This window comes from Pipistrellus kuhlii, unplaced genomic scaffold (genome assembly GCF_014108245.1).
Source record: "Pipistrellus kuhlii isolate mPipKuh1 unplaced genomic scaffold, mPipKuh1.p scaffold_m20_p_77, whole genome shotgun sequence".
Classification (NCBI taxonomy): domain Eukaryota; kingdom Metazoa; phylum Chordata; class Mammalia; order Chiroptera; family Vespertilionidae; genus Pipistrellus; species Pipistrellus kuhlii.
This window is the reverse complement of record NW_023425581.1, coordinates 650,885-711,832: the sequence shown is the minus strand read 5'-3', so window position 1 is coordinate 711,832 and position 60,948 is coordinate 650,885. Positions and strand designations below refer to the sequence as shown.

Here is a 60,948-nt window from a genome sequence, read left to right as displayed (position 1 = left end):
TTTCACTTCCACAAACATTTTCTCAGCACCCACTTCGTGCGAGGATTGAGAAGAAGACACAGTCCATGTCCTCCGGAAGGTCCTGGTCTCCAGGCGAGGACAGGAGATGCCAGTGCGGTGTGGAGGTGGGTGCTGCGAGCAGGAGGGGCCGGCATGTGGGGGTGAGAGTCCAGGCACCCTGTGCCTCCCATCGCGCGGATGGGGCGGGTTCGTCCCCTCTCCCCAGCGGGGAGGCTGTGGGCAGGGGGAGAGGGCGGCAGCCCCTCCCGCCCCCGGCCTCCCGCCAGCCGGCGCGGCGCCGTACCGAGGCAGGCCGCTGGGAGGCCGGCGCGGCGGGCGGACGGGGAGCTCTTATTTTGACAGGGGCCGCGGCTCTGGAATGAAGGCAGGAGCCGCCGGCGCGCCCGGCGCGGAGCGCATTGGGGCCGGAGCGGAGCCAGCGCGGCGGGCCAGGCCCCGGCAGCGCAGCGGAGCCCGGGCAGGCGGCGCGCGCGGAGCCAGAGGCCGGACATGCCCCGGGCGCGGGGCCGCTGCACCCCCGCCGCCGCCCGCCGCCCGCCGGCCCGCCGCCCGCGCGCCCGGGGGCCCCCGCGCCGCGCCGCCCGGGGGCTGCGCCCCGGACCCTCGGCGCGCGGCCAACAATAAGCGCCCAGACAGCTCCCCGCCCGCGCCGCCCCGCCGCCGCGGGGAAAGCGAAAGGAGGAAGCGAAGCGAGGAAGGAAGGAAGGAAGGACGGAAAGAAGGAAGGAGGAAGAAAGGAAGGAAGGAAGGAAGGAAAAAAGGAGGGGAGGAAGGAAGGAGGAGGAAGAGGAGGAGAAGCAGGAGCCGGAGCTGAGCCCTGAGCTTCGGGCAGAGACCCCAGCCCCGGGACCGGGACCGGGACTGAGGGCACGCTCCCCGCCGCCCACGACCATGCCCCGCGCCCGGGAGGCTGGGACCTAGGCGCCCGGCGGCCCGGACACGCTGGCCCCGGCCGGGCCGGTGTGGAGACCCAGGTGCCCGGGATCAAAGGACCGCCTCCTGCGCCCCCCGCGCCTCCGCCTGGCGAGCAGGACCCCGACCCACCCCCCGACCCGGACCTGGTCATGGCGTCCAGCTCCGGCCTGGCGTGAGGATCCCGACCGAGAGGTGAGGGGCGGGCAGGGCCGAGGGCGAAGGTCCTGCCCGGGTCGAGCCGGGGAGGGGGCACATTCGGAGTCTCCTTGCCCTCGGGAACGCACCCCGGGCTGTGTAACGGGCGGGGCGCCCCGGGTCCGTGGCGGTTTCGCTCGGGCCCCCGTCTAGGGGGCAGCCCCGGGCACAGCGGGGAGGGCTCGGGGCAGCGGGGACCCCGCCGCCGGAGCGGAGAACAAGGCCGGCCTGGGGCCAGCTGGAGCGGCCGCCCGCCCGGGGGCTTCTGGGAGTTGTAGTCCCCTCCTCGGCCTCCCCACCCCGTGGGTTCCAGCCTCCCCCCCGTGCCTTAGGGGAGCCTCCCGAAGGAGGTGCATTGGGTTTGGGGATCGCTGGGGTCACCCTCTGCCCCCAAGCACGGCCGGGGGCAGCAGGGCTGTGCCCGGGGTCTCCCAGCCGGGGGTTCTTGGCGGAGAGGGTGGGCGAGCAGAGCTCCTGGAGGTGTCCCCGCCGCTGGGGGAAGCGGCCCGCCGTGGCCGCGGGCATGTGGGGAAGAGGAGGGAGCTCAGGCTGCTCGGGGCGGACTGCGGTCTGCCTGCCCGGGGCTTGCTGAGAGCGTCTGTCCGGGCCGCTGGGATTTGGTCTCCTCTCCCTTCTCCCCTGGGAGCCAGGGGAGCTGCTCCTCGGGGGCTGGGAGGCTGAGGCTGCCTCTCTGGAACAGTGAAGCCAGGATCAGCTTCTGTCTGTCTGTCCAGCTCCCTCCCTCCCTCCCTCCCTCCCTCCCTCCCTTCCTTCCTTCCTCCCTCTGCCCCCCCCCCCCTCCCGCCTGTCGCTGGGGTAGATGTCTGTGTCCTGGCTGGGGGAGCCGCTCGGAGGGGAAGAGTTGCTGTGGGGGAGGGGGCTGCGCCGCTGATCGCCCTGGGAAGGGGCCCACCCGGGAGGCTGCTCCCCTGCGCTGCAGCCCCGGGGCCCAGGCCGCTGCCGGCGGCGTCCGAGTTGGGTGGGCTTCCCCGGCCTCTGCCAGCTCAGCCTTCCCCGGAGCAGCCGCTCCTGGGCTGGGGCAGGAGGCGATTCCATGGCCCCGGGCGAAGGAGGAGTGCTCAGGCCCTGTCTGGTGTCGGCGCTGAGAGAAGCCTGGGGCCGGGGCGGATGGCCGGGGAGGCGGGGGTGAAGGGTCTGGAGTCTGGTGCCAGGGAGGAAGATGCTGCCGCCCAGGGGTGGGGCCTGAAGGCCAGCCTCCTGACCAGCCCTCCAGAGGCTCTGCTCACCTGTGTTGCTCCGGCTGTGGGTGGGGTGGGGCTAATGTTGGGAGGGTTGTGAGGGCCAGGCCGCCTGCACTCTGGGCCCAGAGTCGCTGTGCTCGGGCCGCAGGAGGTGGGCCCTGGAGTCCATACGGAGACTCCGAGTGAGGCCGAGTGCCTGGGGTGGAGAGTCAGTGGCGAGAAACTGCAGAGGCCGGGGAAGGATCGCTGGTCCTCAGAACTGGGCCGGCTCAGCACTGGGGATGTGGGACCTGGTGAACTTGTGCTTGATCTGTGTTGGGCACCCTTGACGTTGGGTAGTTCCTGCCTCGCAGCTTCCGGGTCCCTGGGTGCAGCAGGAGCTCTGGGCCATGAACAGGCAGGGGTAGCATTCTGGGCAGGGGTGGGGGGAGGGAGGGTGGCGGCGGTGTCCACTCAGCAGAGGGTGTAATGCCTGGCACCTGCTTTAGATTAAAGGGGATGCCTGCAAAGAGGGGCTGCCCACCTGGGGGAGGGTCGGGAGGGAGTTCCCTGGAGCCCAGGAGTGGGGGGCAAGGAAAGGACCGGGTTTGCAGGCAATGTCAGCTCTATCAGGAGCCCAAGACGCGGGCTGGGGGCACCCCACACTGCCTTTGGTGCCAAATGCCATCCTAGTGCCAGGGACCGGGGGGGGGAGGCAGCTGTGGGGGCCAGGATGTCTGAGTGAGGGCCTGAGAGGAGGTGGGGCGCTGTGGGGTTCTCACTGCTCTGACACCACGTTTGCTCTTCCTGGGGCGCTCATAGTGAGGTGCTCCGGGGCTGGGCACCCAAGGGAGATGGGGAAAGAGCTTCCCTTCCTTTGGGAGCTGCCTGGGTGCTGGCCCAGAGGGAGCAGGAAGAGGGGATGGCAGCGTGGGAAAGTGGCGGCCAAGCGGGGACAGGCTGGGTGCCTTGGGCACTGAGCCTGTGCCAGGCCTGCTCTCCCTGGGGTGGGGCCGTTCCCGGGACTGGCTCAACCTGTTGAGTGCGCCTGGCTGCGCAAGTTTGGCATCTGCGCCTCTGCCTGCCGCCCTGCCGGCTGCCCGCCCAGGCCACACCGTGGCTGCCGGGGCCTGGGGCGGCGGCCTGGCTGAGGGGCCGCTCGGGCCAGGGCCTGCCCTGGGGCTCGGGGCGGAAGGCCAGTGGCTGAGGAGCTGCTCCCCGCCCGGCAGTGCCCGCTCCCCAGGAGGCGGGAGGGTGGCTTCCTGCCCATCTTCCTCCCCCTCCCCCCGAGGAAGGTCCCAGGGTTCTCCGGGAGCCCACCCACCCTGCCCAGGGTGGGAATTCCCTGACAACCCCCCCCTCTCTGCGCAGGGTGGGCGGTGGGGGTGGAAGCGGTGCCAGGTGCCAGCCTGTGAGTGGGGCAGGGCACAGGAGTTTCTCTGCCCCCATCCCCAGGGGAAGGAAGCCTGCCCGCCTTCCCTGTCCCGCGGGGCCGGCAGAGGCTCCACGGTCCCTTCCCCCTGGCCCTTCCCTCCCTCCCTGCTGGCGGGCACCTGCCTGTGCCCAGCCTGGGCTGTGGCCGGTGGCCGTCTGCACTGGCCCGGCCGCCTCCCGCTTTCCACCCGGCGGGATGGCCCTGGGTCCAGCGTTGTGAAACCAGAACGTTTTGACATCTCTGAGGGCTCTCCACCCCCTCCTCTCTCCCCGCAGCCAGAGCCCGTCCCCGGCCTGGCTCCACGCTGTGCATCGCCAGGGTGCCGTCTGTGTACTCCTCTGTGCATGCACGGGCATGCATGTGAGTGTGTGCCAGCACATGGCCACGTGTGTACTCCTCTGTGCTTGTATGTGAGTGTGCCAGCACATGGCCACGTGTGTACTCCTCTGTGCTTGTATGTGAGTGTGCCAGCACATGGCCACGTGTGTACTCCTCTGTGCTTGTATGTGAGTGCATGTGAGTGTGTGCCAGCACATGGCCACGTGTGTACTCCTGTGTGTGTGTGCTAGCACATGTGTACTCCTCTGTGCATGTGTGTGAGAGTGTGTGCTATCACATGGCCACATGCATACTCGTGTGTGTGTGTGTGTGTGTCTCAGTGTGGGTGTGTTTTGTCAGCCGGCAGCTCTGTGCATAGCCCCCTCTCGTCCCCGAGCCCTCCTGGGCCTTCTCTCTGGGTGCGGAGGCCTCGGTCTGCAGGCGCCATTCCTGGGCGTGGGCGTGGGGTCAGAGGCGCCAGGTGGTGTGGGGGCCGCAGGGTCGGGTGCTCCGAGGAGTGAGCCAGCTGTCTCTGAGGGGCGCGTCGCCGCGCGCACATGGCTGCTCCGCGCCTGCTTCCGCCTTCCCCCGTTCGTGCTGGTGCAGCCACAGGGCCCAGGAAGACGGGCAGCGGGAGGCTCTGGGATGATGGTCCCCGAGCCGGCCTCCCCTCCCTCATGGCACCTAGTGCCCGAGGAGCTGGCGCGACCTCCTCCCCTCTTCCTGTCCGGGCTGCATGGGCCCGGAGGCCGGTGGAGAGGGAGGGCGCCCCCGGCCACTCGCTCTTTGAGGACAAGCAGCAGCTGGACGGCGGGGAGCTTGTGGCTAATGGAAGGCCTGGAGCTGACTTCTCATCCAGCGGCCAAGAGCAGAACAAGACCAGACCTCGTATCCCCAGCCTCACCGAGGACAGAGGGCCTGGATCCTAAGGGGGTGCGGGCCACCCCAGAAATGTGCCGTGTTTGGGGGGGCAGCGGCCATTGCAGTAGATCCTGGGAAATCCGCTTTAAAAAAAATACACGAAACATTTATTGATGTCAGAGATGAAGAGGGAGATAGAAACATCAATGATTAGAATCATTGATCAGTTGCCTCCTGCACGCCCCCCACTGGGGATCAAGCCCACAACCTGGGCGTGTGCCCTTGGCCGGGAGTGAACCCAGAACCCTTTAGTCCACAGGCCGACGCTCTATCTACTGAGCCAAATCGGCCAGGGTGGGAAGTCCTTTGGTTGGAGAGAGAGAGAGAGAGAGAGAGAGAGAGAGAGAGAGAGGAAGAGAGAGAGAGATGATTCTCACAGGTACCCTGATCGGGGATCAAACCTGAAGCCTTGGCACCTCGGGACGATGCCCTGGACAACCGAGCTACGGGCCAGGCCTGGGCAGTCCGCGGAGTGCGGCCTCAGCCTCCCTCCCCCGCTGCAGAGCGCTCCGCGGAGGGCGGTGCCGGGAGTGAGGACGGCAGTGTCCTGGGCATGGGCCGTGGGCAGGGAACGCCCGCACCCCCTGTGCCATCCTGGGGTCTCAGGCCCTGGCATCTCCCCTGGCCAATCAGTGAGGAAGAAGAGGCCTGGGCAGGGGCCGTGGGGGGGCGGGGGCCGTGGGGGGGCAGCAGGGGGGCAGGGGCCGTGAGGGGGGCGGGGGCAGTGGGGGGGCGGGGGCAGTGGGGGGGCAGGGGCCGTGGGGGGGCAGTGGGAGGAGCAGGGGCAGTGGGGGGGCGGGGGCAGTGGGGGGGCGGGGGCAGTGGGGGGGCAGGGGCCGTGGGGGGGGCAGGGGCCGTGGGGGGGGCAGGGGCCGTGGGGGGGCAGTGGGAGGAGCAGGGGCAGTGAGGTGGGCAGAGGCAGTGGGGGGGCAGTGGGAGGAGCAGGGGCAGTGGGGGGCGGGGGCAGTGGGGGGGCAGTGGGAGGAGCAGGGGCAGTGGGGGGCGGGGGCCGTGGGGGGGCAGTGGGAGGAGCAGGGGCAGTGGGGGGGCGGGGGCCTCTGGTCCCAGGGGTACGGCCTGGCAGAGCGCAGGCTCAGGGACCCAGCATGGGGAGGGCTTGGCAAGGCATTTGGGTTTCTTTCTCAACCTCTGTCTCTGAGACACGCACACACACGTCACACAGACACCTTCAGGGACCAGCCAGCACGCCTGGGGCGGCGGGCGGGCGGGCCGGGCACCAGGCTGTGGCAGAGGCCGGCCGGTGCCCCTGCCCAGCAGCGGAGCCAGCCAGGCCTCTCCTCCCCGCCGCCGTCCTGTGTGGGAGCAGCACAGGCTGGAGAGGGTTAAGTCTGGTTGGCAGGGACACCCCTCCCTCCTGCCAGAGAGGGAGGGAGGGAGGGAGGGAGGGAGGTGGTTAGCAGCTTGCTCTAGTTGGCCTCTCTCCCAGAATTCTTTGGAAAAGAACTCCCCTTTGACCCCCAGTACAAACCGAGCCCAGCCACCGCCCTCCGCTGCCCATGGGCTGCACGGCCCGGCCCCCGGCCCCCGGCCCCCGGCCCCCGGCCTCCGGCCCGGCCTCTGCAGCTTCAGGGAGAAGGGGTGTCACCAAGGAGACCACAGGAGGCTGGGACCCAGGATCTCCTGGGGTGCTTGGAGCTGGACCCTGGCCCTCGGCCTCCCCGTCCGTCCTCCCTCCTTCCTTCCTCAGGCCATGGGGGCGTCTGCCTGCCCCTCACTGGCAGAACTCCGAGGCAGGGATCCCAGGCATCTTCCGAGCTTCTTCCTCCCCTGGGAGGAGGGCAGTGTGTGGGGAGCGGGCGCCCTGGCTCCCAGCCAGTTCACAGCCGGGAGGGGCTGTCCCAGAGCTGCGGGCACGTGTGTGCTGTGTGTGTGCTGTGTGTGCGCATGTTTCTGTGGAGTGTGCGGATGGGACGCTGCGGGAGGGGGAGGGGCAGAGGTCCTGGCCTGAGAGATGGCAGGCCTGGAGCTGCCCTGAGGGGAGGTCCCTGCTGGGGGCGCCCCTCACCCGCTTCCCACAGCCTTTGGTGGGGGCCAGGGCCTCCTGCCCCCTCCTTCACTCTCCTGCCCCAGAGGCCATGCGGGACCCAGCCTCAGGGTAGCTAGCTGGATCCTTCCCCGGGCGGGGTGGGGGGTGTGAGATCAGCCCAACCGTCCTGGAGGGCAGGTACCACTTCCTGGTCACCCCAGCTCTTCTCTTTGTTCCCGCCTTGGCCTCAGCTGGCAGAGCCAGGGCGCCACCAGCCACATAGAGTGGTTTCTGCCTCGGCCCCTAGAGACACACTCTCTTCTGCTGCCACCCCTCCCCCTCCCTTTCCCTCCCCCTTCCTCCTTCCCTCCCCCCTCCCTCCTTCCCTCCCTGAGACCCTCCTCCCCTCCACTCCCCTCTCCCTCCCTCCCCCCTCCCTTCCTCCCCCCTCTTTCCCTCCTTCCCTGGAACCCCCCTCCCCCCCTCCCTCCTTAGCAACAACTCCCTGCACTCCCGCCGCTGCCTCTGGGCTGCAGGCGCAGGCCGGACGGGAGGGGGCTCTGGGAGGCGGTCCCTGGAGGGAGGCCTCCACCCGCAGGGACCGAGTGGTCCTGTTCGGGAGCAGTGACAGGTTAGGGGTGGGCCTGGGCTCCCTCACCTGCAGAGTGGGAGGGACGGCAGACTCCTTTCTCGCGGAGCCAGGCTCGGCTGCCGAGGGCGGGCGATCGTGAGGACGCGGAGGAAGGGGTGCTGGGCAGCCCCAGGTGGGCCGGGCGCGGTGTGGCCTCCTCCCGGCAGCACCGTGGCCTCTCGCTCCAGCCTGGCCCGCCGGGCTCGGGGAGCGGGGCGCAGAGTGCTGCTGCCAGGCGGATGCGGGCTGTGAAATGGTTAAGAACCAATGGCTGGCGGCCGTGCTCGAACCCTAACCTCGCGCGCGGACTGTGTGCCTTGGGCGGCCTCCTCGGTGCCGGGACAGGGCCTGGCAGCCGGCGCCGAGGGGACTGACGCGGCACAGAGCCGCCGGACAGCGGGTGTCTGAGGGAGCCTGTTAGAGACCAGCCGTCCGCCGTCCGCCAGCTCCTCACCGGAGGAGCTCCACCCCAGGGGAGGCAGGGAGGCGTGAGGGGGTCCGGATGAGACCAGCTAGATTCTAATGCCATTCTTTTTCTTTTAAAAAAATACTTTTATTAGGATTCCAGAGAGGAAGGGAGAGAGAGAAACATCAATGATGAGAGAATCGTGGATCAGCTCCCTCTTGCACGCCCCACACTGGGGACCAAGCCTGCAACCCGGGCGGGTGCCCTTGACCGGAATCGAACCTGGGACCCTTCTATCCATTGAGCCAAACCACCTAGGGCCAGACCCGTCTTCTTGCTGCCTCAGTTTCCCCACTGTTGGTGCTGGCTGGCATAGCCAATGGCCTGGAGGGGCCTGGGACCTGCGGCCAGTCTTCTCGTCTCCCGGCCTCAGGCGGAGCCCTCCTGGGCTGAGGGACCCCGGCCGCTGCCCCTTCGTTCCCAGCTGTTCTGACGTCTCAGACCGCTGCTTCCTTTCCTTCTGGCCGAGTCTCAGGGCCTTCCTTGGGGAGGAAACGGCAGCGTGGAGCTCTGCTGTGGTCTCTGCTCCCTGAGCGGACGGGCAGTGCTCACGCCTGGGACACGTGTGGAAGCCCAGCTGGGCACGCGTGCCGCCTGCTGCACACAGTGGCAGGGAGGCGGCGTCCTGAAGGCCCGAGTGGGCGGGCGTCAGCATCTGTGGTGTCCGGGAGCCCCAGACCCGTTCCTGGGCCGGCGGGGAGTGGGGCAGGCAGCTGGGTGCCCGGGGCCGGGGAGACGCTGGGCGGGCAGGGCTCCTAAAGGTGCTGGGATGGGAGGGGTGCAGGGCTGGCTCACAGAGGTGGTTTGGGTCTTCTGGGCAGTCACTGGCCACCGCCCTGGAGACAGTTGATCAGAAGGTGGCCAGAGTGCCTGGGCGTGCGGGCACCCGGGCACAAGGCCTGGCGCGGCCGCAGGCGTGTCTCTGGCCTGGTACCAGGCCGTGGGCCTCCGCTCAGCGGCCGCTCGCCTGCCGGCCCCTCGCTCTGTGCCGCCCGGAGCCGCCCCCGACAGGTTGGGGCTATTTTGGGGATCAGCTGGGGCTCTGGGCTTTCAGATGCTCCAGCGTGAGCAGGAGAGGGTGGGTCCCGCTTGGTGGGTCCGGCTGGGAGCGGGCTATTTTTAGGGTTTGTTAACCCTTCGGGGCGTGTGGGCCACCCTGAGAGGGACAGCTCCCCGGCTGAGAAGAGAGCAGGTCCTGGACCCCTCGTTTCCAGAACTGTGCGCCCCAGCTGCTCCTCGTTCCCCTCAGACCCCCTACGGTTGTGCTGCTGTTGTTAATCCCCACCGGGGACATTTTCCATCGATTGTTAGAGAGAGTGGACGGGAGGGGGAGAGACACAGAGGGAAACGTCGATGTGAGAGACACACTTTGATTGGTTGCTTTCCACACACGCCCCAAACAGGGCCAGGATCCAACCTGCAACGAGGTACTTGCCCTTGACCGCAATTGAACCCTCGACCCTTCGTTCTGAGGGTCAGCGCTCTAACCACTGAGATCACTGGCCAGGGCCGACCTCCCCACTGTTTAAAGAGGTCCATGGCAAGAAAGTAGACCAGCTCCTGCCTAGCCCAAGCAGAGAGACCGCCTCGGGGTCCGGAGGGGCCTGGCAGTGGGGTGCCTGCCTCCAGGGGATCTGAGGCACAGACGGGAGGCTAAGCGAGCGGCCAGCCGCTCTGGGGTCACACTTGGGGGCTGTGTGTTTGTCAGCAAAGCCAGGGGTGCCTGGGAGTGCCGCCTGCCTGGCCGCTGCGAAGGTGCAGAGGGAGGGCCACCCCTGTGTTGGGAGCTCCTGGGTAGGTCAGAGACGAATTCCCGGGCAAGGCCTACCTTCACCGAGTGCCCCTGGATTTGGGTGCCATTCAGGCCAGAGAAAGGGGACGTCATGGGTTTGGTGAGGGCTGAATATGCCATAGGCACTCTTCTGTATCTCTATACCTATAGCTATAACTATATCTATATCTTTATCTATGTCTATATCTATACCTATATCTATACCTATAGCTATAACTATATCTATATCTTTATCTATGTCTATATCTATACCTATACCTATAGCTATAACTATATCTATATCTTTATCTATGTCTATACCTATACCTATACCTATACCTATACCTATAGCTATAGCTGTAACTATATCTATATCTTTATCTATGTCTATACCTATACCTATACCTATAGCTATATCTAGATTTCAGAGAGGAAGGGAGAGGGACAGAGAGAGAGAAACATCAATGATGAGAGAATCATTGACCTGCTGCCTCCTGCACGCCCCACACAAAGGGATCCAGCCCACCACCCAGGCATGTGCCCTGACCGGGAATCGAACCACAACCTCCTGGTTCCTAGGTCAATGTTCAACCACTGAGCAACACTGTCCGGCGCGGTAGGCATTCTGTCAGATAGTTTTACTAACAGGATTTCACTCTGAACTTACCCTCCTTTTGCAGAAGGTGAAACGGGGTGGCTCAGGTCCTGCTGCTCAGAAGGGAAGGGCACGGTCCCCCTGACTGTGCACCCAGCTCTGAGTCCCCGGCACCGTGCCCACTGCCCGCGGGCCTGGGCCTGGCGCTGGACCCTCAGGAACAGGCTCAGCGAAGGCGAGGGGGGCGGGAGGCCCGGGCAGGGACCCTCCTGCTCTGCTAATGCCCTAAGCTCTCCTGCCAGAGGTGCCAGGACTGACAGCCGCCGCCCGGCAGGAGGATCACACATCCTGTCCACGCCCCCCCAGGCCTGCTTCCCGGAGGGTCAGAGTCTGCATGTGGACGTAGGCAGAGCCAGGGCCTCCAGGTGCTGCAGGTGCTGAGTTGGGGCGGGGGTGGGGGGACGGGGCCCTGCCAGGCTGACCTGGGAGAGCAGTGCTGAGCGGCACGGCTGAGCGGCAGGGGCGAGGCTGCCTGTGGTATAGGCGGCTGTGCCAGCACGCTGCCGCCTCTCCGCCCACAATGGCCCCATTGTTCCCCAGCCAGGCGTTCGGAGGAGGCCTAGGCCACCCCTAACCTCCCCGCGAACGGCCAGATTAACTCCTTGGAGGCCAGAGGCTAGGTGAGGCCCGCAGGTCCTCTGTTCTGGGGTTCGGGCCTGGGAAGGCCCTCCCTGCTCCTGCGCCCGCGAGGGCTGCTCTGGAGCCTGGGGCCCTCCCCAGGGTAGGAAGCCGCACCTAGCGCCCCCCTCGGTGCAGGTGCCAGGGCCAGGAAGTGCCGGGCGGCGGCGGGGGCGGCTATATTTGGGCTGGAGGGGCTAATCCCAGCCTCACTGCTGCCGCTCCTGCTCCTTTCCTTCCTGTGAAACCAGAGCCGGGCTGGGCCGTGCTCAGGATTTCGGTGGATTTAAAGAGGCCGCACCATGCCTGCCAGCTTGGCCTCCTCCCCTCCCCAGGCAGGGTCTGGGCAGAGGTCACTGGAGGGCTGCTGGCTCTCTCTGCCCCGGGCTGACCCCTGGCCCTTGCCCGTTCGGGCCCAGACTGGGGCCCTCCTCTCCCAGGCGGGCGGGCGGGGCGGGCGGGCGGGGTGGGCCGCGGTTTCCTGTGCCGGCTGTTTGCCTGGCCCGCAGTGCCCGCTCTGCCTGGGCTTCCTGCCTGTCTGGGTTCACTGTGCCCCCTGCCGCTCCCCGCGGGGGGAGGGGACAGGCGGGGATTGGGCAGCAGGCTTTGGGGGCCCTCACTGCCAGGGCATGACTGGCACTGGCCGAAGGAGCCGCGGGGGTGACCTCAGGCGTGCCAGGCAATGCCATGTCCCTGTGGCCTCCGGAAGGTCCAGAGGGCGCAGGCTGTCCCGTGGAAACACCCCGTGCGGAGCCCCCGCCGCCTCCCCGGCCGGGGCGCCCGTGCTCCATGGGCTGCTGGTGCGCCGGCGCAGGGGCTGGACACGCCCGGCAGAGGTCTGCTTCCCTACTGAGCCTGGACGGGGGAGCCCCTCCCCCAGCTCCTGGCCTGCGAGTTCCGGAGGGTCTCTGGGCCGCACATTGGTCCGTGGGCAGGCTTCCTGCCGGGCTGACCCTCGCCCTGCCAGCCAGGGCCCTCGGAGGAGGCAGTGCGGTGCCAGAGGACAGCTGGGACCAAGGAGGCCTGATGCCGGACAGCGGGCTCAGGGCGTGTGGTCTGCGGGCTGCATGCACCCCTCCAGCCAGAGGCCAAGGGCCCAGCACAGGCTCCAGGCGGTGGGCCCTGCGCTGCGGGTTCTTGGGAGCCAGGAGCTGGGGGCTGGGCACTCCAGGCGTCCCCCTCCAGCCCCGCTTCCTGCCCCCAAGTCACACAGGGATGGCACCACTCGCACTGCCCCAGCCACCTCCCCTGCCTTTCCCCAGGAAGGAGGCGCAGCGCCTGGCGGGCTGGGGAGACCAGTCTGGGGGCTGGTACGTGGTGAAGAAGATGGTTGAGTTTGGGTGGTGGCATGTTCAGATCCTGTCACAGAAACCCACACGTGAAACCTACACGATCCTGCCAACCAGTGTCACCCAATCACTGTCTTAACAAACTGCACCCCGAGGAGGGACGCCTCCTGGGACTGAGTGGGAGGCGGGTCCGGGGTGAAGTGGGGGGTGAGATGGGAAAGCTGTGACTCACCCGCCTGACTCAGACTGCCCTGCGGGTGGGAGAGGGGCTGGGCGAGGAGACACCAGAGCCGGCGGCCTCAGCCTTCCAGCCCAGCCACCCGCCTCAGCCGCACACCCCGGCTCCGGGGCTGGCGTGTGGGGAGCCAGGCCACCCGGCGCAGCTCCACGAGCTGTCCGGACCCAGCAGGGGGCACTGCTGTGCTGGCCACCGCGGGGCGGGCGGTCGGTCCTACCTTTCCCCGTGCCTCAGTGTCCTCCCGGTGAAGTGGATTCTGACCCTGCCCTGCCCTGCCAGCTGGCTCAGCGGCGAGCTCACCATCCCCGAAGGGTCTCGGGTTCGATTCTTGGTCACAGGCAGTACTTCCCCTGCCGCTGTGTCTCACGTTTCCTCTCTCTGCCTTTCCACTCTCCATGGAAAAATGTGAGGATTAAAAACAAAGAAACGACCACCTCCCGGCAGGGGGTGAGTAGCCAGGCTGAGGGAGTGAGAGCCTCCCGCTGCTCCAGCCGCTGGCTGCCCTGCCTCCCCCGCCTCCACCAGCCCTGGGCTGAAACCTCCCCCGAAGCCCCTCCCTCCCTCCAGAGACCGGTCTGAGCCATAGGCCCGTGCGGGGTCAGTTAGGGTTAGGCTCCCCTGGGCCCCAGGGGGGCTGGTCCTGTGCCCCCAGCCTAGCCTCCAGCAGCCGGTGGGGAGCAGTGGGACTGGGCACCAGTACCTGGTGGGCCTGTTACCTGTGCTAGCACCCTCCCCTCCCCTCACATCCCCTCCCCTCTCCATCCCTCCCCATCCCTGCCCTCCCCTCCCCACCCCTCTCCTCACTTCCCCTCCCCTCCCCTCTCCATCCCTCCCCATCCCTGCCCTCCCCTCCCCACCCCTCTCCTCACTTCCCCTCCCCTCCCCTCTCCATCCCTTCCCATCCCTGCCCTCCCCGTCCCCGGCCCTCCCCTCCCCCCTCCCCCTCCCCAGGATCAGCTGGGGGGGGCGGCAGGCTCTGCTGTGTGTTGGGGTGCACCCATGGCCTGTGACTAGGCCCTAGGCCTCCTCCGGGCTGGCCTCAGTCTTCCCGTCTGTGGATGAGCCGGCAGCCCCGGCGAGGGCTGGTGGCTCCTGCCTGTCTCTGTCTCGGGCTGTGGGGGTCAGGCTTGGCCCCCGCCCCCACCGCACAGCCCAGCCAGGCTGCTGTCCCGATGGCCGGCCTCCCCGGCTGAGCCGCCTGGGGGGGGCGGGGGGCGGGGGCCGCATGCCTGCGGTCGGGAGGAATCCGGGAGGAATCCGGCCGAGTCCGTCTCCGCCGCCAGCTGCCGGCCCAGCGCCCGCCCGGGCCCGCCCGCCCATGGGCCCGCCGCCGGGCGCAGCCCAGCCCCGCTGCCTGGGGGGGCACTGCGCTGGGGGGGAGGGGTCTGAGGGGGCTCCCTGTCCAGGGGGGTGGCTCCCTGTCCAGGGGGGGCTCCCTGCCGGGGGGGGGCTCCCTGTCCAGGGGGGGCTCCCTGCCGGGGTGGGGTGCTCCCTGGGGGGGGGCTCCCTGTTCAGGGGGGCTCCCTGCCAGGGTGGGGGGCTCCCTGGGGGGGCTCCCTGCCGGGGGGGCTCCCTGCCGGGGTGGGGGGCTCCCTGCCAGGGTGGGGGGCTCCCTGTCCAGGGGGGCTCCCTGCCGGGGTGGGGTGCTCCCTGGGGGGGGCTCCCTGCCGGGAGGGGGGCTCCCTGCCCCGGGGGGTGTCGGGGGAGAGTGCCTGGGCCAGGGCCGCGCGGCTGCACCCTCTCTCCAGGGCCCTGCCCGCGGTGGCCGAGCCAGAGGGCAGCGCCCCGCGGAGGGAGCGGGCGGGGGCCGGGACTGGCCTCCAGGCAGACCCCACAGCAGCCCCCCTCCACCACCCTGTCCAGGCCCCCGGTGTAGGGCTGCTGGGTCCTCCCCCCTCCCCAAGTCACAAGTTTTCTCTTTGGGGCTTGTTGCTGCAGTCCCTGCTCCAGTACCGAGTGCCAGCTGGGCCCTGGGCACGCAGGGGGCGCAGCCCCACTGTGTGCGGGAGCCATGAGGATCCTGGCTAACAAGACAAGGTGTGTGGGTGTCATGGAGGGTGGGCGTGCGTGGCGTGTGGGGAAGGGCGGGCAGGAGCCGTGCTGCTTGGGGACCCGCCTCGGGCCCCAGCTCCAGGGGCTCGGAGTGGGAAGGCCTGCCCTGAGCCCCGAGCCCAGCCCGCCTGGTGTCTGGCCCCGGGGCCTTGAGACATTGTGAGTGGAACCCCCCCCTCACTGTGGGTCCCCACGGCCTCTGGCCCAGTCCACGGGGGGGGGGGGCGGGGGCCAGCGCCCTCCCCCGAGGGGCCTGCAGACAGGCCAGGCGCTGCAGGCCAGGGAGCCGGAATAAATCTGAGCTGGTGTGGAATGGGGGGATAGATGTCCTCTCCCAGTGATGTGATCTTTCCAGCGGCTATTAATAGGTCTCCGGGGAGGGGGAAGGGGAGGGGGGAGCCCGCTGGATCTTAAAGGGCCCACAGCCTTGGAATCCCTGGCTGTGAGCTGCACGCCAGTCTGCTCCACACACCACCCCTTCCCTTCCCGCTCCGCCTGCCCCGCTCCGCCTGCCCGGCCTCACAGGGCTCCCCGCCTGGGAGCTGTCTGGCCCGTGGTACCAGCCGCTCGGCGGTGCTTTCCCCGCTTCCCAGGACAGCCTGGGCATGGTAGTGACCCCCAGGCCCGGCCCGGCCCTCCTGGTGCGGGGCACGCGGAGGTCAGACGCAGGCCCTGGCGGAGGGGTGCTGAGTGGGCAGGTGCCGGTGTGTGAGGGTGTTGGGTGGGGGTGGGTCTGCCAGGAGAGGCTCTGGTTTTCCTCTGAGCTGTGGGGCCTGAGGGTAAGGTGGCCCCATCGTCACTCTCCAAGGTGAATGGCATTAGCCCTTGTCTGAGGAACAGCGGGAAGAGGAGGGAGAAGCTGGGCACCCTAAGGTGCCACTCACCCTCCCCCCCTCCTGGGGCCGAGGCAGGAGGGGCAGTGGGAGTGCAGGCGTGTGAGCCCGTCACCGTCAACCTTTCCGTCTCTCGCCTTCTCCCAGGTTGCCCCACCCCAGGAGGAGAGAAGCTCCGGGGAGCCCGCCACTGTCGCCCCGCGGCCACTGCCCCCCTGCCCCGTCCAAACCAATGCACCCAGAAAATAAGCTGACCAATCACGGCAAGACAGGGAACGGTGGGGCCCAATCCCAGCACCAGAATGTGAACCAAGGGCCCACCTGCAGCCTGGGCTCCAAGGGCGTGGGGGCGGGGAGCCACGGGGCCAAGGCCAGCCAGATCTCACCCAGCAACTCCAGCCTGAAGAGCGGCCAGGCCGGGGCGCCCCCTTTCAGCTCCCTCAAGGGCAAAGTGAAGCGGGAGCGGAGCGTGTCTGCGGACTCCGGAGAGCAGCGGGAGGCGGGGACGCCCTCTCTGGACCCCGAGGCCAAAGGTACCCGTTTCCTGGTCCCAGGAGTCCAGCATGTTCCACAGCCCAAGGCCCACACCTGCCCAGAGCCCCTCTTTCTGTCCCCTTCCCAGTCCTCACCCCGCTTTTCTCCGGCACCTTCTTCTTACCGCTACCCCCCCCCCCCCCCCGTAGTTTTCCCAGGATTGGGAGTGGCCCGGGGGAGATTTGTCATCCTCAGGTGCCACCATGATGGGGCCACCCAGTGGTGGGGTTCCCAGTCAGCCTCTTCCTCCTGCTGTCCCGCCAGAGCCCCGGGGGAGGAGGAGGTGCTGGGGAGGAGCCTCCTGGTTCTGGGCCGGCGGGAGCTGCTGGGCAGCCACTATCCTGGAAGAGTAGCAGCCCCCCCCCCCCTTAATTAGAACCAGTTGTGCTTGGTGCTGCTGGGGGAGGGGAGGCAGGCCGGCGGCCGCAGAGAGAAATGAGAAACAAATGGTGGTGTGGTGGGGCCAAGGCTGGCGAAGGCCCCCAGCCTGGGCATCGCCTTGGGGCATCGGGGAGAATGGGCCTGGAGGCGGGCGGACGGGCCGGCTCTGACCCCCGCGGCCCGGCCAGCAGAGGCGGCGCCCCGGAGCAAGCGGCGCTGTGTGCTGGAGCGGAAGCAGCCGTACAGCGGAGACGAATGGTGCTCGGGGCCAGACAGCGAGGAGGACGACAAGCCCATCGGGGCCACCCACAGTGAGTGCCCGCGCGCCAGGTGCTGCGCCCACGCTGCCCTCGGGGGACGCGCCTGAGGGAGCTTTCCCTCCTTCGCCCCGGGCGGCAGAGGGCTGAGCCTGCACAGGGGGAGCGCGGGTCAGGAGCCCAGGCCCCTGCCTTCTAGCCACCTCCAGACGGTTGCTGCCCGCACTGGGACGGCGCTGCCGGCCTTCCAGGTGCTCAGGGGCCCCTTTTCCTAAGGACCGAGGCGGGGGTGTGTGTGTGTGTGTGAGAGAGAGAGAGAACCAGGTGGCCCCTCCTGGTTATTCCACTTACCGGTACACCTCCATGAATTGCTGGCCTGTGCTGCCACCTGCTGGTCACTGGAGGGAGGGCAGCAAGAGTCCAGCATCACTTGGAGTGGGACGTTGGCTCTGCGGTCCAGGCCGCCCCAGGCTGTGAGCTAACGCTGCTGTGTCTCTGGCGCACCTCCCTGACCTTTCACTGGCTCCTGGCAAGTGCCCAGAATACATCCCCGGACAAAGTGTGAGTGGCTGCCCACTCCTTATTCTGGGCATGTGATGGGGGACATGCCCTGCCCTTGGGATGCCCGTACACGTTTATTCGGTGCTTTCCCTCAAAGCTGACAGCTGGTTTGTTTTGGGGGCGTGTGGGGGGAGGTGAAATAGCTTAATGCATAAGAAACCAGCCAGAGAAGGTTCAGTCTGAACTTGTTGAAGGCGGGGCTTAGAAGGAAGGAAAAACCAAGCTGCCTAAAGGCCCTGCTGTGTGGCAGTCTGTCCTCACACGTGACTGTGGCCACGGCGCCTGCCCCCGGGGAGGAAGCAGCGCGGCAGGTGGTCGTGGGACGAGGGGCCCGTGGATCGAATACTGAAGGAAGCTCTGCAGCTGCTGGGACTAACGGTCGTTGGCCCAGGTCCCCCCACAGGGAGCCCCGGCTGAGCCTTCCCTGACAGATGGGGTGGTCACTGCCTCTAAGGACAGACGCCCCTCCTCTATCTTTCCTCGCTTTTTAAAAAGTAATTTTTAAAATGGGTTTCAGAGAGGAAGGGAAAGGGAGAGAGAGAGAGAAACATCGATGATAAGAGAGAATCATTGATTGGCTGCTTCTGGCAACCTGGGCGTGTGCCTTGTCTGGTAATCAGACCGTGACCTCCTGGTTCGTAGGTCAGTGCTCAACCACTGAGCCACGCTGGTTGAGTATCACATTTGCTTTCACAATGCTAGCCTGCACCATGGGAAAACGCCGGGAGACACAGGGAAATAGAGAGAAGATGTTAACGCCTCATACTCAGTACCAAGGCAACCATTATTACTATTTTAGTTGTACTGCCTGCCACCAGATTCTCAAAGAGTGCTTTTTATTTTAAATGTTTTTATTGATTTTTTTTTTTTTTTAGTGATAGAGAGAGGAAAGAGGGATAGAGAGATAAAAACATAGATGAGAGACATCTCAATTGGCTGCCTGCTGCACGCCCCCCTCTGGCTTATGCTCTGACTGGGAATCGAACTGTGAATCTCAAAGAGTTCTCAATGGTGGGGCAATATAACACAGAGGGAACAGCACAGACTCTTCAGTCAGACCAGTGGATAGAGCATTGGCCTGTGGACTGAAAAGTCCCAGGTAAGATTCCAGTCAAGGGCATATACATTGGTTGCGGGCACATCCCTTATAGGGGGTGAGCAAGAGGCAGCTGGTCGATGTCTCTCTCTCTTCGATGTTTCTAGCTTTCTATCCCTCTCCATTTCTCTCTGTAAATATCAATAAAATATATTTTAAAAAAAATAAAAAAAAGATTTCTTTGACTACCCCTTATGCAGGACAGGAGAGTTGAGGCTGAGAGGGACTAAGTGTCTTGTTCATAAGGTCACACAGCGAGCTAGTTGGTGAAAAACCACCCATCGTCTGAATCCTCCGTTGGTGCACCCTTTTGCCTTCTCCCCTGGCAGAGACCAGGGCATGAGGACGGAGCAGGGCTGAGGGCAGGTTTTGTAGACGCTCTGCATGTTGCATTCGGGGTCCAAACCTGGTCCTTAGCATGGCTCTCCCCCTTCTCGTTCCACACGGTCCCCGTCCTGCTCACAGACTGGTCTAGGACAAGTGCATGTGGAAAACAGGCAGGGAAAGGCCCATGGTAACACCTTCCACCGTGAACCTCTGTCCCTTGGCACCGCTTGGTGATGGGGTGCCCAGTCGCTCTGCTTTCTACATCTAGACTGCTGACCCTCTTCCCTTCCCTTCCTTGCAGATTGTAATGTAGGAGACCCTGCCATGGCGGCCCCGCAGCTGGGTCCTGGCCAGGCCCCCCAGCTCCCCCTCAGTGAGGGCAGTGCCCCAGGGCCCCCGCATGGGCCCTCTGCAGCCCTGCGGCCAGATGCCCCTGGGGGCGGTGGTGTCCCCGGAAAGCCTCCCTCACAGTTTGTGTATGTCTTCACCACCCACCTGGCCAACACGTAAGTGACTTGTAGACCATGCTGGCTCTCTTTACGCAGCAACCTGGAGCCTGGGGTCCTGCAGGAGTGTCTGTGGGGCCAGGGTTGGGTGGGTTAAGTTGCATTGGGTTTGGTTAGTTGGGTCGAGTTGGTTGGGTTGGGTTAGTTGGGTTGAGTTGATTGGGTTGGCTTGAGTTGGATGGTTAGGTTGGGTTGGGATGGTTGGGTAAGGTTGATTGGGTTGGGTTGGGTTGGTTGGTTTGGATTGGTTAGGTTGTGTTGGGTTGGTTGCTTTGGGTCGGTTAGGTTGTGTTGGGTTGGTTGCTTTGGGTCAGGGTTGCTTGGGGTGGGGTGGGGTGGGGTGGTTGGGGTGGGTTGGTTGGGTTGTGTTGGGTTGGATTGGTTAGGTTGTGTTGGCTTGGTTGGGTTGGATTGGTTAGGTTGTGTTGGGATGGTTGGGTAGGGTTGGTTATGTTGAGTCAGGTCAGGGTAGGTTGAGTCAGGTTGATTGGGTTGGATCGGATTGGTTGGGCTGGATTGGTTAGGTTGTGTTAGGTTGGTTGAGTAGGGTTGGTTAGGTTGTGTTGGGATGGTTGGGTAGGGTTGGTTATGTTGGGTCAAATCGGGTTGGTTGGGTTGGGTCGGGTTGAGTCAGGTTGATTGGGTTGGATCGGGTTGGTTGGGTTGGATTGGTTAGGTTGTGTTGGGTTGGCTGGGTAGGGTTGGTTAGGTTGTGTTGGGTTGGTTGGGTAGGGTTGGTTAGGTTGTGTTGGGTAGGATTGGTTGGGTTGTGTTGGGTTGGTTGGGTAGGGTTCGTTAGGTTGTGTTGGGTTGGTGGGTAGGGTTGGTTGCGTTGGGTCAGATCAGGGTGGGTTGAGTCAGGTTGATTGGGTTGGATTGGGTTGGTTGGGTTGGATTGGTTATATTGTGTTGGGTTGGTTGGGTTGGATGATTAGGTTGTGTTGGGTTGATTGGGTAGGGTTGGTTAGGTTGTATTGGGTTAGTTGAGTAGGATTGGTTGCGTTGGGTCAGGTCGGGCTGGTTGGGTTGGGTTGAGTTAGGTTAGGTAGGGTTAGGGTGGGTTGGGTCAGGTTAGGCGGGATGGGTTGGATTGGGTCAGGTTGGTTGGATGGGTTGGGTCAGGTTAGGTAGGGTTAGGGTGGGTTGGGTCAGGTTGGTTGGGTGGGTTGGGTCAGGTTAGGTGGGGTTAGGGTGGATTGGGTGAGGTTAGGTGGGATGGGTTGGATTGGGTCAGGTTGGTTGGGTGGGCTGGGTGAGGTTAGGTGGGATGGGTTGGATTGGGTCGGGTTGGTTGGGTGGGTTGGGTCAGGTTAGGTAGGGTTAGGGTGGGTCGGGTTGGATTGGGTGAGGTTGGGTGGGTGGGTTGGGTCAGGTTAGGTAGGGTTAGGGTGGGTTGGGTCAGGTTGGGTGGGTGGGTTGGGTCAGGTTGGTTGGGTGGATTGGGTCAGGTTAGGTAGGGTTAGGGTGGGTTGGGTCAGGTTGGTTGGGTGGGTTGGGTTGGGTTAGGGTGGGTTGGGTGGATTGGGTCAGGTTAGGTAGGGTTAGGATGGGTTGGATCAGGTTGGTTGGGTGGGTTGGGTCGGGTTAGGTGGGATGGGTGGGTTGGGTCAGGTTGGTTGGGTGGGTTGGGTCAGGTTGGTTGGGTGGGCTGGGTGAGGTTAGGTGGGATGGGTTGGATTGGGTCAGGTTGGTTGGGTGGGTTGGGTCAGGTTAGGTAGGGTTAGGGTGGGTTGGGTCAGGTGGGTTGGGTCAGGTTGGGTGGGTGGGTTGGGTCAGGTTAGGTAGGGTTAGGGTGGGTTGGGTCAGGTTGGTTGGGTGGGTTGGGTCGGGTTAGGGTGGGTTGGGTCAGGTTGGGTGGGCGGGTTGGGTCGGGTTGGGTGGGATGGGTGGGTTGGGTCAGGTTGGGTGGGTGGGTTGGGTCAGGTTGGGTGGGATGGGTGGGTTGGGTCGGGTTAGGGTGGGTTGGGTTGGATTGGGTCAGGTTGGTTGGGTGGGTGGGTTGGGTCGGGTTAGGGTGGGTCGGGTTGGATTGGGTCAGGTTGGTTGGGTGGGTTGGGTCGGGTTAGGGTGGGTTGGGTCAGGTTGGGTGGGCGGGTTGGGTCGGGTTGGGTGGGATGGGTGGGTTGGGTCAGGTTGGTTGGGTCGGTTGGGTCAGGTTGGGTGGGATGGGTGGGTTGGGTCGGGTTAGGGTGGGTTGGGTTGGATTGGGTCAGGTTGGTTGGGTGGGTTGGGTCGGGTTAGGTAGGGTTAGGGTGGGTTGGGTCAGGTTGGGTGGGCGGGTTGGGTCGGGTTGGGTGGGATGGGTGGGTTGGGTCAGGTTGGGTGGGTGGTTTGGGTCAGGTTGGGTGGGATGGGTGGGTTGGGTCGGGTTAGGTGGGATGGGTGGGTTGGGTCAGGTTGGTTGGGTGGGTTGGGTCGGGTTAGGTGGGATGGGTGGGTTGGGTCAGGTTGGGTGGGTGGGTTGGGTCAGGTTGGGTGGGTGGGTTGGGTCAGGTTGGGTGGGCGGGTTGGGTCGGGTTGGGTGGGATGGGTGGGTTGGGTCGGGTTAGGGTGGGTTGGGTTGGATTGGGTCAGGTTGGTTGGGTGGGTTGGGTCGGGTTAGGTAGGGTTAGGGTGGTTTGGGTCAGGTTAGGTGGGATGGGTGGGTTGGGTCGGGTTAGGGTGGGTCGGGTTGGATTGGGTCAGGTTGGTTGGGTGGGCTGGGTGAGGTTAGGTGGGATGGGTTGGATTGGGTCAGGTTGGGTGGGTGGGTTGGGTCGGGTTAGGTGGGATGGGTGGGTTGGGTCAGGTTGGTTGGGTGGGTTGGGTCAGGTTGGTTGGGTGGGTTGGGTCAGGTGGGTTGGGTCAGGTTGGGTGGGTGGGTTGGGTCAGGTTAGGTGGGATGGGTGGGTTGGGTCAGGTTGGTTGGGTGGGTTGGGTCAGGTTGGTTGGGTGGGTTGGGTCAGGTGGGTTGGGTCAGGTTGGGTGGGTGGGTTGGGTCAGGTTAGGTGGGATGGGTTGGATTGGGTCAGGTTGGTTGGGTGGGTTGGGTCGGGTTAGGTAGGGTTAGGGTGGGTTGGGTCAGGTTGGGTGGGCGGGTTGGGTCGGGTTAGGGTGGGCGGGTTGGGTCGGGTTAGGTGGGATGGGTGGGTTGGGTCAGGTTGGGTGGGCGGGTTGGGTCGGGTTGGGTGGGCGGGTTGGGTCGGGTTAGGTGGGATGGGTGGGTTGGGTCAGGTTGGGTGGGCGGGTTGGGTCGGGTTGGGTGGGCGGGTTGGGTCGGGTTAGGTGGGATGGGTGGGTTGGGTCGGGTTGGGTGGGATGGGTGGGTTGGGTCAGGTTGGGTGGGCGGGTTGGGTCGGGTTAGGTGGGATGGGTGGGTTGGGTCAGGTTAGGTGGGATGGGTTGGATTGGGTCAGGTTGGTTGGGTGGGTTGGGTCGGGTTAGGTAGGGTTAGGGTGGGTTGGGTCAGGTTGGGTGGGCGGGTTGGGTCGGGTTGGGTGGGCGGGTTGGGTCGGGTTAGGTGGGATGGGTGGGTTCGGTCAGGTTGGGTGGGTGGGTTGGGTCGGGTTAGGTGGGTGGGTTGGGTCAGGTTGGGTGGGTGGGTTGGTCGGGTTGGGGTGGGTCGGATTGGGTCAGGTTGGTTGGGTGGGTTGGGTCGGGTTAGGTAGGGTTAGGGTGGGTTGGGTCAGGTTGGGTCAGGTTGGGTGGGCGGGTTGGGTCGGGTAAGGTAGGGTTAGGGTGGGTTGGGTCAGGTTGGGTCAGGTTGGGTGGGCGGGTTGGGTCGGGTTAGGTGGGATGGGTGGGTTGGGTCAGGTTGGGTGGGTGGGCTGGGTGAGGTTAGGTGGGATGGGTTGGATTGGGTCAGGTTGGTTGGGTGGGCTGGGTGAGGTTAGGTGGGATGGGTTGGATTGGGTCAGGTTGGTTGGGTGGGCTGGGTGAGGTTAGGTGGGATGGGTTGGATTGGGTCAGGTTGGTTGGGTGGGTTGGGTCGGGTTAGGTAGGGTTAGGGTGGGTTGGGTCAGGTTGGGTGGGCGGGTTGGGTCGGGTTAGGGTGGGCGGGTTGGGTCGGGTTAGGTGGGATGGGTGGGTTGGGTCAGGTTGGGTGGGTGGTTTGGGTCAGGTTGGGTGGGATGGGCGGGTTGGGTCGGGTTAGGTGGGATGGGTGGGTTGGGTCAGGTTGGGTGGGCGGGTTGGGTCGGGTTGGGTGGGATGGGTGGGTTGGGTCGGGTTAGGGTGGGTCGGGTTGGATTGGGTCAGGTTGGGTGGGTGGGTTGGTCCGGTTGGCTTGGGTCGGGTTGGATGTTTGGGTTGGGTGTTGAAGGTGAGGGGCCCTCCGTCTCCTGAGCTGTCGTGTCGGACCCCGTGCAGGGCTGCGGAGGCTGTGCTGCAGGGCCGGGCCGACTCCATCCTGGCCTACCACCAGCAGAACGTGCCGCGGGCCAAGCTGGACCAGGTGAGAGGGGCGCTGGCCGGGCCGGCCCTCCAGTGGCAGCGCCTGGGCCAGCGCCCTGCCTCACGCTCTGCCTGTGTCCCCTTGCAGGCCCCCAAGGTGCTCTCCACCCCGGAGCCGCTCCCCCTGAGCACACCGTCTGCAGGCACCCCCCAGCCCCAGCCCCCTCCACTGCCACCGCCGCCCCCCGCCCCTGGCAGTGCCCCCCCTGCTCTGCCTCCTGAGGGGCCCCCTGAGGACACCAGTCAGGACCTGACACCCAGCTCCGTGGGAGCTGCCAGCACAGGCGGGGGCACTGGGGGGACCCACCCGAACACCCCTACAGCTGCTACCAACAACAACCCCCTGCCTCCGGGAGACCCCGGCGGCGCCCCCGGCCCTGCCCTCCTGGGGGAGGCCGCGCCCCCGGGAAGCGGGCAGCGCAGCCTGCTGGGCTCGGAGGGGCTGTCCAAGGAGCAGCTGGAGCACCGGGAGCGCTCGCTGCAGACGCTGCGGGACATCGAGCGGCTGCTGCTCCGCAGCGGGGAGACCGAGCCTTTCCTCAAGGGGCCCCCAGGAGGCGCCGGCGAGGGCGGGCCCCCAGCACCGGCCCCTCCCGCCGCCCCGCAGCCTGCCGCGGCCCCTCCAGGCGGGCTGAAGAAGTACGAGGAGCCCTTGCAGTCCATGATTTCGCAGACACAGAGCCTCGGGGGCCCCCCGCTGGAGCACGAGGTGCCGGGGCAGCCCCCGGGCGGGGACATGGGGCAGCAGATGAACATGATGATGCAGAGGCTGGGCCAGGACAGCCTGACGCCCGAGCAGGTGGCCTGGCGCAAGCTGCAGGAGGAGTACTATGAGGAGAAGCGGCGGAAGGAGGAGCAGATCGGGCTCCACGGGGGCCGCCCGCTGCAGGACATGATGGGCATGGGCGCCGTGATGGTGCGGGGGCCGCCGCCGCCCTACCACAGCAAGCCCGGGGACCAGTGGCCGCCCGGCCTGGGCGCCCAGCTGCGGGGCCCCATGGACGTCCAGGACCCCATCCAGCTCCGGGGCGGGCCTCCCTTCCCCGGGCCCCGCTTCCCAGGCAACCAGATGCAGCGGGTGCCTGGTTTTGGGGGCATGCAGGGCATGCCCATGGAGGTGCCTATGAATGCCATGCAGAGGCCTGTGAGGCCGGGCATGGGCTGGACCGAAGACTTGCCCCCCATGGGGGGGCCGGGCAGCTTTGCTCAGAACCCCGTGCCCTACCCGGGCGGGCAGAGCGAAGCGGAGCGGTTCGTGGCCCCCCGGGTGCGCGAGGAGCTGCTGCGGCACCAGCTGCTGGAGAAGCGGTCCCTGGGCGTGCCGCGCCCCCTGGGCATGGCCGGCGGCGTGGGGCAGGGCGTGGACATGGAGCGGGTGATGCAGGCGCACCGGCAGATGGACCCGGCCATGTTCCCTGGGCAGATGGCGGGCGGCGAGAGCCTGACGGGCACGCCCATGGGCATGGACTTCGGCGGAGCCCGGGGCCTCCTGAGCCCCCCCATGGGGCAGTCCGGGCTGAGGGAGGTGGACGCGCCCCTGGGGCCGGGCAACCTCAACATGAACATGAACGTGAACATGAACATGAACATGAACCTGAACGTGCAGATGACGCCACAGCAGCAGATGCTGATGGCGCAGAAGATGCGGGGCCCCGGGGACATGCTGGGGCCGCAGGGCCTCGGCCCCGACGACCTGGCCCGCGTGCGGGCGCAGAGCAGCGGCGGCCTGGCGGGCGGCCCGCAGAAGATGCTGATGCCCTCGCAGTTCCCCGGCCAGGGCCAGCAGGGCTTCTCCGGGGGCCAAGGGCCCTACCAGGCCCTGCCGCAGGACATGGGCGGCGCCCAGGACATGTTCAGTCCCGACCAGAACTCCGTGCCCATGAGCAACGTGGGCACCACTCGGCTCAGCCACATGCCTCTGCCCCCCGCGTCCAACCCTCCCCCGGGGCCTGTGCACGCAGCCCCCAGCCGGGGGCTGGGCCGGCGCCCTTCGGACCTCACCATCAGTATTAACCAGATGGGCTCGCCGGGCATGGGGCACCTGAAGTCGCCCACCCTTAGCCAGGTGCACTCCCCGCTGGTCACCTCGCCCACTGCCAACCTGAAGTCGCCCCAGACCCCCTCACAGATGGTGCCCTTGCCCTCTGCCAACCCGCCGGGACCTCTCAAGTCGCCCCAGGTCCTGGGCTCCTCGCTCAGCGCCCGCTCGCCCACGGGCTCCCCCAGCAGGCTCAAGTCCCCCTCCATGGCGGTGCCTTCTCCGGGCTGGGTGGCCTCGCCCAAGACAGCCATGCCCAGCCCCGGGGTCCCCGCGAACAAGCAGCCGCCGCTCGGCATGTCCTCCGCCTCCGCCCTGGGCGGCCTGGAGCAGGGTGAGTCGGCGTGGGGTCTCCAGGGGCTCACGGGCGGGCGATGGGGGGCCCCGGACAGCGGGGCGGGCGATGGGGGGCCCCGGACAGCGGGGCGGGCGATGGGGGGCCCCGGACAGCGGGGCGGGCGATGGGGGGCCCCGGACAGCGGGGCGGGCGATGGGGGGCCCGGACAGCGGGGCGGGCGATGGGGGGCCCGGACAGCGGGGCGGGCGGTGGGTGGGCCCCGGACAGCGGGGCGGGCAATGGGGGTCCCGGACAGCGGGGCGGGCGATGGGGGGCCCGGACAGCGGGGCGGGTGATGGGGGTCCCGGACAGCGGGGCGGGCGATGGGGGTGCCCGGACAGCGGGGCGGGCGGTGGGTGGGCCCCGGACAGCGGGGCGGGCGGTGGGTGGGCCCCGGACAGCGGGGCGGGCGGTGGGGGTGCCCGGACAGCGGGGCGGGCGATGGGGGTCCCGGACAGCGGGGCGGGCGATGGGGGTCCCGGACAGCGGGGCGGGCGATGGGGGGCCCGGACAGCGGGGCGGGCGATGGGGGTCCCGGACAGCGGGGCGGGCGATGGGGGCCCCGGACAGCGGGGCGGGCGATGGGGGGCCCGGACAGCGGGGCGGGCGGTGGGTGGGCCCCGGACAGCGGGGCGGGCGATGGGGAGCCCCGGACAGCGGGGCGGGCGATGGGGGGCCCGGACAGCGGGGCGGGCGATGGGGGGCCCGGACAGCGGGGCGGGCGATGGGGGGGCCCCGGACAGCGGGGCGGGCGATGGGGGGCCCCGGACAGCGGGGCGGGCGATGGGGGGGCCCCGGACAGCGGGGCGGGCGATGGGGGGCCCGGACAGCGGGGCGGGCGATGGGGGTGCCCGGACAGCAGGGCGGGCGATGGGGAATCCCGGACAGCGGGGCGGGCGGTGGGTGGGCCCCGGACAGCGGGGCGGGCAATGGGGAGTCCCGGACAGCGGGGCGGGCGATGGGGGTGCCCCGGACAGCGGGGCGGGCGATGGGGGGGCCCCGGACAGCGGGGCGGGCGATGGGGGTGCCCGGACAGCGGGGCGGGCGATGGGGAATCCCGGACAGCGGGGCGGGCGATGGGGAATCCCGGACAGCGGGGCGGGCGATGGGGGCCCCGGACAGCGGGGCGGGCGATCGGGGGCCCGGACAGCGGGGCGGGCGATGGGAGGCCCCGGACAGCGGGGCGGGCGATGGGGAATCCCGGACAGCGGGGCGGGCGATGGGGAATCCCGGACAGCGGGGCGGGCGATGGGGGGCCCGGACAGCGGGGCGGGCGATGGGGAATCCCGGACAGCGGGGCGGGCGATGGGGGCCCCGGACAGCGGGGCGGGCGATGGGGGGCCCGGACAGCGGGGCGGGCGATGGGGGGCCCGGACAGCGGGACCGGGAACTGCAGCCTCCAGGCACTCTGAGGGTCACACTTGGGTCTGCGGTGCCTGGGCCCCAGGGGACAGCGGAGGCCGTGTTTACTGGGACGTCTGGAGGAGGCGTGCCTGAGGTCGGTGGGGATTTGGGGCTGAGTCTCCCGCAGCCCCGTGCGAGCAGCCAGGCTCACCCGCGTCGCGCTGCTGCCTCCCTGCAGGCGCCCTCCCGCCCGGCGGCCCCCGGAGCAGCTCCTCCGCGCCGCCCGCCAACCCCGCCGGCGGCCTCCTGACCCCCAGCCTGCCCTTCACGTCCTCCCCGGACCCCGCGCCCTCCCAGAACCCCCTGTCGCTGATGATGTCCCAGATGTCCAAGTACGCCATGCCCAGCTCCACGCCGCTCTACCACAACGCCATCAAGACCATCGCCACCTCCGACGACGAGCTGCTGCCCGACCGGCCCCTGCTGCCCCCGCCGCCGGGCTCCGGGCCAGGTGCGCGGGGAGGGGGCGGGAGGGGGCGGGAGGGGGCGGCGGGGAGGGGGCTGGAGGGGGCGGGTGGGAGGGGGCGGCGGGGCGGGGGTCAGGGAGCAGCGGGGAGGGGGCGGGAGGGGGCGGGGTGGGGGTCAGGGAGCAGCGGGGAGGGGGCGGGGAGGGGAGGGGGCGGCGGGGAGGGGAGGGGTAAGGGGGGCGGCGGGGGGGGCTGGAGGGGGCGGGGCGGGGTCAGGGAGCAGCGGGGAGGGGGCGGGGAGGGGAGGGGGCGGCGGGGAGGGGAGGGGTAAGGGGGGGCGGCGGGGGGGCTGGGCGGGCCGGGAGCTGTGGGCCAGGAGGGGAGGAGGGCATGGTGGCAGTCCCCTGCGCCTGCCGCTGTCACTGCTCCCCACGCCCTCCCTGGGAGTAGGGGGTGATGTCGGGGCCACGCCCACTAGCAGTCCTTTAGGGAACCGCGCCGGGCGCTGGAGGGGTCTGTCCGGCACCCAGCCGTGTCCATGGCGACCTGGACCAGACCTGGCTCTCGGCTTCTGGCCCTCAGGCAGCCGCTGGTCCCCGCAGCTCCTCATCCCTTCCCTTCCCACAGGGATCGGCGCCAACCAGGCCAACCCGATGCACCTGAGCACCGCGGCCGCCCAGAGCCCGCTGGGCGTGCCCCTGCCGGGCCAGCAGCCCCTGTCCCACGAGCCCCCGCCCGCCATGCTCCCCTCGCCCACGCCTCTGGGCCCCAACATTCCGCTGCACCCCGGTGCCCAGGGCGCGGGGGGCCCGCCCCAGAACGCCCTGATGATGGCTCCGGGGGGCCCCGACTGCGGCCCCGGGCCCGGCTCCTCCCCGATGATGCCCTTCCCCCCGCGGCTGCAGCAGCCCCACGGCGGGGGCGGGGGGCCGGGCCTGCAGCAGCACTACCCCCCGGGCATGGCCCTGCCCCCCGAGGACCTGCCCGGCCAGCCCCCCGGCCCCATGCCCTCCCAGCAGCACCTGATGGGCAAAGGCATGGCCGGGCGCATGGGCGACGCGTACGCGGGCATGCTCCCGGGGGTGGCGTCCGTGCTGAGCGACCCCGAGCTGAGTGAGGTGATCCGGCCCACCCCGACGGGGATCCCCGAGTTCGACCTGTCGCGGATCATCCCCTCGGAGAAGCCCAGCAGCACCCTCCAGTACTTCCCCAAGAGCGAGAACCAGCCCCCCAAGGCCCAGCCCCCCAACCTGCACCTCATGAACCTGCAGAACATGATGGCGGAGCAGACCCCCTCGCGGGCGCCCAGCCTCCCGGGCCAGCAGGGCGTCCAGCGGGGGCTCAGCATGCCCATGTGCCACCCCGGACAGATGTCCTTGCTGGGCAGGACAGGCGTGCCCCCGCAGCAGGGCGTGGTGCCCCACGGTCTGCACCAGGGGGTGCTGTCCCCGTCACAAGGCCTCGTGGCGCAGCAGAACTTCATGCTGATGAAGCAGCGGGGCGTGGGCGGCGAGGTGTACGGCCAGCCCCCCCACGTGCTCTCCGCGCAGGGCTCGCTCATGGGCCCCCCGCCCCAGCAGAACCTCATGGTGCACCCCCTGCGGCAGCGCAGCGTGTCTCTGGACAGCCAGGTGGGCTACCTCCCGGGCCCGGGGGGCGTGGCCAACCTGCCCTTCTAGCACTCCCTGCGCGGCCGAGGCAGCGTGTCACCTGGAGCGTGTCTTCCAGCCGTGGCGGGGCCGTGGCGGGGGCCGTGGCCGGGGCGGGGGCCGTGGCGGGGGCCGTGGCCGGGGCGGGGGCCGTGGCCGTGGCCGGTGGGTTGGAGGGTGGGCGGGGCTTGTGTGGGGATGGCGTTTGTGGCAACCAGCCGTGCTGGCAGCGGAGTGGGACACAGTGGGGAGGGCTCTGGGGGGGTTGTTCCATTGTGGCCATCAGACCATCCCACCTCCTCCCCGTCCCTGTGTCTGCACCCGTCACCCAGCTCTGCCTCCCAGTCCTGTGCGGAGTCCTCGAGGGGAGAGGAGGAGGTGATCTCCGCTCTCCATCCTCTCCCGCCCCTGGTCCTGCTCCACCTGGTTCTTCCTGCTCCTCCCCTCCCTGCTGCTGTGGCTGACACACACACACACACACACACACACACACACGCACACACACACGCACCCGCCCCGCGGGCGCTGCCACGCTTCCCACCACGCTCCTACTCCTGTGCTTTGGGAGGGGTCACCCAAAACAGGGATGAAAGAAGCTCTTCCCCTCTTTCAAATTACTACCCTCAGCTGTGCACTGCTCACAGCATCTGGGTCCCTAGAGGGTACTATTCTGGTCCCCCCACATGGGGAGATGACCTCCCACACCTGACAGCCCACACCTGACAGCTCACACCTGACATGGCCCACACCTGACAGCTCACACCTGACACGGCCCACACCTGACACAGCCCACTCCTGACATGGCCCACACCTGACAGCCCACACCTGACAGCCCACACCTGACAGCTCACACCTGACAGCCCACACCTGACAGCTCACACCTGACAGCCCACACCTGACAGCCCACACCTGACAGCTCACACCTGACAGCCCACACCTGACAGCCCACACCTGACAGCCCACACCTGACATGGCCCACACCTGACAGCTCACACCTGACAGCCCACACCTGACAGCTCACACCTGACAGCCCACACCTGACAGCTCACACCTGACAGCCCACACCTGACAGCTCACACCTGACAGCTCACACCTGACAGCCCACACCTGACAGCCCACACCTGACAGCTCACACCTGACAGCCCACACCTGACATGGCCCACACCTGACAGCCCACACCTGACAGCCCACACCTGACAGCCCACACCTGACAGCTCACACCTGACAGCTCACACCTGACAGCCCACACCTGACAGCTCACACCTGACAGCTCACACCTGACACGGCCCACACCTGACATGGCCCACACCTGAACTGAGGTCAGACCACCTGGCTTTTCCCTGGTGAGCCCAGCAGGGCTGATACCTGTGGACAGCGGGCTACTGACTGATTCAGGAGAGAGTGTGAGTGTGTGGGTGTGGCTTCCGGTTGTGGATGGCTGGTGTCCCTGCTGCTACATCTTGGCCAGAACTTGGTCCTGGGTCCCAGGCTGAGGGGAGGGAGAGGAGAGGGACGGCAGAAGCTGTGCCCGAGTGGGCCCAGGGGCCTGTGCCTGTGGCTCTGGGCCCGGTCTCACCAAAGCGGGACGATCAGGGGTGGCCCGGCTGTCCTCCACGGCCTCTGCCCAGGGCCAGGGCTGTGCCCATCCGGGCGCACTCCTGTCCCCCCTCCGAGCTCCCACCCACCTCTGTCGAGCTGAACCATACGCATGGGTGCTGCGCACCCCCCCTCCCCCACCCGTTTTCAAACTTCCCTTCCTGCCTTGGGATCAGGCCTCCCCGGCCCCCAGGACCACATCTAGGCAAGGTGTCTGCCAGGGCCTCTGCCGGCCTGACGGGCCGGCCCCCTGGCAGCTGTCACAAAGGGACTCCCCTCGGTGCTGTGCTCAGCCACCGGCTGGCTGTGGGCCCCGCCCTCCCGGGCCCAGGCCCCTGTCCAGGAACCACTGCCCCATCCAGCCAGGCGCTGCCTGTGCTGCCTCCGCTCGGCTGTGAGCCCGACTCCACGTGCCTGCCCAGGGGAGGGACAGACCCTGGGCGGCCCTGCCTCCCACCTGCTGTCAGAGTAGCTTCCCGGTAAACTCCAGGCCAGCCTCCTCCATCCACGGCCATCCCAGCCATTTTGTACCATTATATAAATATATATAAATATAAATATATAAATACAATATGTGAAGACATCCTTTGGGTTTTTATTTTGAAACTATTTCTAGGCTTGTTCTGGGGGTCTCTGTGCTGCCTGTACTGTACTGACCTGTTTTATAGGTGCCTTTTTATTAAAAAGAGAAAATGTAAGCCTGATCTCAGCCTCTGCTTCCATGTCTGGCTCCTCGCCACCCAGCTTGTGTTGGACGCTGGGAGACAGCTGACTCCCCTCCCGCAGGCCTCCGGATGTGGCCGGGGGGCTGCGTGGGAGCGGGCAGCTCAGGCGCCCTGGCAGGAGCAGGGCCGGCTCTGCCACTCAGGCTGGGCCGAAGGCTGGGGCTGGAGGGGCGCAGGCAGTGCAGAGCTTCCCTCAGAGCAGCCTCCTGCCGCCCGTCTCCTCCCTCAGGCGTCTGTGCAGCCCGGCCTGGGGGATGGGGGGTCGGGGGCGGGGAGAGGGCTCCAGCGGCTGCTCTGGCGTCCCCCTCGAGGGTCTGCACACTGGTCCTAACGCCGGCCCAGCCCTGCCGCCCGGCCGCGTGGGCAGACGGTGCGGCTTTGGGTGGAAGACCTCCTGGGCGGGCAGGCGGTCCTCTCTCCCTGGCTGGCTCCTGGCTGCCGGCTCGGCCTTGGTTCCCTGGGGACTGTCTGGTCCAGTCCGCCCTCCGGCCAGGAGCACGGAGCCGGCCCAGGGCCATGTGGTCAGGGCTGTGCAGCTGCCCGATCTGAGTGGGTCTGAGCTTCATGCTGGTCCAGAGGCGGGCGGGAGGGCTGTGTGTCCGAGACCGGCAGGCTGAGGCTGCGGAGGGCTGTGTGTGTCTGAGACCGGCAGGCTGAGGCGGCGGAGGGCTGTGTGTGTCCGAGACCGGCAGGCTGAGGCGGGCGGGCTGTGTGAGTCCGAGACCGGCAGGCTGAGGCGGCGGAGGGCTGTGTGTGTCCGAGACCGGCAGGCTGAGGCGGCGGAGGGCTGTGTGTGTCCGAGACCGGCAGGCTGAGGCGGCGGAGGGCTGTGTGTGTCCGAGACCGGCAGGCTGAGGCTGCGGAGGGCTGTGTGTGTCCGAGACCGGCAGGCTGAGGCGGCGGAGGGCTGTGTGTGTTCGAGACCGGCAGGCTGAGGCGGGTGGGCTGTGTGTGTCTGAGACCGGCAGGCTGAGGCGGGTGGGCTGTGTGTGTCTGAGACCGGCAGGCTGAGGCGGGTGGGCTGTGTGTGTCTGAGACCGGCAGGCTGAGGCGGGTGGGCTGTGTGTGTCCGAGACCGGCAGGCTGAGGCGGCGGGAGGGGCGGTGGGAGGAGGCCGTAGCTGTGGAGGCCGGTGGCCTAGGAGACGAGCACATTCTGGGGGTTGATGGCTTTCCGCTTTGGTGGGACAGAAGCAGACTTGTCTCAGCTTTGGCTGGTTAGGATGAGGACGGCGGGCGGGCCCGGGCCCAGCCCAGCGCCTCAGCTGGCCGCTGCCTTTGGGCCTTTGAGTCCTTTCCCTCCTGGACCCAGCCTAGCCCGGGGAGGGGAGCCAGCAGGGGTGGAGGCAGCTCGGCAGCCTCGCTGGCCAGGTGAGCCGGTGGGGTGTCAGCCCCACAGTTCCCAGAGTCAGGGCGCCCCTTAGAAGTCAGAGAAGAAGGGCTGAGCCCTAGAAGGTGGTGAGGGAGGTGGCGTTCTCGGACTCGGAGAGGCTGCTCCTGCGCCAGGCGGGCAGCAGCTGGCAGAGGCCGGCGGGCCCGGCGCAGCCCAGCTTGGCCAGCACCCGCGACAGGTCGCTGCGGAACTTGACGCCCGCGAAGGTGTAGAGCACGGGGTTGAGGCAGCAGTGGGCCAGGCCCAGGAACTCGCCCCCGGCGATGGCCACGCTCAGGTAGCGGTGCAGCGCGCAGCTGTCGCCCACGGCCTGCAGCCGGGCCAGGGTGTCCAGGAAGATGGCCACGTGGTAGGGCGACCAGCAGAGGAAGAAGACGCTGGTCACCAGGATGGCCACCCTGACCGCCTTCTGGCGCTGCGGGCGCCGCTGGGCCTGGCACAGCCTGCGCACCACGCCCGCGTAGCACCAGCCCATCACCAGCATGGGCAGCAGGAAGCCGCCGAGGTGGTAGAGGAAGCGGGCGGCGAACCAGGCGCGGGCCTCGGCACGGCTCTCCTGGGAGAAGGTGCAGAGCGGCAGCGAGGCGTTGCGCGCGGGCTGGCTGACCTTGGCGAACAGCAGCTCGGGCAGGGCCAGGAGGCCGCCGGCCAGCCACACGGCGCCGCAGGCGGCGTGCACGGAGAGCCGGCGGCGGCGGCGGTACGCGTGCACGGCCAGCACCACGGCCAGGTAGCGGTCCACGGCCACGCAGGCCAGCAGCAGGCTGCTGCAGTAGAAGTTGACCTTGTGCAGCGCGATCACGGCCTTGCAGGGCACGGCGCCCAGGACCCAGCCCACCGAGCCCTCGGCCACGGCGAAGGGCAGGATGAGCACCAGCAGCAGGTCAGCGGCCGCCAGGTGGAACAGGAAGGTCTCGGTGGAGCTGCGCGTGTGCCGGTGCCGCTCCAGCACGGCCAGCACCAGGATGTTGCCCGCCAGCCCCAGCAGGAAGACCAGGCCGTAGGCCACGGGCATGAACACGGCCTTGAAGGAGGTCAGCAGAGGCCCCTCGGCTGCCGCGCAGATGTGGCTCTCCACAGGGGTGATGTCCGTGCTGTCGCTGTAGTTTCCTGGTTCCTGGGGGCAGGGGCGAGGAGACAGGAAGGCAGAGAACTGAGACCCGCCTGGCTCCCGGAGACGGCCCCCTCCCTGCAGACTGTGCTGATCCCGCCAGCTGGCTGGCCTGCTCCCCGGGGTCCGCTGACCACCCCACGCCCCTCGGGGTCCCTGGCCACATCGCTGAGTGCCTCTTCCCACTTCAATCTCCACCTGTGAACGAGACTGATGGGCCTGGCTGCTATGGCTCAGGGGCTGAGTGTCACCTCTGGACCAGGAGGTCACGGTTCAATTCCCAGTCAGGCCTGATCCCCAGAAGGGGGCGTGCCGGAGGCAGCAGGTCAGTGATTCTCTCTCATCGTGATGTTTCTCTCTCTCCCTGTCCCTTCCTCTCTGAAATAAAAAATACATTTTAAAAAATAAATAAAAGGGACTGGTCGCTCAGGGGAGTGATGGAGGCGGGAGGACACGGGCCACACGCTGAAGGACTGCGCCTGGACGTGGCCCTGTCTGTGTCCGCACGGAGGCTGCCGCCGGGGCTGGAACCCGCCTCCAGAGGGGATGGCTCCGGGCCAGAGCGCCTGCTCCGCTCATGAAGCCGGGGCTGCCCCGGCTGCCGGCCCCCCTGGCTGTGCCCTCTCCCGGCCCGCACGCCCCGAGCTGCAGCAGCGCCTCCGTCTCCATCGCTAACGACAGCCCTGTGGGCGATGCTCCTGCTTCACCAGGGCGCCTCGCTCAGGATCAGGCTGTTCGAACCACTGATCTGACTCCGGAGCCAGTGCCGCCCCCACCAGGGCCAGAGCCTGGGCTTCCCTCCCGCCACTCCCATCACCAGAGCTCCCCGCTCGCTCTCAGCTCCCCCAGGGGCCTCAAAGCCAAAGGGAGGGAGACCAGGCCAGGGGGAGGGAGGGAGGGAAGGAGGAGCTTGCTCCCAGGGAGGGTTGTGCCCACTCTGTCCGGAAGCGCCCCTGCCCCGGCTTCCTCCTCCTCCTCCTCCTCCTCCTCCTCCTCCTCCCTGCCCGGCACTCAGGTTGCTTACCCAGCTAACCGCAAAGGAAGAGGGGGTGGCTGTGCCTTTTCATACCTTTCACTCACAGCTGGCCTGCACCTGCTCCACCGCCTCCCCAGGGCTGTCCTTCCCGCCTCTGCCTCACAGTCCCCTCTCTGTGGTGTTTTCAAAACCAGTGAGAACCAACACGTGTCTACAGTCAGAGCGGCCAGGGCGGGAGGGGTGGAGAGGTGCCCGCAGCGGGTTCTGGGGTCCCCTGTGCCTCTTCCAGAGAGTGGGCTCCTGCACAGCCCGGCTCCCGGGCCCCAATCAGGCCTTTCCCCCTGGCCCGGGGCTGGTGACTGGAGGAGCGGGTGAGGGTGCATTAGTACCAGGCCCTCCTCTGCCCAGCCCCCTGCCATGCCCGGCCCCCCGGTGCCAATGCCGTGGCTCACTGCCCGGCTCCACCAGAGGAGGGACTTCAGACCCAAATCCCACCACCAGGTCCTGCTGGCTCCCGCTTTACCCAGAAACATGGGTGTTTTCTTTTTCTTTTCTTCCCCACTTCGCACCGGACGGCAAACCCTCTGACTGGGAATGTCACGTCTGCGTGAAAGCGCCTCCAGGTCGGACTAAGCCTTGGACCTGGGCGTGATGCTGAGGACAAGCCGGGCAGAGAGAGGTCAGTGCTACAGGGCCTCTCAGAGGCGGCATCTAATGAACAACATAACCTGAGGGCCGAGAACAGAGCCAGAGGGGAGGCCGGGGGTGGGCGGTGGGGAGAGATCAGCCAAGGAAAGCGTGTGGGTGTAAGCATCGCCCACACACACAGGCAATAGGGTGCCGAGGGCCTGGGGCGGGGAGATGAATGGGGAGAAGGGGACACGTGTAATACTTTAAACAAGGAAGATTTTAAAAGAAAAAGATTCAAGTAGCCACAGTCACACATTCACACAACAGGATACGATGTGGGGCTCAGAAAGAAGTGGGGTTCGCCTCCACATTCCCTCAGGGAAGAGCCAGCCCTCCGGCTACACTCCCCCACAGCTCGGGCACCCCACACCGGGATTCCGGGCTCCCAGCCCCCAGCCCTTCCTTTACACGGCGGCACCTCCACTCCGGTGGCCTGACCCTAAGGCTTTTGTTTAAGAAATGGTTCTTTCCCTTCGAAAACCCTGGGATTGCAGGCTGAGGTCTCAATGCCTCCAAAGGGCCTTGAATTTCACCAACATACATATTCCTCTGACCTTTCAAACCTCACATCTCATTGTATGGCGTCAGCCTGCCTGTCTTCTCTGACAGCATCCTGGCTGTGCCTGAGGCCTAGGCCTCCGCCAAGGTCACGGCTCCACCCCCCCCCCCCCCCCATCCTTCCCTTTCGCTTCGTTTGGCTTCACCTCATCCCTTTTCCTTGAGTGCGCCTTGTCCCAGGACCAGCTGGGCACCTGCTCCTCACTGCATGGCCAGCTCTCTCTCCCTCTCTCTCTCTCTCTCTCTCTCTCTTTCTTTTCTTTTTTTTAAATATATGTATATTTTAAAATATATTTTATTGATTTTTTACAGAGAGGAAGGGAGAGGGATAGAGAGCTAGAAACATCGATGAGAGAGAGTCATCGATCAGCTGCCTCCTGCTCACCCCCCCACTGGGGATGTGCCCGCAGCTAAAGTACATGCCCTTGACTGGAACTGAACCTGGGACCTTCAGTTCGCAGGCCAACGCTCTATCCACTGAGCTAAATCAGTTAGGGCCAACTCTTTTATTTTTTAATGATGTCAGAGAGGAAGGGAGCGGGAGAGAGAGAGACACCAGTGATGAGAGAGAATAGTTGATTGGCTGCCCCCTGCACACCCCTCACTGGGGATCGAGCCCAACTTTGGCCTGTGCCCTGACCGGGAATCGAACTGTGACCTCCTGGTTCATAGGTCAACATGGCCGGGCTCGGGGGGTAGTTTTGGGTGGCCTGGGGATGATCTTATTAACACCCACGTGGCCCCGGCAGGACAAAGGTCCTGCCTGCCCTCGGTGAACGGAAGTCTGCGGGCGGCCGTCCGGCCCCAGCCCACCCTGTCTGGTGTGGACACGGTGGACAGCTGGAGTGGGGCGACACCTCAGGTCCGGAGTGAGGAGCAGACATGAGTCTTGGAGAGGCGTCTGCCTGGAGGACTGACGGAGCCCCGTGGGCGAGAGGGCCGGCGGGCTGTGTGAGGCTGAGGGCTGACCGAGGAACGGGCTCCGGGCAGAGGAGAAAGAACCCTTGACAGGCAGATGCTCCAGCATCGGGAGGCGGGGGTCTGGGAGGAAGCGGAGGTTGAGCCCCGGGTGAGGAAGGGATTCCTACTCCAGAGGAGGCTGCGCCCTGCCCTCGGCGCCCTGTGCTCCCAGCTCCCGCGGCCGGGTGCTCTGGCTGCGCCTGCGCAGGGCAGAGCTGGGTCCCAGCCCAGCCTTCGTGAGGCTCGGGCCTGGGTGGGACGTGTTTTGTTTTCTCACTTGTCTATCCTGCAGCCAATGAATGCCGCCCTGACTCTGCTTCTCAGCCCCGAGTCGGGGGCAGGGCATAGCTGGGACTCCGGGGGCAGAGCGTCTACACACAGCCGTGGGCCTCGGCTGACACGGAGCACACGCGTGCCTCCGTGCGGGTCCCGTCTGGACGCCCAGCCGAGAGGCAGGAGCTGTGAGTGGAGTCAGTGGTGCTCTCTCATTCTACCCGCGAGGAGGGGCCGGGGGCTGGGAGAACGAGCCTGGGCTGAGGGTGAGGACAGGGGTCTCTTCCTCTGAATGTATCTTTATTGATTTCAGAGAGGAAGGGGGAGGGAGAGAGAGAGAGAAACATCAATGAGGAGAGCGAATCATGGATTGGTGCCTCCTGCACACCTCCTACCGGGGACGCAGGCTGCACCCTGGCCTGTGCCCTTGGCCAAAATAGAACCCTTCAGTTTCCAGGCCGAAGGTCTACCCACTGAGCCACACCGGCCAGGGCCCCCACCCTTCCTTTGGAGGACCGGACTCCCCAAAAGAACACCTGAGGCGCTGGCTTCCCCTGTGCCAAGCTTCTCCTCTCCTCACCCCGTCAGGGGCGGCCCGGCTCCTCCTTTACCCGGGTTTCTGCCTCTGGCCGTGGTTCTGAGGGGAGAGTTCAGACTGTCCTTCTGCACCCAGTCTTTGCGTTAGGGGTCCCCTTGGGCACCCCACACCAATTTGCACTCTGGAGACAGAGCCGAGCATGCAGCGGGGGGACAGGCTGACGTCCCTCGGGGTGCGCAGGAACCTGGAGACGCGGCCAGGGTCTGCCGTCCGAGAGGACTCGCCTCCCGGCAGGGAGCGCCCGAGCCCAGATGCCCCAGTGCTGACCTCCTGGGCTGGCCCTGGGGCTCCCTCACCTCCAACCCCTCCATCACACCAGCGGCCTCCCCTGGCTGCTCCTGGGACTGTGACCTCACCGCAGGGCTCCTTCCCTCCCCGCAGCTGCAGCCCAGAGCCCTGGCCGCCCGGGAGAGGGGAGGTGAGATGGTGGGACGGGATCTGCGGCCTGGAGCCTGGGGAGGGTCAGGAGCTGGGCCTGGGGAGCTTCGCCTGCTCTGGAGCCACTGCCCGGGCGCAGGGTGGGCTGGAGGTGCCGTTCAGCTGCCCCCCCAGAGGTGCCCGGGTCCTGCCGTGGGAGGCGCCGCTCTCAGGTCCCGGTGCCCGCGGCCCAGATCCGCCTTCTCGCAGGATGGGGCCCTGGCACGCCCCCAGGGCCTGGCTTCTTGGCCCTGACCCTGGGTTTGCAGAGGAGAAAGGACGCAGGGTGAGCGGGCCTCGCCCGGCCGTGGGCCTGGAGAGCAGCTCTGGCCGGGGGCAGGTGGGCCGAGGGCACGCGCCGAGACCTTCGGTAAATCGCAGACCGGCCACACTCCCTCCGAAGCGACTACGGGAAGATCCCGCCTCGGCTCCCGCGGCCTCCCGCCGGGGGTGGGCCGTGCTGGGGGGGCACAGCCCGAGGGCGCCAACAGCTGGTGAAGGTGCGCCAGGCGGGGCGCTGGTGCAGACGGAGCGGAGCGTCCTCACGGACACCTGTCCGCGGCCGCCCGGTGACTGCCCCGCGGCCTGCCCTCCCCCGCTCCACCTGCCTAGTAGGTCAGGCAGTGGAGCGCGGCGGCGGGCAGGCAGTTAGGGGAAATGGTGAGGCTTCTCAGAAGCCGGACCCGGGCCTGTCGCAGGCTCCTGCAGCAACTGGGTCAGCGCTGGGGTCAGCGCGATGGGCGGGGCGGCCGGCAGCTCCCTGGGCAGCCGGCCGGGGCGGGCGGGGGTCCGATGGGAGCCCTGGGCCTGGCCCGAGCTCGCAGCCTGAGCTGTGGGCGCTGCGTGAGAGGCCAGGCTTCCATTTCACCATCTGATCAGACGGGGTTCTGGCTCTACTGTTCCCCCGGCTCAGGCCGGACTCGGCGCCTCCCCGGCGGGCACACCAGGACCAGCAGGCGAGGGGCGGTGGGTGGAGCTCCACTGTGGACTCAGCCAGGGAGCTGGAGGGTGAGGTTTAGGTGAGGAGAAAGGGTTTGGCTCCTTCATGTCCAGCCATTGGCTGTGGGGAAAGGGAAAAAGGCCACAGAGAAGTTTCCAGAAGATCCCTAAAGCATCCTCTGCCGCCTGCCAGCAGGCGCCCGGGGCCTCTGGCGGAGATGCTCCGCACACACCCTCGCGCCCGGAGCCGCTCGGCGGCAGAGCGGCCGGGCTCTGGGGGTCAGTCCCGCAGGAGGCACCGTGTTCCAGGATGGACCCCGGCCCCGGCCCCGGCGCTCGCCAGCGGGCACCTGACTCACGCTTCTCCCGTTTAGCAGTGACGACTGTCTGAGAGTTCGGGGAGGGACCTGTCCTTTCTCGGCCGGACCAAAGCCAGTGCGGGGCGGAGAGCAGGCCCCCAACAGCACGGCGTGCCCACAATACGCTGTCCGGCAAGCGGTGAGTGTGTGCACACGCGTGGTCGGCCGCAGTGCCCGCCCGGAGCTGAAGAAAGCCCCGTTCTTCCCAGGCTGCATCCCTGCCTCCGCCCGGGGGCTAGGAGGGCGTTCCCGTCTCAGAGCTGCCCGCTCCCGCTCCCGCTCCGCCAAAGGGTGTCTGTGTAGACACGGCTCTGCTTACGCCCGTCATGGAAGGCCGGGTCTGTGTGGACTCCGCCCAGCCAGGCTCTGGGCCCTGGCCACAAAGTATCAGAATTCCCGGGGGCCTGCTCACCAGGTCCTCCAGGTTGTAGTTGACGATGAAGTCCATGTCCAGGGCCAAGGGGTAGCTCATGCTGTGGCTGCTGGTCCACGCTGGCCGCTTGCCGCCTGGTGCTGGGCGCTCCGCCGGTACCTATGCAGGGTGGCAGCGACAGGTGCAAATTTAAGCAAATGAGCTGTGGCTGCCTCCGGCTGCGTAGGACCGCTGCCCGCCTCGCAACTCATCACTTTTTTTTCCACTGTGTGTGTGTGTGTGTGTGTGTGTGTGTTCTTTTTTTTTTTTTTTTTTTTAGAAAGAGGGAAAATCCCCGTAGCCTTTGTGCTAGTCAAGCATGTCAGCTCTTTCCTGGCAGTCGCTGTCTCACTGGGGCTTTGACTCGTGTGCAGGCCCCCTCCTCCCTGGACCTCCCAGCTTCCAGGCAGGGAGTCCACCCTCGTCACAAAACCACGGCCCTCAGGGCGACGAGGGGAACTCCAGCCAAGGAACAGGAACCTCAGCACCGCTCCCCGAGCCTCGCCACCCTGTCTTCGCTGGAGCTGCGCGCCAGGGCGCCCTGGGGACCCCGGCGACCCTGCTTGCCACCACCCTTTCGCCCAAGCTGGGACAAAACCTGTTCGCTCTTCACTTTTTAAATATATTTTACTGATCTCAGAGAGGAAGAGAGAGGGAGAGAGAGACATCCATGATGAGAGAGAATCATGGATCGGCTGCCTCCTGCCAGGGTTCAAGCCCACAACCCGGGCCTGTGCCCTCGACTGGAATCGAACCCGGGACCTTTCAGTCTGTGGGCCAACGCTCTATCCACTGAGCCACACCTTCTTCAGTTCAAGTTTAGGAGAAATAGGTGAGAAATTTTCAAATGGAAGAACACTAAGATATTAATAGAGGACAAAAATGGAATTACCCAAATTACCAAAGCACGAAACACAGCCACAGAGCCCTTTCCCGACCAAAGACGATAATGATGTTCCGCTGAAAACGAGCCTGGTGGTGTCTAAATCGTTAGCTTCCTGGATGACTACCCAGCGAGAGTAGATTTTTACTCAGGGGGACCCCAAGGCCGGAGAGGAGAGTGCTGTCCCCAGGATCCCCTGTGTTCTCCCCGCCCCCGCCCCCCCCCAATATTCCTGCCCTCCAATCCATTGATATATTCACCTTAGCTTTTGCCACTCTAAGGACACTGATCAGGAAGGAATATGGGATATAAAACCATGTAGGAATTAGATGACTCATATAGGAAATGTAAGATTATTAAATTAAAAAAAAAAAAATATATATATATATATATATATATATATATATATATATATATTCTATTGATTTTTACAGAGAGGAAAGGAGAGAGTTAGAAACATCATTGAGAGAGAATCATCAATCAGCTGCCTCATGCACACCCCTCACTGGGGATGTGCCCACAACCAAGGTACATGCCCTTGACCAGAATCGAACCTGGGGCCCTTCAGTCTGCAGGCAGGCACTCTATCCACTGAGCCAAACGGGTTAGGGCAAAATGTAAGAGTCTTGCACTCCATCCTCAGCAGATGGTCACCCAGCATCGAACAAACCGCACTTGTTCTTTCAAGAGCTGGTGCCTTCCGTGGGACAGTGGGCTCCTCAGACACGTGTCCCTCACGCTGCATCCGAGCTGCCTCCCGGCCGCACACTCCGGAGCCTGCTCTGCCTCCCGGGCGGCCGGCCTACCTCCTCTCTGGAGCCAGATGCTGCTTCCTCAGGAGACTTCTCCCGTGTACACCCTGCCAGCCTCCGCGCCCTCAGAGGACCTGCTGCTCCGGCATGGGGTGATTGGAGGCTAATGGTCGACATCTGGACAAAACAGAGAAAGATAAACGTTTTCTTACTAAGGATTCCAAACTTATGTGACTGAGTGAAAACCAGCTTCCCGTGGCTCTCGCTTTCCTTGACCACATGCCTAACACACTCCGTTGTGATGGTTCCTGTCCATCATATTGGCTTACAAAGAGTAGCTTTTTAAAAAAATGTTTTTATTGATTTCAGAGAGGAGGGGAGAGGGAGCGATAGAAACATCAATGAGAGAATCGCTCATCGGCTGCCTCCTGCACGCCCCCCGCTGGGGATCGAGCCTGCAACCCGGGCCTGTGCCCCGACTGGGAGTCAAACCCTGACCTCCTCATTCCTAGGCCGACGCCAACCGCAGCCCTGTCAGCCAGGCTCCCGGTGCTTCTTGTTCCAGGGGCCCGTCGACCTCCCTTGCCGCCTCTGAAGGGGCTGGCACAGAGGCCCGCTTGTCTGAGGCGCTGACCTTCGTGGCCGGTCAGTGTGCCCTGGACGGGTAAGTGCCTGGGACCACGCGTTCTCAGGGCTGGAGGGGTGCAGCCTTTCTCCGCCAGTGGCCATTGGGATTCTTACAGCGTCATTCGAGGGCCACCCAGACGGTTCACTTAAAGCGACTGCTGTCTGTGGTGAACATCTCATTAGCTCCCGGGCCTCGGCGGGCCTGCTGCAGAGGACTCAGAGACTGCTCCGCTGGGAGAGACGGTGCTGCCACCTCCAACCCAGAGCCAGTCTGCTGGCGGAGGCCAGTGCCTAGGGGTGACCCCGCGGTGACAGTCGGGGGCGCTCCCGGGGGGCACCTGGTGCTTGTTCATGCTGTGACTCCCGCCCGTCGGGGACAGCGGCCGGGTCCCAGGCTCTGTCACAGTGACCGGGCATCCCGGACGCTGAACGGGCTCGGGTGGGTTCCCCTGTGAGGTCACTCCGCAGGCCTGCGTCACTGCGTGTCTGTGCATTCCACACACTCGCTGCAGCCACTCGTCCTGGCGTTCATCGCCCACCTCCTACATGAAAGTAGGTTTTCTCGGAGCGTTTGCTCACTCACTGACTTAGGCCTCTCTGTCTCTCTGTCTCTCTGTCCCTCTGTCTCTGTCTCTGTCTCTCTCTCTGTCTCTTTCTCGCTCTCTCTGTCTCTGTCTCTCTGTCTTGCTCTCTCTCTCTCTCTGGGTGGAGGTTCTCTCTTTCCTCGGGGCTTGCCCAGCGCTCAGAGCACAGCCCGCAGGCCCCGCCCGGGCAGCAGGCGCCTGGGGAGGCGCAGGGCATCCCTTAGGCCCCAGAGGAGAGCAAAGTATTAACACAGCGTTTACTATCTCCACGCCTACACGTTTTACTTTAGTTTTACTAATCTTCACATTTAATGTAATATTTACTTATATTTCATCCTCAAATGCCTCATGCAGGAGATCCTGGCAACATCCTTAGTCATACCTTTTTTTTGGTATTTTTTTTTATCGATTTCAGAGAGGAAGGGAGAGGGAGAGAGAGAGAAACATCCATGATGAGAAGGAATCATGGATCGACTGCCTTCTGCATGCCCCACCCTGGGGTTCGAGCCTACAGCCCAGGCACGTGCTCTGACCGGGAATTGAACCCTGACCTCCTGTTTTACAGGACGATGCGCAACCACTGAGCCACACTGGCTGGGCCCTGGCCATACTTAAAAATATTGTTAACTTTACAGCTGACACTATTACAGGTGTCCCCCATTTCCTGGCCCGGCTTCTGAGGCTCAGCTCCTCGCTCGGGATGATGGGGAGCGTGATCGCAGAGCAGGGTCCGAGCCGCCTCTGTGGGCCGCTCCCCCCCCCCCACCCCCCCACACAACGTGCTCCCGTAGACTTAGCCGTGCACGGCTGGCACCTGGTCGGCGGGCGGGCGGCGCTGCCCACGGTGCTGGGCCAGGTGCGGCGTGTGCCGCTGAGGCTTTCGCACCCTCGCTTCCTCCCCGTGTTTTGATCGCAGCGTGGCCCTGTGGGAACGGAGCAGCGGGGAGCAGCGAGTGTGAACGGCTCCCAGAGCCCATGCAAACACAGGAAGTGGGGCACGGTTCTCAGGCGGCGCCCACACCGGGGCACCCGCGCAGGTAGCTGGTGGGAGTCCGGGCGGGAGGAGCCGGCCCAGGGCGGAGACAGTGTACCTCAGGGCGTGGGGCCCGAGGGCAGGCGTGGCCAGGGTGAGGCCAGGGTGAGGGCGAGGGCGCCAGGGGGCTTGTGTCCTCAGGGGATGGGGAGGCCAAGGAGGTGGACTCAGGCTCTGTCCGTGGGGCATTCTGTCTAACAGGACAGACACGTGGATGCAACTCTGCATACTCACAGACACAGGCAACCGAGAACCCTTTCATTTTTTTTACTTTTCTTGTTGATTTCTGAGAGGAGGGAGGGGAGAGAGAAACATCATTGATGAGAATCATTGACCGGCTGCCTCCTGCACGCCTCCCACTAGGGATGGAGGCCGGAGCCCCTGCCTGTGCCCTGATGGGGACTCGAACCCTGACCTCCTGGCTCCTAGGTCCACGCTCAGCCCTGAGCCGCCCGCCGGGCCGCCCGGGGGCTTGGGAAGGAAGCAGGCAGGACCAGGGAAGGGCGGAGGGCGAGGGGCGGGCGGGCACAGCGGGCAGCGGGCGCCCGGCCTGCCACCCCGCGGGGGCCGGGCTGCTCAGCCCGCGTTATGGGTGAGAAAGCCCCGGCTCAGCCCCCGGTCCGCCACGCGTGTCCCCGGGAAAGGCACCCGCAGCCCTCGGAGCGGGCGCAGCTCCCTTCCCTCCGAGGAGGCGGGCTGGGCCCGGGGGCTCCCTCGCTCTAGAGGAGACCAGGGGGTCTCCCTGCGAGCGGCAGCGAGGCGACCCCTGGCGCAGGGGGCGGCGGGCCTCGGTGCCGGAGAGCAGCCCGGAGGGCGCAGGGGGCGGCGGGGGCGCAGGGGGCCCGGAGGGCGCAGGGGGCGGCGGGCCTCGGTGCCGGAGAGCAGCCCGGAGGCGCAGGGGGCGGCGGGGGCGCAGGGGGCCCGGAGGGCGCAGGGGGCGGCGGGGGCGCAGGGGGCCCGGAGGGCGCAGGGGGCGGCGGGGGCGGCGGGGGCGGCGGGCCTCGGTGCCGGAGAGCAGCCCGGAGGGCGCAGGGGGCGGCGGGGGCGCAGGGGGCCCGGAGGGCGCAGGGGGCGGCGGGCCTCGGTGCCGGAGAGCCCCGGCGGCGGCAGTGAAAGTGAGCGCGGGGCAGAGGTGAGAGGTGAGGCCGCGGGCCGCACAGCCGGAGTTTCCGCTGACTCCCGCCGCGGGGAGGAGGCTTCCTGGGCTGCGGGCCGGCGCTGCAGAGAGAAATGATGACACAGCAGGGGGCCGGCCCCGGGCGCCGCGGCGCCGAGGAGGCAGGGAGTGGCCCAGGCCGAGCAGCGGGCGCCTCGGCTCGGCTCCGGCCCCGGGGCAGGGCGGTGGAAAGCCCGCCAGGGCTCCTGGCAGCGAGGCCACAGGGTCAGGCGGGTGTGGGGGTGGGGGGGGAGGCTGGCAGCAGAGGTCCCTGCAAGCTGGTCCAAGTGCATTGCTCTTGTGTTTTCTGTTTTGTTTTGTTTTTTTTTCAAAGATTGAAATTTTTTTTGAGAGCCAAATTTTTTATTTTTTATTTTATTGATTTTTTACAGAGAGGAAGAGGGACAGAGTCAGAAATATCGATGAGAGAGAGACATTGATCAGCCTCCTCCTGTACACCCCCCACTGGGGATGTGCCTGCAACCAAGGCACATGCCCCTGACCAGAATCGAACCCGGGACCCCTCAGTCCACAGGCCGATGCTCTATCCACTGAGCCAAACCAGTTTCGGCTTTTTTTTTTTTTTTTTTTAATATATTTTTATTGATTTCAGAGAGGAAGGAATAGGGAGAGAAAGATAGAAACATCAGTGATATCAGTGATGAGAGAGAATCACTGATTGGCTGCCTCCTGCACACACACACACACACACACACACACACACACACCCGCCCGCCCTGGGGATCGAACACACAACTCAGGCCTGTGCCCTGACTGGGAATCGAACTGTGACCTCCTGGCTCATAGGTCACTGCTCAGCCCCTGAGCCATGCTGGCCGGGCCAACTGTATTGCTTTTGTTTTTCAGATAACAGAGGGTTATGAAACTCTCACTGCTCCCCTGTAGGCGCACAGGTCAGCCCCCCCTCCTGCTGCCGAGGTCTCCCAGTGCTTGGCACCCCTCCCTCTCCTCTGGGCTGAAATGTGCCATCTCGGCTTCCCTCCGTCCGCTAAGATGCTCCTGCCTCAGAGCCGTGCCTCCCCCTGCACTGACCTAGCGTCACCATAGGCCTCACTTCTCCTCCATTCAGGTGTACATCCCCCTGCCGGCTGTGTCTCCGTGGCAAAGGCAGTCACGGTCCGTCCTTTCTCCTCCGCCCGCAGAGCCTTGCGCTGAGCAGGTGCTCAGTAATTGCCTTTGAGCCCGGCTGGTGTGGTTCAGTGGTTCAGTGTCGACCTATGAACCTGGAGGTCACAGTGCGATTCCCGATCAGGGCACATGGCCGGTTGCAGGCTTGATCCCCAGTGGGGGATGTGCAGGAGGCGGCTGATCAATGATTCTTTCTTATCATTGATTTCTATCTCTCCCCTCCTCTCCCTTCCTCTCTGGAATCAGTACAGATATCTATTTTTAAAGGTTTTCTTTGGCTGACTGACTGACTGCTGAGGGGAGGGCTGGCAGTGGAGGGGCGGAGAGTGGGGTGCCTGGGGGCTCTGGGGGCGGGGCTGCCAGGAAGGCTGGAGCAGGAACCCCGGGCGGTGGTCTCAGCGCTGGGCCTCAGTCTCGTCTACACTGAGGAAAAGAGCAGTCTCTGTGTTCCCCCTCAGTGTAAACGCTAGAACACCACCCCCTTGGACGTCAGTGTGAGGGGCAATGAGACCGGTAGAGCAGACACCCAGTGCCCAGTAAGTGCTCAGTGCGGCTTGTTGGCCGGTTACCCAGGGAGAGTGATGTTTTAGCTTATGTTTTAGGTGGAGATGGGGTGGCATTTGTAAGAGAGACATCTGTGCACTGGCCAGCTCTTCCTGGTGATGGCAACTCGCCCCGTGCGGTGGGGGGGTCGCAGGGTGAGGCGAATGGGTGGGTAAACACATGCGTGGAACGAATCAACGCCTCTGGAGTCTAAGATCCTACCTTCAGCCCTGGCTCCCGTGGCTCAGTGCATAGAGCAGTGGCCTGTGGCCTGAAGGGCCCTGGGTTTGATTCCAGTGAAGGACACAGGCCTGGGTTGTGGGCTCCATCCCCAGGGTGGGGTGTGCAGGAGGCAGCCGATCCATGATTCTCTCTTGTCATTGATGTTTCTCTCTCTCCCTCTCCCTTCCTCTCTGAAATCAATAAAAAAATATTAAAATAATAAAATAAAATCCTACTTCCAGCCAAGACAGGTGTTCTGGAAGCTAAATGAACAGAAGCTGACGCTGTTCCTGATGCAGCCGCCCCTGGTCCTCCAGGCTTGGCAGGGCTGTGGGGGGCAGGGGCAGGGGAGCGGGGGGAAGAGTTAGGAGAGAGGCCTGGCTTATCCACAAGGGCAGGCCTGACCCGGAACCAGAACCGAGCTGCTGCTCTCTGCCCGGCCGGCCCGCCCTGGGTGGGGGAGGGAGCCGCGGTGGCAGAGGGACGGGGCAGCTCTGAGGCTGCGGATCACTGTCCTGAACACGGCCCGGGAGGCTGGGGCCTGGTCAGCCAGAAGGAGAGGCCGTCTGGGCTGGGCAGGGGCACCGCGCCTGGGGACGGTGCTGGGAGGAGAGGTGCCCAGACGCCTCCACAGCCCGTGGAGCCGGGTTCCCTGGAGGGGAGCGTTCGGAACCTCAGAAAGGAGGCTCCCAGACAGCGGCCCAAAGGAGAGTGAGGGCTCCCGTCTGAGCGCGCTAACAGGGAGACGGAGGAAATTAAAAAGATACCTCGCCAAAACCGCTTTGGCTCAGTGTATCCACTGCGTCGGCCTGCAGGCTGAGGGGTCCCGGGTTCGATTCCGGTCAGGGGCGTGTACCTTGGTTGCAGGCACATCCCCAGTGGGGGGTGTGCAGGAGGCAGCTGGTCGATGTTTCTCTCTCATAAGTGTTTCTAACTCTCTATCCATCTCCCTTCCTCTCTGTAAAAAAAATAAATAAAATACATTAAAAATAATAAAAAAATAAAAATAAATAAAAAGATGCCTGAGCTCCGACGGTGTGGCTCAATGGTCTGAGCGCCGTCCTATGCCCCGAAAGGTTGTGGGCTCCTTTCCCAGCCAAGGCACAGGTTTCTTCTCATACAGGAGGCAACCAGTCAATGTTTCTCTTTCTCTCTCCCTTTTTCTCTCAATGATCAAGAAACATGTTCTATTCAAGAAACATCTCCTCAGGTGAGGATTTAAAAAATACTAAAACACAAACTTAGCAATTAAAAAAAATACCTTGAAACGAATGAAAATGGTGGGAACGCAGACCGGTGCAGCCACAATGGAAAGGAGTCTGGTGATTCCTCAAAAAATTAAGAACAGAGGAGGATCCAAGATGGCTGCTCGGGTAGACATCTAACCGCAGCAGCACACAACAATTTCAATGGAATACAACCAAAATGTAGAGTGGACATCGCCCAGAGCTACAGGTAGTCGACTGACTGAAAACTCTACAATAGGAAGGAGGGAGAAAACCAGAAGGAAAATCAGAGGAGCTGAAAAAAGCCTAAGGTACGGAGACATGCTGCGCGCGCACACACTCGCGCGCGCGGAGAGGTCGCAGCCGGAGAGGAGGAGAGGGCTGGGTGCTGCCTGGCGTTCCCTAGCAGGAAGGAAATAGAACCCCAGCCTGGGCTGAACCCCGGAACCGGCAGCATTGAGCCCCATTATGGGCCAGACCCTGGGGACCCAGGCTCGGGCAGGGGGAGACAGGGCTGTGAGGTGGAATCCCAGGGGAGCAGCGAAAAGCAGGGCCCCTGGAGTCGCGCGCACATTGTGCACAGAGGACTGAATGTTGACTCTGGTGCTGGATTACCCTAGCGGAAAGAAACAAAGCCTCCGGTGGCGCTGAGCCTCAGTCCGGACTGCTCTGAACCCCAGTCCTAGGCCAGACCCTGGGGACCCAGGCTCAGGCAGGGGGAGACGGGGCTGTGAGGCGGAATCCCAGGGGAGCAGTGAAAAGCGGAGCCCCCAGAGTCGCGCGCACTGCGCGCAGAGGACAGTCTGTTGACTCTGATCCTGGACTCCCCTAGCGGGAAGGAGAAAAAAAAGCTCCAGACTGGAGGAATGCGACGAGGAGCAGGAGCCCCTGCCGGACACCGGCCAGCTGGGCGCCAGCAAGGAGCCGGGCGATGGGGCCCCCGGGGGGGGGGGGGCCCCCGAGCCATCGACCTCTGAGCGCGAGCAACAGAGCCAAGGCCGGGGGTTGCTTCCTGGGCGGCGCCGACCCCGGCAACAGGCTGAAGCAGGGCAGGAGCCCGCGGAGAACAAAGGAGTGCCACAGGCCAACCTGCTGAGCTCCCAGGACAAGGAGGAAGAAACCAAAGTTCTCAATGTGAAGAAATCAAGTGAGAGCAAAAGATAGTAAAATTACTTAAGAAAGAATACAAAGAAGATCTTGAAAAATCAAAGACTAAGTCAGAACTCAACTCACCAGCCAACATTGCAACATAAATGCGTTTGTTTTTTTTTGTTTTTTGTTTTTTAAAAAAAGGACAGAATGTTGGAACAGCGGCGGCCAGGCCTAGAGTGGCCAGGCACAAGGCAGTGGCAGCTGGGCCCGGAGCAGCAACGGCCAGGCCCCAGAGCAGCAGCAGCCAGAACCAGAGCATCAACGGCCAGCACTGGAGCAGCCAGACCTGGGGCAGTGGCAGCCAGGCCTGAGGCGGAGGCGGCCAAGCCCAGGGTGGCCAGTCCAGGAACACCCAGACCCAGAGTGGCCGGGCCCGGAGAAGCCGGGTTGGGAGCATCCAGGCCCAGAACAGCAGTAGCCAAGCCTGGAGCATCCAGGCTGGGAGTGGCCAGACTCGGAGCGGCCAGGGACCCTGGGCAGCCGGGCCCAGAGCAGCTGGGTTGGGTGTGGCCAGGCCCGAAGCAGCGGCTACCAGGCTGGGAGTGGCCAGGCCCGGAGCAGCTGGGCCCAGAGCAGCAGTGACCAGACCCGGAGCAGCTGGTTGTGGAACGAACCAGAGCAACAGAGGCCAGGCCCCGAGCAGCCAGGCCCGGAACAGCTCACTCCTCGCCTGCCTTTGCCCCACGACTGCCTCTCAGACATGGCTGGAAACTTCTGTGGGAACTTGAGGGTCTGCTGAATCAAGTGATGAAGGCTTAGATCTGGATGTGTTGAGTTAGTATAGCGCTGGGGTGTTGATCTGTGAGTGCCTTGGGTGGGGCCTGGATGAGGCTGGTTGACCTATTTGGAAATGTCTTTTGTGTGAAGTGTATCTTTGGGCATGTGGAGGTATTATTGATATGAGAAAATGCTAAGTAACTGATTTACTATCTGAAAAGGGATTTACTATCGGGGAAAGGGAGGGAGGAAGAGACTGAACATAAACTGTGCACCTGTGGATGAGGACAATGGGGGATGGGGAGGGTGGGGAGGGTGGGGTGGGAACCTGGTGGAGGCGGGAAGAAATGAGGAACCTTTGTAATAATATGAACAATAAAGATTGATTTAAAAAAAAATTAAGAACAGAGCTAACATATGACCCAGCAATCCCTCTCCTGGGTATATGCCTAAAACCTCAAATCATGTGTTCACAATGAACATGCCCCTGTGTTCACGGCAGCACTGCTCACGGTGGCCAGGGCATGGAAGCAGCGAAGTGCCGGCATGGAGGACTGGCTAAAGACGACGTGGTCCTCAGTGGAATACCGCTCAGCCACAAGAAAGGGGGAGACAGCGCCATCTGCACCAGCACGGATGGCCCTGAGAGCGTGATGCTGAGGGTAATGAGTCAGTCAGAACAAGCCGAGAGCCCTCTGACCTCGCTCTGTGTGGGCAGAAACCTGAAACTCGCGAACACACACAGTGTGGTGGCTCCGGAGGGCAGGGTGGGGGGAGGAGGCCTGCTGTGAGTTAGAGGAGAGCGGACTCTGGGTGGTGGGCACATGGTGCCACACAGAGCCTGTCACCTGCAGACCCACGCCTGACACCTGTGTGTTCCTGTGACCATGGCCCCCGTCGCCTTAGTGAATAAATATTTAAAAAGTATTCCTATGCAATTGTAAGTACACACACAGCCCACACATTACAAATGTTTTTGGGCGAGTTACTTTTTTATATCATGGGGTGTTTTTGTTGTTATTGTTTGTTTCTTTTTTAAAATAGAATTTTATTGGTGTCAGAGAGGAAGGGAGAGGGAGAGACAAGCATCAATGTTGAGAGGATGGTGCTCTCCTGGGAGAGAGCCCGCAGCCTGGGGCTGGACCGTGACTGGGAACCAGCGGGGCCTCCGGGTCCTGCGTCTACGCTGAGCCCGCCCGCCCGCCTGTCCGGGCTTTTGACATCGGGTGTAAGTGGGTCTGTGCCATCCTTTACCCAGGCCACACGACTCCGGTGCATCTAGCTGCTTCATCACCACATTCGGACGGGCATGTTGGGGAGGAGTGGTTTCTACATGAAACCAGACAAAGGGACTTGGCAGCTCCAGTCATCAAAGGAGTGAGAAACGCTCGCTGAGCCGCGGTTCCCTCAGGGGGAGGCGAGGAGGGGCTTTACCAGCCTCCGCCTACAGGAAGCCTCCCGTCCGAGGACAGACGGGCGTGAACGGGTCGCGGGGGCACTGGCATGCCATGTCGCACTAACCGGTGGCCCGGACCTCTTCCCACACTCAGCCGCCGGAGTGCCAGGCGGCTGCCGAGTGCCAGGCAGCGCCGGTGAAGGGGCGGGCGGAGCTGCGGTTCACCCGTCACCGGGAGGAGAAAGCCCAGGCTTCCCAGGAGCAGGAGGGGACCAGGCCGGTGCTGACAGACGCTCAGCAGACGGAGGTCCGGGGGCCTCGCTGACGGGCACCCTGCCCGATGCTCAGGCGCAGAGACACGCTGGCTTTGCCCTGTCGCCACCCGCTCACCACCTAGCAATCCAGTCCCTGTCCCTCTAAGCTCTCGTGCCAGCCAGTGCTCCCAGACCGTCACTGCGTCACTAAAGCCATTAAAACGGGTACTGTCTTTTTTAACTTTTAAATATACAATAGACACTGAGTGGACAGATTATTATGATCTCATCCTCCTTCCCTCCTCCTCCTCCTCTTCTCTTCCTTCTCCTCCTCTTCTCTTCATCCTCCTCCTCCTCCTCCTCCTCTTCTTCTCTTCCTCCTCCCCCTCCTCCTCCCCCCTCCTCTTCTTCTCTTCCTCCTCCCCCCTCCCCCTCCTCTTCCTCTTCTCCTCCTCCTCCTCCTCCTCCTCTTCCTCCTCCTCTTCTCCTTCTCCTTCTCCTCCCCTTCTCCTCTCCTCCTCCCCCGCTCCTCCTCCCCTCTTCCTTCTCCTTCCTTCCTCCTCCTCTTCTATTCCTCTTCCTCCTCCCCCTCCTCCTCCTCCTCCTCCTTTTTCTTTGACTTTTTTGAGTTTGATAGAAGAAAATGATACCTGGTGTTTAAAATTTGCATTTTTTGTTATTAGTGAAGTTGAACATTTCCCATGTGTCTTCTAGCCCATTTATAAACTGTTTCCTCTTTTGTGAGCTGTTCAGGTTTATTTATTTTCCTTTGTTTTCAGACTAATTTCTCTGGTTCTGGGCTTTCTTATCACTAACCAACTCTTAACACACCTGGGTCAAAACATACAGAGAGGGGCTTTCTGAGTAAAGAAGATATTAAAGAATATAGCAGTATCTGGAAAGTTGCTTTTCTTAGAAAGTGGAGGGCCCTAGCTGGTGTGGGTCAGTGGATAGAGCATCCGCCTGCAGACGGAAGGGCCCTGGGTTCGGTTCCAGACAAGGGCACACGTCTGAGTTGCAGGCTCCACCCCCAGTAGGTGGCGTGCAGGAAGCAGCCGATCAACGATTCTCTCTTATCATTGATGTTTCTCTCTCTCTCCCTCTCCCTTCCTCTCTGAGATAATATATATATATAAAGAGAGAGAGATAGAGAGTGGAAAGATTAAAAAAACAAAACAAGACTAAGACTATCCATTTCCAAAAGGGATATTAAGCTTCTCTGACCAACTCCCATCGCCAGAGCAGGGGACAAACGTATCCCTGGCCAAGGCTCTGAGGCTTGGGGCGCCCCACACGTAAGCATCTCTACGCTCAACTCTCCCGCTCCCTACACGTAACTTTAGGGGACGGGCTGCTGCAAGAAGGATGCAAGGCCGTTTTATTCATGCCCAAGTCAGAGGGAGAAGGCTGGGCCGCCGCTGTCGCCTCTGTCCGCCCGGGGTCCGGACCAATGGCTGTGCCAGTGAGCCCGTGAGGCCCGCGTGGCGCCGGCGGGAGGGGGTCATTCCTGGGGATCTCCCGTCACGGGCACGTCCTCGCGGAGCAGGGGGTGGGCTCAGGCACTCGGAGCCCGCTGTCCGTGACGGTGAGGAAGTGGGCCTCCAGCGCATGGCTCCTCCCCCTCGGCCTTTCTGAACTGGCCCGGCCGTTCTGGCCGCAGTGGGAACCCCAGAGCAGTCACACTCTGAGGTCGGAGGTGAGGGGCATGCCAGGCCGGAACCTGACATTTCAGGGTGCTTCCCTGTCAGGGCCTTTTCGAAGAAACAGGAACTGAGATGCAGCTTGAACTGGCATGCAAAGCAGCTGCTATTTCAGTCTGAATCACACGTGGGGCCCAGCAGGCCTGGCTGAAGCTGAAGGGCACGGGGGCCGCACGCCCAGGTCCGAAGGGTGATGGGGAAGGATTGAAGCTGTCCAGGCGACTAGGCAGGCCTGGCAGCGCTCTGCTGGGGCCTGGCCAGGAAGCGGGCGGCGAGCACGTCCTCCCGTTAGAGCCGCGCAACGGGGGCGTGCTCCCCGCCGTCCTCAGACCGTGCGGCCGGCCTGAGGCAGGGCGGCAGGGCAGCGGCTCCGCTTTGCACTGCAATGTGACCGTGTCACCTGGTGCTCCACCCCGGCCAGCGGGAGGACGCTGGCTGAGGTCCAGCCGAGGAGCCTGCAGCCCAGAGTATCTACGACCCTCCAGGCCCAGGAGGCCAGGCCCGCAGGAGCCTCGACCTGCAGAGCTACTCCGAAAACAGGGCAAAGCAAGCTCTGATGGAGATATTTCCAGCTTCCCTCAGGGAGCACCTCCCTCCACGTCTGCTCCGTCACCCCCTCCCCCCGCTCATCTCCTGTGGAGCCCTCGCCTCCCAGCAGCTCCTGCAGCGTCCGACCCCTGGCCCGGGCTCTGCTCCGCTCTGAGCATCAGAAATAATTTTCATTCAAGGCCCAGCTTTCCCACCCAGGGAAGTAAGGAGCTTTAGAGACAGTAAATTAGTTTCAATATTGGTTTAAGTGGCTCATACATCTTCAGGAAAAGTAGGCACTTTTGTTTAACTTCACTGAAATCAGCGGTGCCCCCCCGGGTGGCTCCGTGGCTGAGCGTCGACCTAGGAGCCAGGAGGTCACGGCTGATTCCCGGTCGGGGCACAGGCCCGGGTTTGGCCTCCATCCTCAGTGTGGGGCCTGCAGGAGGCAGCCGATCCATGATTCCCTCTCATCACTGATGTTTCTCTCTCCCTCTGAAATCAATAAAAACGTATTTTCTAAAAAGAATGGTTCTACTTACCTGAAGGTCCGAAACAGGCAAAGCTACTCCGCGGCGTTAGAGGTCCAGCTGAGCGATTGTTGGGGCGAGGGACTACGACGGCACAGGGGCTCCTGGGAGCTGCTAATTCCTGTGCTTTGATTTGGGTGCTGGTCACGTGGCTGAAGCCTCGCTGCGGTGTCCGGGTATGCGTGTGCACCTTATATCTGTGTACCATACTTCAAAAGACGTTCCTCAGAAAACAGCACACAGCGGCTCGTTCCTGATTAGTCCAGAGCTAACCTCTCCTGAGCTTGGATGAGTCACCGATGACCCACCCTCAGCCGGGACACACGCCGAGCTCGTTGCGAGGTCCCTGCTTTCCCAGGGCCTTGCACACACGCTGGGTGGGGCTGTGGTCTGGCTCCCGCCCCACCAGAGTCCATGTCTAGACGCTTTGTCCTCTGGGGGCTCAGCTGACCATCTCTGGGGTCAGCCAGCCACACAGTCTCCAACCAGAGCTCAGAGGATAAGCAGGACATGGTGAGTAATTAAGTAAATAGGTGCATTATTTGTGTGAAATCCCAGACTCTGGATCTAAGAGTGGCTATCCATGGCCCCAGCCAGCACGGCTCAGGGGTTGAGTGTTAACCTATGAACCAGGAGGTCATAGTTCGATTCCCAGTCAGGACCCATCCCTGGGTTTCGGGCTCGATCCCCAGGAGGAGGTGCGCAGGAAGCAGCCAATTAATGATTCTGTTTCATCATTGATGTTTCTATCTCTTCCTCTCTCTCTCTCTGGAATAAATATATATATTAAAAATAGTGACTATTTATGCTCCTAATATAAAATCAATAATAAATGAATACTTCAACAAAAAATAATTACTGCATTGTTTCCCCACCTATAGAGAACAAGCTCCATGAGAGCAAAATTTTGTTTTATTTGCTGCTTTATTTTATTTTTAAATTATTTTCTTAAATGTATTTTTATTGATTTTTTTTACAGAGAGAAAGGGAGAGGGATAGAGTGTCAGAAACATTGATGGGAGAGAAATATTGATCAGCTGCCTCCTGCACACTCCCCACCAGGGATGTGGCCGCAACCAAGGCACATGCCCTTGACCAGAATCGAACCTGGGATCCCTCAGTCTGCTCTATCCACTGAGCCAAACCAGCCAGAGCTATTTAATTTAATTTAATTTAATTTAATAAATCTTTATTGTTCAGATTGTTACAATTGTTCCTCTTCCCCCCCTTCCTCCATGGCTCCCTCCACTTGGTTCCCACCCCACCCCATGTCCTTACCCTTCCGTCACCACTGTCCTCATCCATAGGTGTACGATTTTTAAAAATATATATATTTTATTGATTTTTTTTTACAGAGAGGAAGGGAGAGAGAGAGAGAGCTAGAAAGGTCAATGAGAGAGAAACATCGACCAGCTGCCTCTGCACACCCCCTACCGGGGATGTACCCGCAACCAACGTACATGCCCCTGACCGGAATCGAACCTGGGACCTTTCAGTCCGCAGACCGACGCTCTACCCTGAGCCAAACCGGTTTTGGCTAGGTGTACGATTTTTGTCCAGTCTCTTCCCTTACCCCCCAGACCCCTTTCCCTCTGAGGATTGTCAGTCCACTCCCTTTCTATGCCCCTGATTCCATTATATTCACTAGTTTATTCTGTTCCTCAGAATTTTTTTATTCACTTGATTTTTAGATTCACTTGTTGATAGACATGTATTTGTTGTTCATAATTTTTATCTTTACCTTTTTCTCCTTTTTCCTCCTCTTAAAGAATACCTTTCAGCATTTCATATAATACTGGTTTGTTGGTGATGAACTTCTCTAGCTCTTTCTTACCTGAGAAGCTCTTTATCTGGCCTTCAGTTCTGAATGACAGCTTTGCTGGGTAGAGTAATCTTGGTTGTAAGTTCTTGCTTTTCATCACTTTGAATATTTCTTGCCACTCCTGTCTGGCTTGCATAGTTTCTGTTGAGAAACCAGTTGACAATTGTATGGGTGCTCCCTTGTAGGTAACTAATTGTTTTTCTCTTGCTGCTTTTAATATTCTCTCTTTGTCTTTTGCTCTTGGCATTTTAATTATGATGTGTCTTGGTGTGGTCCTCTTTGGATTCTTTTTGTTTGGGGTTCTGTGTGCTTCCTGGACGTGTCTTAATATATATTTTATTGATTTTTCACAGAGAGGAAGAGAGAGGGATAGAGAGTTAGAAACATCGATGAGAGAGAATCATCGATCAGCTGCCTCTTGCACACCCCCTACTGGGGATGTGCCCGCAACCAAGGTACATGACCTTGACTGGAATTGAACCCGGGACCTTTCGGTCTGCAGTCCAACGCTCTATCCACTGAGCCAAACTGGTCCCGGCTGCTTCCTGGACTTGTAAGTCTATTTCTTTCACCAGGTGGGGGAAGTTTTTGGTATTATTTCTTCAAATAGGTTTTCAGCATCTTGCTTTCTCGCTTCTTCTGGCACCCCAATAATTTGAATATTGGTACGCTTGAAATTGTCCCAGAGGCTCCTTACACTATCTTCATATTTTTAGATTTTTTTTATTTTTGCTTTTCTGGTTGGGTGTTTTTTGCTTCCTTGTATTTCAAATCTTTTTATTTTACTTTATTTTATTTTTTAAAAATATATATTTTATTGACTTTGTACAGAGAAGAAGGGAGAGAGATAGAGAGTTAGAAACATCGATGAGAAAGAGTCATCGATCAGCTGCCTCTTGCACACCCCCTACTGGGGATATGCTTGCAACCAAGGTACATGCCCTTGACTGGAATTGAACCCAGGACCCTTCAGTCCCCAAGCCGACGCTCTATCCATTGAGCCAAACTGGTCTTGGCGTATTTCAAATCTTTTGACTTGATTCTTGTGATCCTCTAGTCTGCTGTTGGATCTCTTTATGTTATTATTTTTTTTTTCAGTCAGTGTATGCTTAATTTCTAGTTGGTTCTTTTTCATATCCTTGAGGGTCTCACTAAATTTATCAGTTGTTTCTAGAAGATTCTTGAGTAACCTATAACCGTGGTTTTGAACTTTATATCCAGTAGCTTGCTTTCCTCCATTTCTTTCATTTGTGACCTGTTTATTTGTTTCTGCATTTGGCTGCTTCCCTGAGTTGATAAAGTGGCTTTGTGTGCGAGGTGTCCTGTAGGGCCCAGTGGCTCAGCCTCCCCAGTTACCTGAGGTGGACACTCTTGGTGCACCCCTTTGTGGGCTGTGTGAACAGTCTTGTTGTAGTTAAACCTTGACTGTTGTTAGTATCACTGGAGGAATTAACCTCTAGGCCAATTGGCTGTGTCTACGATGGGAGAACTTTTGTGCTGGAGACACCCTTATGAGGCAAGACTTGCTTCAGTGGGGCTTTGGTGCTCACTGAGTCTGCCCCCTGAGTGTGTCCCTTATGGATCTGAGGAGTTGTAATCTGACCACTGGGTACACTGGCTCTTGGATCTCCAAGGAGATGCTAATCTAGCCTCTGTCTGAGGCCACCCAGCAGGAGCTACAGAGAGATGTGCAGATTCCTCTTCTTTGGGTTTTGGATCTGGATGATGTCCATTTTGTCTTATAGTTGTAGTTTTGAAATGGTGTGTGAGGCAGCAAGTTCAGGTGTTTACATATGCCGCCATCTTGGTTTCTCTCTGCTGCTTTATTTTTAAAATAATTTTTTATTATTCAATTATAGTTGACATACAATATTAATTTCAGGTATATAACGTAGGTTAGACATTTATATAACTTACAAAGTGATCACTCCAATAAATCTAGTAACCACCTGACACCATATATAGTTATCACAATGTTATTGACTATACAGGGTGGAGTAAAAATTGGTGTACAGTTAGAGAACCAAGATGCTGGCATAAGTAAACACTGGTATTCACCACCTCCCACCACATCAAAATTATAACTACAACACCCAACAACCATCATTCAGATCGCCTGAAAGCTGGCTGAGTGGAAGTCCTATGACTAGAGAAGTAAAGAAAGCACCCTGAGACTGGTAGGAGGGGCAGCGGTGCAGAATGGGCTGGTCCAATACCCACATGTGATTTGTTTTTTAATCGGGAAGGATATCTTGGCTCAAAGGGCTCCCATGAGGAGCAAGGGTCCCAGCCCCACACCAGCCCAGGGTTCCAGAGCTGGGAGAAGTCCCCATAACTATGGGCTGTAAAAACCCTTGGGGATTGTGTCTGAGTGACATTGAGGCTGCTGGAGACCCAAGCATTTCCACTTTAAGGGCCAGTAAACAAACTTAAACAGTCCTGCTCCCTCTGGCTCCTGTGCTGGGCAGTGGGTTGAGGGCTCTAAGGACACACAAGGAGAAAGTGGATAGTCTGGTATTGGAGCAAGAACTCAAGGGTGGCTTTATCTCTGATGGGGGTGCTCACATGGTTTATGGTTCCTGTGCTGGGATCTCCCCCATCGCAGAGCTAACTGGCAGCCATATCTGAGTTTCCATCAGCCTGGCCCACACTGCTCACTCCACCTGGTGATTCTCTGAGACCCCGCCCTTCCCAAGCTGTTTGCAGCAGCTTTTCCATATGAATGGCCTGTCTGGGCTCAGGCTTCAGACCTTGTTAAAATCTCTCAAATAGCCCTAGCTGGTTTGGCTCCATGGATAGAGCATCAGCCTGCAGACTAGAGGTACTGGGTTCGATTCTGGTCAAAGGCACATGCCCAGGTTTCGGGCTTGATCCCCAGTAGGGGGCACGCAAGAGGCAGCCAATCGCCGAAACTGGTTTTGCTCAGTGGATAGAGCCTCAGCCTACGGACTGAAGGGTCCCGGATTAGATTCCAGTCAGGGGCATGTACTTTGGTTGCGGGCACATCCCCAGTGGGGGATGTGCAGGAGGCAGCTGATCGATGACTCTCTCTCATCGATGTTTCTAACTCTCTATCTCTCTCCCTTCCTCTCTGTGAAAAAGCAATAAAATATATATTTTTTAAAAAGAGGCAGCCAATCAATAATTCTATCTCATCATTGATGCTTGTCTCTCTCTCCCCTCTCCCTTCCTCTCTGAAATCAATAATATATATAAAATCTCTCAAACAAGCAGCAGCAGGTGTCAGTGTTCTATTCCTACCAGTAAGAGACCCAAGACCTAGCACTAGCACCAGCCTGCCTGCTTCATAGCTGGGCTTTGGCTGGGCACTTCCAAGCCCAATACAAATAGTAGCCATCTGCAGATCTCTCAGTAGCTCCTGTCAGGTGGCCTCAGGCAGTGGCTGACTTTGCACCTATCAGGAAGCCTCAGAGTCAGTGTGCCTGGTGGACAACTTCAGACAATATCAAATTACAACTCTACACACCCACAGTGACACACTGAGGGGTGGACTCAGTGAGCACCAGAGCCCCCCTGAAGCAAGTCCTGCTCCACAGGGCCGTCTCCTGCACAGAGCGCTTCCACTCAGTCACTGCTGGTCCTCGCAGCCAATGGGCCTGGAGGCAACTCCTCCCACTGATGCCAACAGCAATCAAAAAGGTTTCTCACAGCATCTGAGACAAAAGAAGCGCTTAATAAACGTTAACCGCCATTGCCTTTTTAATTGTGTCGTCATTATTATTTTAAAAGGAGAATTTCTCATTCACACTCTTTGCATGGCTCAGAGGAAGCAATCAGTAAACATTCGCTGAGTGAATGGACTGTGTGTATGGAGACAGTAGGGAAGGTGTCGATATAAGAGTTAGATCACATTCACGTAGGAAGCCGCCTCATGGGCCTTCCATCCTGGCAGAGGAAATGGCATGTAATCACCTCACCCGTGGCCTCAGAGAGCGGTGTCTGCGAGCTGAGACTCCGGAGAAGCAGGAGACCAGAATGGGGGGGAGGATGTAAAGGGCACGAGGAGGACCTGGCTGCATCTGAGGAGTGTGGTCCCTTATTCTGTGGGTGGGAGGCCGGTAGAGAGCTCCTGTGGGGAGAGAGCAGGGCTGGTGAAGGCAGGCAGCACAGAGCGGGGCGGGCCCAGTGACAACGCAGAGGCCGTGAGAAGACTGGAGCTCAAGTCTGCGTTGATAAGGTGCGTGCCAACAGTA

At 62.9% G+C, this 60,948-nt stretch overlaps 2 protein-coding genes across 6 annotated transcripts; one reads left to right on the top strand and one right to left on the bottom strand.

Moving 5' to 3' along the window:
- The first annotated feature begins 217 nt into the window (after positions 1-217).
- Positions 218-29,586, top strand: BCL9L (BCL9 like). Of its 4 annotated transcripts, XM_036423122.2 has the most exons (9): positions 218-1,128; positions 14,580-14,678; positions 15,674-16,059; positions 16,633-16,752; positions 18,984-19,188; positions 23,536-23,620; positions 23,708-25,991; positions 27,577-27,849; positions 28,433-29,586. In XM_036423122.2, the coding sequence occupies exons 2-9, from the start codon at positions 14,653-14,655 to the stop codon at positions 29,482-29,484; spliced, it is 4,431 nt and encodes a 1,476-aa protein (XP_036279015.1). In that variant the 5' UTR covers positions 218-1,128; positions 14,580-14,652; the 3' UTR covers positions 29,485-29,586. The 4 variants fall into 4 exon arrangements, with proteins under 4 accessions (XP_036279015.1, XP_045432172.1, XP_036279016.1 ...); XM_036423123.2 differs by lacking the exon at positions 14,580-14,678 and having other exon boundaries at positions 222-1,128; XM_045576216.1 differs by lacking the exons at positions 14,580-14,678; positions 15,674-16,059 and having other exon boundaries at positions 221-1,128.
- A 2,039-nt stretch (positions 29,587-31,625) lies between these two features.
- Positions 31,626-55,115, bottom strand: CXCR5 (C-X-C motif chemokine receptor 5). 2 transcript variants are annotated; one of them, XM_045576217.1, is made up of 4 exons: positions 54,925-55,115; positions 42,150-42,272; positions 40,461-40,580; positions 31,626-34,284 (listed from the first exon to the last, which is right to left on the bottom strand). In XM_045576217.1, exons 2-4 carry the CDS (start codon positions 42,270-42,272, stop codon positions 33,223-33,225), a joined length of 1,305 nt encoding a protein of 434 aa, XP_045432173.1. In that variant the 5' UTR covers positions 54,925-55,115; the 3' UTR covers positions 31,626-33,222. The 2 variants fall into 2 exon arrangements, with proteins under 2 accessions (XP_045432173.1, XP_036279017.2); XM_036423124.2 differs by lacking the exon at positions 54,925-55,115 and having other exon boundaries at positions 42,150-42,365.
- Positions 55,116-60,948: the final 5,833 nt, after the last annotated feature.

Excerpts from the sequence above, each read along its gene's own strand:
- BCL9L (XM_036423122.2), top strand. The coding sequence starts at position 14,653 with ATGAGGATCCTGGCTAACAAGACAAG. Across the intron at positions 23,621-23,707 it reads CGCGGGCCAAGCTGGACCAG|GCCCCCAAGGTGCTCTCCAC; the intron begins GTGAGAGGGGCG and ends GTCCCCTTGCAG. Across the intron at positions 27,850-28,432 it reads GCCGCCGGGCTCCGGGCCAG|GGATCGGCGCCAACCAGGCC; the intron begins GTGCGCGGGGAG and ends CCCTTCCCACAG.
- CXCR5 (XM_045576217.1), bottom strand. The coding sequence starts at position 42,272 with ATGTCGACCATTAGCCTCCAATCACCCCATGCCGGAGCAGCAGGTCCT. Across the intron at positions 40,581-42,149 it reads CATCTGGCTCCAGAGAGGAG|GTACCGGCGGAGCGCCCAGC; the intron begins GTAGGCCGGCCG and ends CACCCTGCATAG. Across the intron at positions 34,285-40,460 it reads ACTACAACCTGGAGGACCTG|GAACCAGGAAACTACAGCGA; the intron begins GTGAGCAGGCCC and ends CCCTGCCCCCAG.